At 44.7% G+C, this 72,089-nt stretch overlaps 2 protein-coding genes and 2 pseudogenes across 2 annotated transcripts in view; 1 reads left to right on the plus strand and 3 right to left on the minus strand.

The window, feature by feature from the left end:
• Positions 1 to 28,649: 28,649 nt before the first annotated feature.
• Positions 28,650 to 29,395, minus strand: LOC140897478 (olfactory receptor 5V1-like; annotated as a pseudogene).
• A 9,959-nt stretch (positions 29,396 to 39,354) lies between these two features.
• LOC140897479 (olfactory receptor 10A7-like) lies at positions 39,355 to 40,250 on the minus strand (annotated as a pseudogene).
• A 13,382-nt stretch (positions 40,251 to 53,632) lies between these two features.
• LOC140897847 (olfactory receptor 14A16) lies at positions 53,633 to 54,568 on the plus strand. The gene has a single exon (XM_073310984.1). The coding sequence runs from the start codon at positions 53,633 to 53,635 to the stop codon at positions 54,566 to 54,568; it is 936 nt and encodes a 311-aa protein (XP_073167085.1).
• Positions 54,569 to 57,274: 2,706 nt separating this feature from the next.
• The window catches only part of LOC140897765 (olfactory receptor 14A16), a 15,290-nt gene continuing 475 nt past the window's right edge, over positions 57,275 to 72,089 (minus strand). The window contains exons 1-2 of the mRNA XM_073310785.2: positions 71,660 to 72,089; positions 57,275 to 57,326 (exon numbers count right to left, since the gene is read on the minus strand). The exon at positions 71,660 to 72,089 is cut by the window's right edge and continues 475 nt beyond it. Of these exons, the coding sequence (XP_073166886.2) occupies positions 57,275 to 57,326; positions 71,660 to 72,089 (482 nt within the window). The remainder of the gene's footprint in view (positions 57,327 to 71,659) is intronic.

The raw sequence follows: 72,089 nt of genomic DNA on the forward strand, positions 1-72,089 counted from the left end.
ACACCGGGGCCTAGTGCGAGGGGGCTTCATTGACTCTTGTGGTCTTCCATCCCCTCGAGTTACCTAGTGGCCATGCCCCAGTGTTCCCAACACCTCTGTCATTGCTGTCCGACCCCAAACGCACACTGCTGACAATGGTCCTCAGTCCTGACCCTCTGCTAGTTAAGTTCACGCCCACCCACACACCCCTCTTTGTATGCGCCGAGCCTGGCCCTTGCTAGCCCAGGCCTGCCATCTTCAGAGCTCTGATATTTCAGCTGATTCCGACCCGCCAGGCCAGTCCTGGGACAGAGCTGAGCTGTCTCAATGCATCACAAAGCAGCTTGCACTTTCCATCCCCTACGCACACACACACACACGCACGCTCGCACTCTGCTGTGTTCGTCCTGGACCCCACCTAGCGGCACCAAAGTACATTGGCCTTTACCTGTCACAGCCCCGACTATGCTTAACTTACACATGCCCATGGAGCAACAAACCTATGTCAATCGGCAACCCATGCCACCTGCCAAAAGATGCCACACTGCACCAAACGTTGATATTCATTTTGCATGTGTGCACACACCCCCCTACAGATTGAAGTCCAGCCAACAGGGGCAGTAAGAGTACACACACTCACCCACCCACCCCCAGATCTTATTGCCTCCAGAAGGGGGTAACAAGACATACGTACACACACTAACACAATCCACATACACACTGAGCAGGATTCATTTTTCCACGAGGGGGCAGGAATCACACACACACACAAAACCTGCTTCCCCCAACGTGGCAACAACAGACAGACACACGCACCCTGAAACACTCATTCCATGCAGCAGGAACACACACACAGGGAGAGGGAGAACAGGGCTGGTGACCGCCATCAGGGCAAAACACCAACCCCCGGTGATTCCTGCACAGAGACGGAGGCGCTCGACTGGCCCTCAGAACTCTCCGCGCAGAGCCTGGCTTTGCCCTGACACTGCATGGGGCACTGAGAGGGTGACTGAGGTTGAAGTTACTAACCAAAATTAATTGTGTCGCCAACCCCCCCAAGCAGGCGAGGAAAACCTCAGTCTTAAACATCATGGACCAGACCTTCAGCTGGTAGAAAGTGGCCATAGCTCCATTGGAGTCAATCCCCGCTGGTGGCAATGGGCCATAGCTCAATTGAAGTCAAACTCCTTGTGTGATTTACGTAAACCACTTAATCTGCCCCGTGCCTCAGTTTCCCCATTGGTAAAACTGGGATAATCGCACTTCTCACCCTCATAGGCTGTTATGATGTTAAAATCTCTTCATGACTGTGAGACGCACAGACACCACAGGGATGAGGCCTATGTAAATACCTAGAACATATAGATTGGTGGATTTGCAGCATCTGAGGAGCCAGCCTTCTGTGCCTCAGTTCCCCTCCCTTTAACATGGGGATAATTTCTATCTCCTTACCCCACATGAATGATGGGAGGTTACATTTATCTTTGGTTGTGGAGTGCTCAGACTCTACCATGCTTGGAAGCATTCCGCTACCTACATAGACATTGTAGTCCCAAACAATGGGCCCTAACCCCACTGAGATCAAAGACCAAGCTCCCATTGGCCTCAGCGTTACCAGTACTGGGGCCTGCATGTGGTACTTCCTGATGAATTACCAATACAAAAGCAAATCTCTGTCAATGCCTGAGGCACTGTGATTCCATCCAAATTTCAAGTGCCCTCAACATGACTAACGACCTGTTTTGGTTTAGCAACTTTTGACTCTGATTTTAGGGCCATAAGGGACCATCATGATCATCTAGTCTGACCTCTTGCACATGGCAGGCCACAGAACCTCCTCCTTCCCCTCCTGTAGTAGACCCATAACCTCCGGCTGAGTTACTGAAGTCCTCAATTCTTGATTTAAAACTTCAAGTTACAGAGAATTCATCATTTACTCTCGTTCAAATCAGCAAGTGACCTGTGCCCCATGCTGCAGAGGAAGGCGAAAGCGAGCGAGACCCACCTGTCTGTAAGAATTCTCTGTAGCCCTCTTCATCTAGCGACCCATCTCCAGCCATTGGAGCTATTTCTAATAGCAGTGACAGATGGGCCATATGCCGTTGTGACCGACAGACAGACAAGAAGCATTTGGAAAAGGATCGTGATAGAAAAGTAAAAAGAAGAGACTGAGAGTACAATTCATATCAAAGAGATTCTGTTTACTTTATATGATCGCTAGAGAGCAGCACAGGGTCAGAAATGAGAAGGAAGCAGCATTATAGGAAATGGATGGAAGGAGACAATAATTCATAGATTTGAAGGCCAGAAGGGACCACTGTAATTGTCTAGTTTAACCTCCTGTTTAACACAGGCCGTAGGACTTCTGTGAATTAATTCCTGCTTCAAATCCAATCGTTGTGATTAAACTAGAGCAGATCTTACAAAAACAAATTCAGAAAGGCAGATCCTCTGTGAAATGACAATGATGAATATGAATAATATACATTGAACATCACATTATTATTGTTGTTGTTATGACCACTTTCTGTGGTTGATAGTCGTCTAGTGAGTGATTTTCAATCATTTTCATACCCAGAGGACCTGAACTGAGATCTGGGCAGAGAGAAACAGTGTTAGACAGTCCTTGCACTAAACAGCTTACAGACTAAACAGAGAAAGCAGACAAAGGGAGGGAAGGAAAACTGAGGCACAGAGGGTGGAAGTGACTTGCCCAAGGTCACACAACTTGTCAGTGGCAGAGCCACGAATAAAACCCAGGGCTCCTGCTTGAATTCTTAGTTTAGAAAAGTTTAGAATATAATTCATTTGAACTTTATGGTATTGGAATGAAAATTAACAGGCATGTTTATATCATCATCATCATCATCATCATCTTGCACTGCTATAGCACCCAGATGCTCCAGTCAAGACCAAGGCCCCATTGTGCTGGGGCCTGTACAAACACATAGTGAGAAACAGCCCATGCGCAAAAGAGATTATGATTAGGCTCAAAAGATTAGATTTGTACTGAAAATGTCAACAAACGTCAGTTAGACCGGACACATACAAACGGACATAAATATTTCCTTTCATAATAATCAACATCTGCAGGCAGGCAAAATAAGAAAAATGCTGCTTGAGAACTTATCAGAGTTCGATGTAAGGCGATTTACTTCTATACTTTGACATGGGTTGTTGACAATTTGTGTGTTAATTGTTATAAAGCTTTAACTTTTTGAATCTCAGCGTCTACTGTTGCTCAATAATTACTGTCTGACCCCCCCCCCCCACCGCCCAATGTCTGACCTCCCCACATAATTGCCCACAAGTGTGACCACGTAAAATCAATAAAATCTGAAAAAAACACTTAAAAATAAGCATCAATATTATCGGCCGAAATGATTAAAAGATCAAATGGTGGCAAGCCTACTTATAATGGAAATAGACATGACAGACAAAGGTGGGAAGGAAACAAAGGCCCCGAGAAGTTAATTGAATGAAGTCATTTAAATACGTACGGAGTGATGGGAAATGTTATACTTTCATAGTTTGATAGTGTTGAAGGCCAGAAGAGACAACTAGATCGTCTAGTCCAGTGTTTCTTAAACTGCGGGTCCCAACCCAAAAGGGGGTCACAAATCTATTGCAGGGGGGTCACAAGAGCAGCGGTTGCTGGCCGGGCAGCCAGCTCTGAAGGCAGAGGCAGGGTGGCATGGGATGTGGGGGGAGTCATCACTTTTTGAGGGGGGTCATCACAGCCTGAAATATTTTCAAAGGAGGTCCCAGCAAAAAAAGTTTGAGAACCCCTGATCTAGTCTCACTTCCTCCTCTATAAGACAGGCTGTTAAACTTCACCCAGATACCACTAAATATAGCCGGGTGCAATTTGATGGATGAATAGTTTATTTGCAGTAAAAGGCATTTTCATGTAACCCAAGCTATTCATGATTTTTCACACAAATTTGCCAAATAGTTTTGGACAATTTGGGGGGAGGAGACTGAGGCACCTTTCAGAAAACAGCAGTGCCCTTCTTGCAACCTTTAGCCCAATGCTGGGGGCACTCACCTGGGATGCGGAAGACCCAGGTTTAATTCACCCCTCTGTGTCAGGGCTGGTACACGGGCAGCCTGTGTGGACAGTCAGCTGCTAAGTTGCAGACAGGTGATGAGTAGCGGGGTTGGAAGTGAGCTGGGTCAGAATGCCAGGAAGTCAGGGCCAGGCACCAAGTTGCAGGCGGCAGGCCAATAGCAGGGTTGGGGTTGAGCCAGGTCAGGATATCAGGAAGTTGGGGTCAGGCGCCAGATAACAGACAGCAAGCAAATAGCAAAGTCAAGGACAAACCAGGGTCAGAAGCCCAAGTCTAGGGTCTACAGCAAGCAGAGACTGAAGCAGAGAGAGGGAAGGAAGGAAGGAAGGAGTGTGCATTGGTTACTCAGGCAGCCCCCTCATCATGGCTTCCTGGTTTAAATACTAGTATCAGCCAATCAGTGGGCTGGGAGGGACCGCCTCTCAGGCCCTGCTCGGTGGCACTTCCTGCAGAGCCTAGCTCTATGGGATCCTTCAGCAGAAACCCACACTAAGCTTCCAGCAGCAATGTGGAAACATCGGTAACCCCCCACCGTTATGGTCCCAGGTTTTGGCCCTCAAGGGTCTTGCATCCTGTGCCTCATAAGGAGACAGGACTGGCACTTAAGTCTTCCATATTACAGATAAGATCCTTAGCTACTAGTCTAGTCTGATACTAGAAGGAGACGGATGCGGGATCGAACAAAGGCGCCCCAGGCCTGATGATCTTTGAGGGCCCGGAGCTCCTCCCACTTCTCCCGGCACGCTCCGCAGAGGATTCAAGGACCAGGACAGAGGCCCAAACTGAACAAGAGAGTAACTGTAGGCAATTAGGCTGTTTATAGCCTGTGAGTTGAAGTCAAAGTGCAGATACTGGCCGGCTGAGGTCTGGCTTGCTGGGGAATTCACAGTGTAGGCAGGGAATGGTGCAGCCCAGAAAACCCCCGGTCAGGAGGGAGATAGATGCATATCTCCACCCAAGAGAGGTGACTGCAGGGGAGCTGGAGGCGTAGAGCGGATGCCCTGGACCATGAGGGTAAATCCAGGTGCAGTTGCCCTGAACTGTCACACCAAGCTGAAGAGAAATGACTTGACCATGTTATTAGCAGAGCTGGGAATGGATTCCAGACAGACCGTCCCTGCCCCACTGATCTTGCAGTTTAACTAGATAAGAAAGAGAAGCGGTTATAGGAGAAACAGAGGCACAGAGAGAGGGCAAGTGACTTGCCCAAGTCCACACACAAGGTCAGTGACAAAGTCAGGAATAGGACCCAGGTGGCCTGAGTCATGGCCTTCTGATCTAGTCAGAAATCCGCAATTCCTGCCCCACCCCCACCCCCACCCATCTGGAAAGGCAGAAAATCCTAAATTCCTAAAGGGGTTTGCACTTAGTAGTATTAATTATTTGGCTTGCTGTATCCCCTAGAGGTATCTCTACACAGCCCGGGGCAGTAAGCCTCCGAGCTCAGGTTAACAGTCTCAGTCTTGCCCTACTGCATTGAAATTAGGTGGGCAGGTGTTGTGGCTTGAGCTGCAGGTCGGGCTCTGATGCCTAGCAATGGGGCTGGGCTTCAGAGCTTGCACTCCAGCCCCACCCAGAACATCTGTACGGTTATTTTGAGCACAACAGCATGAGGCCTGCGAGCCGGAGTCTTTCGATCCAGGCTCTGAGTCTCGCTGCTGCACGCTGGGTAGACGTACCCCAGGAGCTTCAGTCATACACCAAGACCCTCTTCTGACAGGCACTGTACAAACACAGAACAAAGAGATGGTCCCTGCTCCAGAGTATTTACAATGTAAGTCTGCAGTTAGGCTTCTGATGACTTATTAACACTGATTCATGTAGTTGGACCCTCCACATCCAATGGAATTTGATGGTAGCTAAGTGACTAATTCCCTTCATCTCAACCACACCACATTTTACTTGGTGCATACATTTTGTGTTGCCCCTCTTCACAGGTGTGAATTTCAGCTTGAGTGGAAAACTCACCATAGGATCTGAATACGTTCCAGACATTAGTGGCCCACTGGAACAACTCACCAAGGGTTGTGTTGGATTCTCCATCACTGACAATTTTTAAATCAAGAGTGGATGTTTTTCTAAAAGATCTGCTTGAGGAATTACTTTGGGGCAGTTCTCTGGGCTGTGTCATGCAGGAGGTCACACTAGATGATCCCTTCTGGCCTTGGAATCGATGAATTTATGGGAGAATAGCATGAATGTCAGTGCATTTAAAGAGGTGGGATTTTGAAGTCACCCAAGAGATTCAGGGCACCCATTTTCCAATCATGGGAATTGGACATCTATATCCCATAAAACCTCTAAACAGGTCCGATGTGGGACTGCAGTAATGCCGAGACCTTGTGCTGGCCCAATCGATCGGTGAATTTCACCCAGTGGGGAATAGACCAACTTGGATGTAATCAATATAAACAAGACTGATTGAGGATGCACATCCGGGGCTGCCTGCTGTCAGAGACAGGATACCGGACTCGATGGACCATGGGTCTGATCCACTCTGGTAATTAAAGGCACCTGCACTGGTTCTCTAGATCCCACCCTGCACTGTTTAATGGCACCACACAGGGACTGGACTTGAGTAAAGAGAAGTGTAGGGTTGGATGTTAAAAAGGGGCCTAAGGGAGTTAGGTGCACAACTCCCACTGAAGTACAGTGGCATTTGGGTGCACTTTCCATCCCCTACGCACACGCACACACACACACACACACACACACGCACGCTCGCACTCTGCTGTGCTCGTCCTGGACCCCACCTAGCGGCACCAAAGTACATTGGCCTTTACCTGTCACAGCCCCGACTATGCTTAACTTACACATGCCCATGGAACAACAAACCTATGTCAATCGGCAACCCATGCCACCTGCCAAAAGATGCCACACTGCACCAAACTTTGATATTCATTTTGGACGTGTGCACACCCCCCCCCCCACAGATTGAAGTCCAGCCAACAGGGGCAGTAAGAGTACACACACTCACACCCCCCCCACAAATCTTATTGCCTCCAGAAGGGGGTAACAAGACATACACACACACACTAACACAATCCACATACACACTGAGCAGGATTCATTTTTCCACGAGGGGGCAGGAATCACACACACACACAAAACCTGCTTCCCCCAACGTGGCAACAACAGACAGACACACGCACCCTGAAACACTCATTCCATGCAGCAGGAACACACACACAGGGAGAGGGAGAACAGGGCTGGTGACCACCATCAGGGCAAAACACCGACCCCCGGTGATTCCTGCACAGAGATGGAGGCGCTCGACTGGCCCTCAGAACTCTCCGCGCAGAGCCTGGCTTTGCCCCGACACGGCATGTGGCACTGAGAGGGTGACTGAGGTTGAAGTTACTAACCAAAATTAATGGGATTTGTGTCGCCAACCCCCCCCCAAACCTCAGTCTTAAATACCGTGGACCAGACCTTCAGCTGGTAGAAAGTGGCCAAAGCTCCACTGGAGTCAATCCCCGCTGGTGTCAATGGGCCATAGCTCAATTGAAGTCAAACTCCTTGTATGATTTACGTAAACCACTTAATCTGCCCCGTGCCTCAGTTTCCCCATTGGTAAAACTGGGATAATCGCACTTCTCACCCTCATAGGCTGTTATGATGTTAAAATCTCTTCATGACTGTGAGACTCACAGACACCACAGGGATGAGGCCTATGTAAATACCTAGAACATATGGATAGGTGGATTTGCAGCATCTGAGGATCCAGCCTTCTGTGCTTCAGTTCCCCTCCCTTTAACATGGGGATAATTCTATCTCCCTACCCCACATGAATGATGGGAGGTTACATTTTTTATTGGTTGTGGAGTGCTCAGACTCTACCATGCTTGGAAGCATTTCGCTACCTACATAGACATTGTAGTCCCAAACAATGGGCCCCAACCCCACTGAGATCAAAGACCAAGCTCCCATTGGCCTCAGCGTTACCAGGACTGGGGCCTGCATGTGGTACTTCCTGATGAATTACCAGTACAGAGGCAAATCTCTGTCCATGCCTGAGGCACTGTGATTCCATCCAAATTTCAAGTGCCCTCAACATGGCTAACGACCTGTTTTGGTTTAGCAACCTTTGACTCTGATTTTAGGGCCATAAGGGACCATCATGATCATCTAGTCTGACCTCTTGCACATGGCAGGCCACAGAACCTCCTCCTTCCCCTCCTGTAGTAGACCCATAACCTCCAGCTGAGTTACTGAAGTCCTCAATTCTTGATTTAAAACTTCAAGTTACAGAGAATTCATCATTTACTCTCGTTCAAATCAGCAAGTGACCTGTGCCCCATGCTGCAGAGGAAGGCGAAAGCGGGCGAGACCCACCTGTCTATAAGAATTCTCTGTAGCCCTCTTCATCTAGCGACCCATCTCCAGCCATTGGAGCTATTTGCTAATAGCAGTGACAGATGGGCCATATGCCGTTGTGACCGACAGACAGACAGGAAGCATTTGGAAAAGGATCGTAATAGAAAAGTAAAAAGAAGAGACTGAGAATACATTTCATCTCAAAGAGATTCTGCTTGCTTTATATGATCGCTAGAGAGCAGCACAGGGTCAGAAATGAGAAGGAAGCAACATCATAGGAAATGGATGGAAGGAGACAATAATTCATAGATTTTAAGGCCAGAAGGGACCACTGTAATTGTCTAGTTTAACCTCCTGTTTAACACAGGCCGTAGGACTTCTGTGAATTAATTCCTGCTTCAAATCCAATAGTTGTGATTGAACTAGAGTAGATCTTACAGAAACAAATTCAGAAAGGCAGATCCTCTGTGAAATGACAATGATGAATATGAATAAAATACATTGAACATCACATTATTATTGTTGTTGTTATGACCACTTTCTGTGGTTGATAGTCATCTAGTGAGTGATATTCAATTATTTTACTACCCAGAGGCCCGAACTGAGATCTGGGAGGAGCGAAACAGAGTTAGACAGTCCCTGCACTAAACAGCTGACAGACTAAACAGAGTAAGCAGACAAAAGGAGGGAAGGGAAACTGAGGCACAGAGGAGGGACATGACTTGCCCAGGTTGCCCACACAACCTGTCAGTGGCAGAGCCAGGAATAAAACGCAGGGCTCCTGGTTCAAATCTTAGTTTAGAAAAGATATAATTAATTTGAACTTTATGGTATTGGAATGAAAATTAATAGGCATGTTTATATCATCATCATCTTGCACTGCTATAGCACCCAGATGTTCCAGTCAAGACCAAGGCCCCATTGTGCTGGGTGCTGTACAAACACATAGTGAGAAACAGCCCACGCCCAAAAGAGATTTTGATTAGGCTCAATAATTTGATTTGTATTGGTAATGTCAATAAACGTCAGTTAGACCGGACACACACAAACGGATACAAATATTTCCTTTGATAATAATCAACATCTGCAGACAGGCAAAATAAGAAAAATGCTGCTTGAGAACTTATCAGAGTTTGATGTAAGGCGATTTACTTTGTATATTTTGACATGAGTTGTTGACAATTTGTGTTTTAATTGTTATAAAGCTTTAACTTTTTGAATCTCTGCGTCTACTGTTGCTCAATAATTACTGTCTGACCCCCTCCCATGTCTTTCCTCCCCACATAGTTTCCCACAACTGTGACCACGTAAAATCTGAAAAAAAAAACCATTAAAAATAAGCATCAATATTATCGGCCGAAATGATTAAAAAATCAAATGGTGGCAAGCCTACTTATAATGGAAATAGACATGACAGACAAAGGCGGGAAGGAAACAAAGGCCCAGAGAAGTTAATTGAATGAAGTCATTTAAATACATGCGGAGTCATGGGAAATGTTATACTTTCATAGTTTGATAGTGTTGAAGGCCAGAAGAGACAACTAGATCATCTAGTCCAGTGTTTCTCAAACTGGGGGTCCCAACCCAAAAGGGGGTCACAAATCTATTGTAGGAGGGTCACAAGAGCAGTGGCTGCTGGCCGGACAGCCAGCTCTGAAGGCAGAGGAAGGGTGGCATGGGATGGGGGGGTCATCATTTTTTGGTGGGGGGTCGTCACAGCCTGAAATATTTTCGAAGGGGGTCCGAGAAAAAAAGTTTGAGAATCCCCGATTTAGTCTCACATCCTCCTCTATATGACAGGCTGTTAAACTTCACCCAGATATCCCTAAATAGAGCTGGGTACAATTTGATGGATGAATAGTTTATTTGCAGTAAAAGACATTTTCATGTAACCCAAGCTATTCATGAATTTTTACACAAATTTGCCAAATAGTTTTGGAGAATTTCAGGGAGGAGACTGAGGCACCTTTCAGAAAACAGCAGTGCCCTTCTTGCAACCTTTAGCCCAATGGTGAGGGCACTCACCTGGGATGCGGAAGACCCAGGTTTCATTCACCCCTCTGTGTCAGGGCTGGTAAACGGACAGCCTGTGTGGACAGTCAGCTGCTAAGTTGCAGACAGGTGATGAGTAGCGGGGTTGGGAGTGAGCTGGGTCAGAATGCCAGGAAGTCAGAGCCAGGCACCAAGTTGCAGGCGGCAGGCAAATAGCAGAGTTGGGGCTGAGCCAGGTCGGGATATCAGGAAGTTGGGGTCAGGTGCCAGATAACAGACAGCAAGCAAATAGCAAAGTCAAGGACAAACCAGGGTCAGAAGCCCAAGTCTAGGGTCTACAGCAAGCAGAGACTGAAGCAGAGAGAGGGAAGGAAGGAAGGAAGGAGTGTGCATTGGTTACTCAGGCAGCCCCCTCATCATGGCTTCCTGGTTTAAATTCTAGTATCAGCCAATCAGTGGGCTGGGAGGGGCCGCCTCTCAGGCCCTGCTCAGTGGCACTTCCTGCAGAGCCTAGCTCTATGGGATCCTTCAGCAGAAACCCACACTAAGCTTCCAGCAGCAATGTGGAAACATCGGTAACCCCCCACCGTTATGGTCCCAGGTTTTGGCCCTCAAGGGTCTTGCATCCTGTGCCTCATAAGGAGACAGGACTGGCACTTAAGTCTTCCATATTACAGATAAGATCCTTAGCTACTAGGTAGTCTGGTACTAGAAGGAGACGGATGCAGGATTGAACAAAGTCGCCCCAGGCCCGATGATATTTGCGGGCCCGGAGCTCCTCCCACTTCTCTCGGCACGCTCCGCAGAGGGGTGGATCCTCGGGGCTGGCGGCCAGACGCCTCTCAAGCCCTAAGATCTCTGGTTCCAACTGCTCTATCGCTGCATCCCTCTGTCTGCGGGCACCCCGGGTGTAGTCCCGGCAGCAGTAGTCCCAGGTGCGCACCTTCCCCAGGTCTCACCACCGCCGCCGCGCCAAGGGAAAGGCACGCCGCTGCCCTCGCCAATCCAGCCAGAACTCCTGGAAGGACGCCACAAAGCCCACATCCTCCAACAAGCTGTTGTTGAAATGCCAACAGGCTGGTCCCGGCCTCTCCGCGCAGAGAGAGGACGTCACGGTAGCTAAACGATGATCAGAGAATGGGGCCGGCCGGATGATGGAGGAGTGGGCCTGTGAAAGGTGGAAGCGTGATAAATAAATGCGGTCCAACCGGAAGTGGCACGACCGATGGGCCTCCACCCGGAGAAAGGTGAATGTGGAAACGTCATCCAGGTGGTGGTCGCGCCAGACGTCCACCAGGGAGTGAAATTCGACTATCTCCCGTAGGACGTCCGCGACGGCCGGGCACTGCTCCCCCCTGCTACCACCCTCGTAGAGGGTGCAGCAGCCCCTGATATAAAGAGTAGGAAGAGGGGATTAACTAGAACCCAGGAGGGCTCGAAGCTGAGGCCAGGAAGAGATGGGCCAAAGGCTGTTGTGTGCCCATCACAGATTTAGGATGGAAGACTGGTGTTTTCCTTTGGACTTTGATTGCGTCAGAGGGGATGGGGCAGCAGGTTTAGCTAGAGGGCCAAGTCACCTCAGTAACTGAACTGTGCTGAAGCCAGGAGAGTCACTGAAACCAAAGGAGGCAAACTGAGGCAGGTTGACTGCAGTGCCACACCATGAAGGGGTGTGCTCCAGGACTCCTTGAAAATCCCAGTCTTCATGTCTACTCCATTCTTTGGACTTAAGAATAAAGGCTACCTCATATTAGGTAAAAAGGAAACAGACTCAGACACCACAATAAATCGGTTAGCTAAATAGACAGACCTATAGACAGGAATCTGATCTCAAGCCATTTTCATGTGTTGGATGTTCAGGTAAGTGCCCACATCGATGGCTTTATAAACAAGCAGAGTGGAGCCCACACCTAAGCCTTACCTAGCAAATGACAGCACGCTCTAACCCTTGTGCCCTGAAAGAAGAGAGGAATGCAAGTGGCCCTTCTTTGCCCAAGAAAACATATCACTTACCTGCCTGAGGGCCCTAAACCTTCACACAGCTGTGTGACACGTGATACTTGTACCACGGGTGCTGCTCTCATGTAAAGGCACCACCTCAGCAGTGGGAAGGGGACAGTGAGTCCTAGTGGATGAGAAAAGTGGGGCTATTCTGTATAATGGGCAGTACAGCCAGCAGTGGGTGAGGGATAGGGAAGTGCTTGGAAGCATTTAGCTACCTACATAGACATTGTAGTCCCAAACAATGGGCCCTAACCCCACTGAGATCAAAGACCAAGCTCCCATTGGCCTCAGCTTTACCAGGACTGGGGGGCCTACATGTGGTACTTGCTGATGAATAAACAATACAGAGGCAAATCTCTATGCATGCCTGAGGCACTGTGATCCCTTCCAAATTTCAAGTGCCCTCAACATGGCTAACGAGCTGTTTTGGTTTAGCAACTTTCGACTCAGATTTTAGAGCCATAACGGACCATCATGATCATCTAGTCTGACCTCCTACACATAGCAGGCCACAGAACCTCCTCCTTCCCCTCCTGTAGTAGACCCATAACCTCCGGCTGAGTTACTGAAGTCCTCAATTCTTCATTTAAAACTTCAAGTTACAGAGAATCCATCATTTACTCTCATTCAAATCAGCAAGTGACCCGTGCCCCATTCTGCAGAGGAAGGTGAAAGTGGGCGAGACCCACCTGTCTATAAGAATTCTCTGTAGCCCTCTTCATCTAGTGACCCATCTCCAGCCATTGGAGCTATTTGCTAATAGCAGTGACAGATGGGCCATATGCCGTTGTGACCGACAGACAGACAGGAAGCATTTAGAAAAGGATCATGATAGAAAAGTAAAAAGAAGAGACTGAGAGTACGGTTCATGTCAAAGAGATTCTGTTTGCTTTATATGATCACTAGAGAGCAGCACAGGGTCAGAAATGAGAAAGAAGCAGCATTATAGGAAATGGATGGAAGGAGACAATAATTCATAGATTTTAAGGCCAGAAGGGATCACTGTAATTGTCCAGTTTAACCTCCTGTTTAACACAGGCCATAGGATTTCTGTGAATTAATTCCTGCTTCAAATCCAATAGTTGTGATTGAACTAGAGCAGATCTTACAAAAACAAATTCAGAAAGGCAGATCCTCTGTGAAATGACAATCATGAATATGAATAAAATACATTGAACATCACATAATAATAAATAAAATAATAATAATAATAATAATTATAACTTCCTGCAGAGCCTAGCTCTACGGGATCCTTCAGCAGAAACCCACACTAAGCTTCCAGCAGCAATGTGGAAGCATCGGTAACCCCCCACCGTTATGGTCCCAGATTTTGGCCCTCAAGGGTCTTGCATCCTGTGCCTCATAAGGAGACAGGACTGGCACTTAAGTCTTCCATATTACAGATAAGGTCCTTAGCTACTAGGCTAGTCTGGTGGGGGGACTAAGTGAGTTTCTCCTGTTCTGGGTGTTCCCCATTGTATTAACAGTGATTGGCGCAGGGATTCACCTTGCATGCCCCAACTACCAGGCTAGACTCATTTGCCCATCCTTTCCCTGTCCCAATGCCATTATGAATGGTGCTGTATCACCACTTACGATAACCAGGTGAGTGCCCTGACCATTGGGCTAAATGTTATAAGGAAGGCACAACTTCTGCCACAGCTGCCCTTTTTTGAATGGCACTTAAGTCCCTCCCAACTTTGGGGAGGATGCATAATTAGTCAATGAATTTGCTGAAGTGATCATCTAGGTTGATCTGTCTCTGATTCACTTCTTTCCAAGACAGAATCTCCCATCCTAAAGGTAATATCCTGCATTCTTGGTTCCCAGATGTATTACCTTGTATTTCACTGTGTTAAAACACAATTTGTAGGATTTTGACCATTTAACCAGGTGATTCATTTAACCTCTGTAACAGTGACCTCTCCTCCTCATTATTTATCACACCACCAATCTCTGTGTCATCTGCAAAGTTCACAAGCAAAGATTTTATATCCTCAACTATATGCACCAGAGACAATTAGGTCAGCCTCAAGTACCTATATAAAGCAGATAAAAAGAATGAAGTCACCACAGTGAGATGTGATCCACAAGTGGAGAAGGATTTGCATCTGCTCTATGTTGCCTGGCTTCACAGGACGGCTGAGATGATGTAGACATAACACACTAGGATGGTCAGAAATGACCTCATTCCTATGATAACACAAGAGATGAGGATAACTATCTTATTGAGGAAGGTGTCTGTGGGAGACAGACATGGCCAGGGAAGGATCTCACAGCTGATATGACTGATTCTGTTTGCCACAGAAGTCTGAGCAATTCAAGGAGAGGACATTCACAAGTGCCTTCAGAAGCCCAATGACCCAACCACCAATGACAATCTGAATACAGGCAGCTCTGCTCATGATCTTTATGTAACGTAACAAGTGGCATATAGCCACATATCAATCATAAGCCATTCCAGAGAGAATGTGATAGATAGATAGATAGATAGATAGATAGATACTCTCTTGATCTCTGTCTCTCTCTCTGGTCATTTGTCTGGAGAAGCAAACCATGTCATAGCAGGAATCTACACTTGGAAAAGGGCAAACCCTCTCTGACATTAAAATTTAATAATATTGTGGCCTGGTGCTTAAAATCCATCTATCCATCCTGGCGTCTGTCATCATTCACTTGCATACCCTGATCAGTCCAGACCTGGCCAGTTTAGAACCTGACCCTGTGGAAATAACTGGATACTTATATTTGAAAAATTCTGTATATTTTGCTGTCTTGCTGTTCTCCACCCTCTCAATTCTGTTTGCCTTCTTAGGTCCTGGTTCTGCAAACACCTTCACACTTGACTAAATCTGTGTAGTCTGTCACAGTTCAGGGCAACTGCACCTGTGTTCCCCCTCTATGGTCCAGCAAGGGCATCCACTTAGGCACCAGGCTTCACCTCTCTTGAGTGGAAACACATGTTTCTCTCCCTCCTGAGCAGGGTTATTCCAGGCCACACCATTCCCTGACTAACTGTGAATTCCCCAGCAGTATAGACTGCCTCTTCTTCTCAGAGGCTATAAGCAGTGTCATTGCCTACAGTTCAGTCAGCACAGAGCTCTCTCTAAGCAAGCACAGTTATTCTTACGGTGAAAGCATTACAGAGAAAACTTATTAAAACAATAAAAGAACCTACATGCATGCTAATAAGTCTACCAGGGATCACCCCAACTGCAATAAGGGAGCTGGCAGGTGATCAGTCCTTCAGCCCTGTCATAAATATAAAGGGAAGGGTAAACACCTTTAAAATCCCTCCTGCCAGAGGAAAAATCCTTTCACCTGTAAAGGGTTAAGAAGCTAGGATAACCTCGCTAGCACCTGACCAAAATGACCAATGAGGAGACAAGATACTTTCAAAAGCTGGGAGGAGGGAGAAAAACAAAGAGTCTGGGTCTGTCTGGGTGATGCTTTTGCCGGGGACAGAACAGGAATGGAGTCTTAGATCTTAGTAAGTAATCTAGCTAAATATGCTGTCATAAATATAAAGGGAAGGGTAAACCCCTTTAAAATCCCTCCTGGCCAGAGGAAAAATCCTCTCACCTGTAAAGGGTTAAGAAGCTAAAGGTAACCTCGCTGGCACCTGACCAAAATGACCAATGAGGAGACAAGATACTTTCAAAAGCTGGGAGGAGGGAGAGAAACAAAGGGTCTGTGTCTGTCTGTATGCTGCTTTTGCCGGGGATAGAACAGGAATGGAGTCTTAGAACTTTAGTAAGTAATCTAGCTAGGTATATGTTAGATTATGATTTCTTTAAATGGCCGAGAAAGGAACTGTGCTGAATAGAATGACTATTCCTGTCTGTGTGTCTTTTTTGTAACTTAAGGTTTTGCCTAGAGGGATTCTCTATGTTTTGAATCTAATTACCCTGTAAGGTATCTACCATCCTGATTTTACAGAGGGGATTTCTTTACTTCTATTAAAAGTCTTCTTGTAAGAAAACTGAATGCTTTTTTCATTGTTCTCAGATCCAAGGGTTTGGGTCTGTGGTCACCTATGCAAATTGGTGAGGATTTTTACCAAACCTTTCCCAGGAAGTGGGGTGCAAGGGTTGGGAAGATTTTTGGGGGAAAGATGGGTCCAAACTACGTTTCCCAGTAAACCCAGTTAGAGTTTGGTGGTGACAGTGGAGATCCAGGGACTAAGGATAAAATTAATTTGTACCTTGGGGAAGTTTTAACCTAAGCTGGTGAAAGTAAGCTTAGGAGGTTTTCATGCAGGTCCCCACATCTGTACCCTAGAGTTCAGAGTGGGGGAGGAACCTTGACATATGCGTTAGATTATGATTTCTTTAAATGGCTGAGAAATTAAGCTGTGCTGAATAGAATGGATATTCCTGTCTGTGTGTCTTTTTGTAACTTAAGGTTTTGCCTAGAGGGATTCTCTATGTTAAGAATCTAATTACCCTGTAAGATATTTTCCATCCTGATTTTACAGAAGTGATTCTTTTTTACTTTTTACTTCTATTAAAATCCTTCTTTTCAGAAACTGAATGCTTTTTCATTGTTCTTAAGATCCAAGAGTTTGGGTCTGTGGTAACCTCTGCAAATTGGTGAGGATTTTTACCAAACCTTCCCCAGGAAGTGGGGTGAAAGGATTGGGAGGATATGGGGGGGAAAGACTTTTCCAAACAACGCTTTCCTAATAAAAATAAACGTTTGGTGGTGGTGGTGGAAGTCCAAGGGCAAAGGGTAAAATAGTTTGTACCTTGGGGAAATTTTAACCTAAGCTGGTAAAAGTAAGGCAGGAGGTTTTCATGCAGGTCCCCACATCTGTACCCTAGAGTTCAGAGTGGGGAAGGAACCTTGACACCTCTAAATATGTTGTTCTCTATCATCAAAACGAGCTGCTATATTAGAAGTCAGGATGGTTCCAAATATGGTCTTTTTCTTCACAAAAATAGCTAGTCATGATTCTGTGGATTACAGGCAAGTCAATCTTATTTCAGTTCCAAGTATATTTGTTCAAATAATATAAATACAATTATAAAATTGTATAATCCCACATCAGTTTAACCAGGCTCAGAAAAGAGAAGAGGACTGGGTGCTTGATTTAAAGGCACAGCTTCAGAGAGAGGGGAAGCTCAGCTGAGCCCAGACCCCAGAGGTTGAGGCATCTGGGATAAGATAGGTCTACCTTGGACTCCAGGTGAGATACACATGTATGTAGACACATTGTTTTAAAAATTCTTTTCTCTTATGTTATGCTTTGTTCCTACTGTTAAGATTAAACAATACTTTGTCTTGAGAAATTTGTCTGGTCACTGCATTCAATGCTGGCCACAGCTCCCAAAGAGAAGACATGCAGGTGCTGAATTCTGTCAGATCTGCTGAGTAAACACAGTCATAGAATCATAGAATATCAGGGTTGGAAGGGACCTCAGGAAGTCATCTAGTCATCAAAGCAGGACCGATCCCCAATTAAATCATCCCAGCCAGGGCTTTGTCAAGCCTGACCTTAAAAACTTCGAAGGAAGGAGATTCCACCACTTCCCTAGGTAACCCATTCCAGTGTTTCACCACCCTCCTAGTGAAAAAGTTTTTCCTAATAGCCAACCTAAATCTCCCCCACTGTAACTTGAGACCATTACTCCTTGTTCTGTTATCTGCTACAGTCTAGATCCATCCTCTTTGGAACCCCCTTTCAGGTAGTTGAAAGCAGCTATCAAATCCCCCCTCATTCTTCTCTTCCGTAGACTAAACATCCCCAGTTCCCTCAGCCTCTCCTCATAAGTCACGTGTTCCAGTCCCCTAATCATTTTTGTTGCCCTCCGCTGGACTCTTTCCAATTTTTCCACATCCTTGTAATGTGGGGCCCAAACCTGGACACAGTACTCCAGATGAGGACTCACCAATGTCAAATAGAGGGGAACGATCACGTCCTTCAATCTGCTGGCTATGCCCCTACTTATACATCCCAAAATGCCATTGGCCTTCTTGGCAACAAGGGCACACTGTTGACTCATATCCAGCTTCTCGTCCACTGTCACCCCTAGGTCCTTTTCTGCAGAACTGCTGCCGAACCTTTCGGTCCCTAGTCTGTAGCGGTGCATGGGATTCTTCCGTCCTAAGTGCAGGACTCTGCACTTGTCCTTGTTGAACCTCATCAGATTTCTTTTGACCCAATCCTCAGTACACAACGTGCTGCAGCCCAGTCTAAGATGGAGAGAATCACAGAATTCTGCACCCGGGAGGTGGAGGCATGAAGCCTGAGACCTGAAGGGGTTCACTCAGTGAGAACAAGGAATAAGTCAGAGCTTCAGCTAGCTCAGAAACCATAGTAAAGCCAAGGCCCTGATGGCATATAGTCCAGGATTTTCAAAGGCCTAAGGGAGTTAGATGCCCAATTCTCAATGACCTCCAAAGGGAGCTGGGCACCTAATGCACTAAAATTCCAGCAGCAGACGTTAAACATCTTTGGTCTTTTACTCAATCTTTGGGATATTTCTTCCAGTGTCATGGACAAATGCAAACACTAGCAATTACATGTTGCTGACTCCAAATTCTTCTTCATGTTTCAGAGTCTGTGAATTTAGTCAGAGGACCAGATTCTCGGTTGAGGTAGGGCTGATTTATGCACTTCCAGAATTCCCGTAGTGCAGGAGCAGTGCAGTGCCATTGACAATTAAAATGGTTAAGAAAATTATAATGATAATGAAAAGAAACAACAGCCTCAGTAAAAGAAAAGCCAAGAAAGAAGACAAGATGATGATGACAAAGATTATGAAGAAGAAGAAGAAGAAAAGGCCAAGGAAGAGAACAAGAATATTCTTTCACATCCTATGTATCACATTTTTTATAGCTTTTTTCACATCCTTGTTCTGCAAGGTATAAATGATGGGGTTTAACATTGGTGTTAAGACACTATATAATGCTGAGATCAGGCTGGTGCTACCCGGTTAGTAACTTGAACTGGGTCTCAGACAGGAGAAGATAGAGCTGCCATAGTATAGAAGGACCACAGTCAGATGGGACAAACAAGTGGAGTATGCCTTTCCCTTCTCCTTGGAAGAAGGCATCTTCAGTAAGTTCGAGATGATGTAAGTGTATGATAAAAGGATGCAGGCAAAGGGCATCCAGGCTATGAACAGGCCAGTGGAGAGCAGCAGGAGTTTGTTTAGGGAGGTGTCCTCACATGACAGCTCAAGCAGCAAGGGGATATCACAGTAGAAGTAATCAATATGGTTGTCTCCACAGAAGGGTAATTGGAAGGCTAAGATTGTGAGCAGGATTCATTTTTCCACCAGGGGGCAGGAATCACACACACACACAAAACCTGCTTCCCCCAACGTGGCAACAACAGACAGAGACACATGCATCCTGAAACACTAATTCCATGCAGCAGGAACACACACACAGGGAGAGGGAGAACAGGGCTGGTGACCGCCATCAGGGCAAAACACCGACCCCCAGTGATTCCTGCACAGAGACGGAGGCGCTCGACTGGCCCTCAGAACTCTCCGCGCAGAGCCTGGCTTTGCCCCAACACGGCATGTGGCACTGAGAGGGTGACTGAGGTTGAACTTTACTAACCAAAATTAATGGGATTTGTGTCGCCAACCCCCCCAAGCAGGCGAGGAAAACCTCAGTCTTAAATACCGTGGACCAGACCTAACCCCACTGAGATCAAAGACCAAGCTCCCATTGGCCTCAGCGTTACCAGGACTGGGGCCTGCATGTGGTACTTCCTGATAAATTACCAATACAGAGGCAAATCTCTGTCCATGCCTGAGGCACTGTGATTCCATCCAAATTTCAAGTGCCCTCAACATGGCTAACGACCTGTTTTGGTTTAGCAACTTTTGACTCTGATTTTAGGGCCATAAGGGACCATCATGATCATCTAGTCTGACCTCCTGCACATGGCAGGCCACAGAACCTCCTCCTTCCCCTCCTGTAGTAGACCCATAACCTCCGGCTGAGTTACTGAAGTCCTCAATTCTTGATTTAAAACTTCAAGTTACAGAGAATCCATCATTTACTCTCGTTCAAATCAGCAAGTGACCTGTGCCCCATGCTGCAGAGGAAGGCGAAAGCGGGCGAGACCCACCTGTCTGTAAGAATTCTCTGTAGCCCTCTTCATCTAGTGACCCATCTCCAGCCATTGGAGCTATTTGCTAATAGCAGTGACAGATGGGCCATATGCCGTTGTGACCGACAGACAGACAGGAAGCATTTGGAAAAGGATCATGATAGAAAAGTAAAAAGAAGAGACTGAGAGTACAATTCATGTCAAAGAGATTCTGCTTGCTTTATATGATCGCTAGAGAGCAGCACAGGGTCAGAAATGAGAAGGAAGCAACATCATAGGAAATGGATGGAAGGAGACTATAATTCATAGATTTTAAGGCCAGAAGGGACCACTGTAATTGTCTAGTTTAACCTCCTGTTTAACACAGGCCGTAGGACTTCTGTGAATTAATTCCTGCTTCAAATCCAATCGTTGTGATTGAACTAGAGTAGATCTTACAGAAACAAATTCAGAAAGGCAGATCCTCTGTGAAATGACAATCATGAATATGAATAAAATACATTGAACATCACATTATTATTGTTGTTGTTATGACCACTTTCTGTGGTTGATAGTCATCTAGTGAGTGATTTTCAATTATTTTACTACCCAGAGGCCCGAACTGAGATCTGGGAGGAGCGAAACAGAGTTAGACAGTCCCTGCACTAAACAGCTGACAGACTAAACAGAGTAAGCAGAGAAAAGGAGGGAAGGGAAACTAAGGCACAGAGGAGGGACGTGACTTGCCCAGGTTGCCCACACAACCTGTCAGTGGCAGAGCCAGGAATAAAACGCAGGGCTCCTGGTTCAAATCTTAGTTTAGAAAAGATATAATTAATTTGAACTTTATGGTATTGGAATGAAAATTAATAGGCATGTTTATATCATCATCATCATCTTGCACTGCTATAGCACCCAGATGTTCCAGTCAAGACCAAGGCCCCATTGTGCTGGGTGCTGTACAAACACATAGTGAGAAACAGCCCACGCCCAAAAGAGATTATGATTAGGCTCAAAAGATTTGATTTGTATTGGTAATGTCAATAAACGTCAGTTAGACCGGACACATACAAACGGATACAAATATTTCCTTTGATAATAATCAACATTTGCAGACAGGCAAAATAAGAAAAATGCTGCTTGAGAACTTATCAGAGTTTGATGTAAGGCGATTTACTTTGTATATTTTGACACGGGTTGTTGACAATTTGTGTTTTAATTATTATAAAGTTTTAATTTTTTGAATCTCAGCGTCTACTGTTGCTCAATAATTATTGTCTGACCCCCTCCCATGTCTTTCCTCCCCTCATAGTTTCCCACAACTGTGACCACGTAAAATCTGAAAAAAAAAACCATTAAAAATAAGCATCAATATTATCGGCCGAAGTGATTAAAAAATCAAATGGTGGCAAGCCTACTTATGATGGAAATAGACATGACAGACAAAGGCGGGAAGGAAACAAAGGCCCAGAGAAGTTAATTGAATGAAGGCATTTAAATACATGCGGAGTGATGGGAAATGTTAAACTTTCATAGTTTGATGATGTTGAAGGCCAGAAGAGACAACTAGATCATCAAGTCCAGTGTTTCTCAAACTGGGGGTCCCAACCCAAAAGGGGGTCACAAATCTATTGTAGGGGGCTCACAAGAGCAGCGGCTGCTGGCCGGGCAGCCAGCTCTGAAGGCAGAGGAAGTGTGGCATGGGATGGTGGGGGGTCATCACTTTTTAGAGAGGTGTCATCACAGCCTGAAATATTTTCAAAGGGGGTCCCAGCAAAAAAAGTTTGAGAACCCCCGATCTAGTCTCACTTTCTCCTCTATAAGACAGGCTGTTAAACTTCACCCAGATACCCCTAAATAGAGCTGGGTACAATTTGTTGGATGAATAGTTTATTTGCAGTAAAAGGCATTTTCATGTAACCCAAGCTATTCATGAATTTTTACACAAATTTGCCAAATAGTTTTGGACAATTTAGGGGGAGGAGACTGAGGCACCTTTCAGAAAACAGCAGTGCCCTTCGTGCAACCTTTAACCCAATGGTGAGGGCACTCACCTGGGATGCGGAAGACCCAAGTTTAATTCACCCCTCTGTGTCAGGGCTGGTACACGGACAGCCTGTGTGCACAGTCAGCTGCTAAGTGGCAGACAGGCGATGAGTAGCGGGGTTGGGAGTGAGCTGGATCAGAATGCCAGGAAATCAGGGCCAGGCACCAAGTTGCAGGCGGCAGGCAAATAGCAGAGTTGGGGTTGAGCCAGGTCGGAATATCAGGAAGTTGGGGTCAGGCGCCAGATAACAGACAGCAAGCAAATAGCAAAGTCAAGGACAAACCAGGGTCAGAAGCCCAAGTCTAGGGTCTACAGCAAGCAGACACTGAAGCAGACAGAGGGAGGGAGGGAGGGAAGGAAGGAAGCAGGCAGGCAGTGTGCATGGTTCCTCAGACAGCCCCCTCATAGAATCATAGAATATCAGGGTTGGAAGGGACCTCAGGAGGTCATCTAGTCCAACCCCCTGCTCAAAGCAGTACCGATCCCTGACTAAATCATCCCAGCCAGGGCTTTGCCAAGCCTGACCTTAAAAACTTCTAAGGAAGGAGATTCTACCACCTCCCTAGGTAACGCATTCCAGTGTTTCACCACCCTCCTAGTGAAAAAGTTTTTCCTAATATCCAACCTAAACCTCCCCCACTGCAACTTGAAACCATTACTCCTTGTCCTATCCTCTTCTACCACTGAGAACAGTCTAGAACCATCCTCTCTGGAACCACCTCTCAGGTAGTTGAAAGCAGCTATCAAATCCCCCCTCATTCTTCTCTTCTGCAGACTAAACAATCCCAGTTCCCTCAGCCTCTCCTCATAAGTCATCTGTTCCAGACCCCTGATCATTTTTGTTGCCCTTCGCTGGACTCTCTCCAATTTCTCCACATCCTTCTTGTAGTGTGGGGCCCAAAACTCGACACAGTACTCCAGATGAGGCCTCACCAATGTCGAATAGAGGGGGACGATCACGTCCCTCGATCTGCTCGCTATGCCCCTACTTATACATCCCAAAATGCCATTGGCCTTCTTGGCAACAAGGGCATACTGCTGACTCATATCCAGCTTCTCGTCCACTGTCACCCCTAGGTCCTTTTCCGCAGAACTGCTGCCTAGCCATTCGGTCCCTAGTCTGTAGCGGTGCATTGGATTCTTCCATCCTAAGTGCAGGACCCTGCACTTATCCTTATTGAACCTCATCAGATTTCTTTTGGCCCAATCCTCCAATTTGTCTAGGTCCTTCTGTATCCTATCCCTTCCCTCCAGCGTATCTACCACTCCTCCCAATTTAGTATCATCCGCAAATTTTCTGAGAGTGCAATTCACACCATCCTCCAGATCATTTATGAAGATATTGAACAAAACCGGCCCCAGGACCAACCCCTAGGGCACTCCACTTGACACCGGCTGCCAACTAGACATGGAGCCATTGATCACTACCCATTGAGCCCAACAATCTAGCCAACTTTCTACCCACCTTATAGTACATTCATCCAGCCCATACTTCTTTAACTTGCTGACAAGAATACTGTGGGAGACCGTGTCAAAAGCTTTGCTAAAGTCAAGAAACAATACATCCACTGCTTTCCCTTCATCCACAGAACCAGTAATCTCATCATAGAAGGCGATTAGATTAGTCAGGCATGACCTTCCCTTGCTGAATCCATGCTGACTGTTCCTGATCACTTTCCTCTCATGCAAGTGCTTCAGGATTGATTCTTTGAGGACCTACTCCATGATTTTTCCAGGGACTGAGGTGAGGCTGACTGGCCTGTAGTTCCCAGGATCCTCCTTCTTCCCTTTTTTAAAGATTGGCACTACATTAGCCTTTTTCCAGTCATCCGGGACTTCCCCGGTTCACCACGAGTTTTCAAAGATAATGGCCAATGGCTCTGCAATCACAGCCGCCAATTCCTTTACCGCTCTCGGATGCAACTCGTCCGGCCCCATGGACTTGTGCACATCCAGCTTTTCTAAATAGTCCCTAACCACCTCTTTCTCCACAGAGGGCTGGTCATCTATTCCCCATGTTGTGATGCCCAGCGCAGCAGTCTGGGAGCTGACCTTGTTCGTGAAGACAGAGACAAAAAAAGCATTGAGTACATTATCTTTTTCCACATCCTCTGTCACTAGGTTGCCTCCCTCATTCATTAAGGGGCCCACACTTTCCTTGGCTTTCTTCTTGTTGCCAACATACCTGAAGAAACCCTTCTTGTTACTCTTGACATCTCTTGCTAGCTGCAGCTCCAGGTGCGATTTGGCCCTCCTGATTTCATTCCTACATGCCCGAGCAATATTTTTATACTCTTCCCTGGTCATATGTCCAACCTTCCACTTCTTGTAAGCTTCTCCATCTCTACTGAAGGTAGGACAAGAAGTAATGAGCTTAGATTTAGATTAGATATTTGGAAAAACATTCTAACTCTAAGGACAGTTAAACTCTGGAATAGGCTTCCAAGGGAGGCTGTGGAATCCCCACCACTGGAGGTTTTTAAGAACAGGTTCGACAAACACATGACAGGGCTGTGTGATGGAGCAAGGCCCGATGGCTATCGAAAAGCAGTGGGAGATAGATATATTAGCTCCAAGCTAAACAGATCCCTGGTACAAGGATAAATTAAATGGCGGCTGCTCCAGGTCAGTTAAGACACCTGGGGCCAATTAAGAACTTTCCAGAAGTCAGGGAGAATGCTAGATTGATTGGGACACCTGAAGCCAATCAGGGGCTGGCTGAAACTAGTTAAAAGCCTCCCAGTTAGTCAGGTGGGTGTGCATGTCAGGAGCTGTGGGAGGAAGTTGCACTGTTGGAGAGACTGAGTAGTACACACCATATCAGGCACAAGGAAGGAGGCCCTGAGGTAAGGATGAAGTGGAGCTTGAGGAAGTGAGGGCTGCTGTGGGGGAAGTAGCCCAGGGAATTGTACATGTCATGTTTCTAAAAGGTCAGCTGCCATAGATGATACTAATAGGGTCCCTGGGCTGGAGCCCGGAGTAGAGGGTGGGCCTGGGCTCCCTTCCCCCCATACACACACCTTTGCCCCCTGATTAATCACTGAGACTGGGAGACAACAGAGACTGTGCAAGGAAGGATAATTGCTCCTCAACTCCCTCACTCATTTATGATGAAAATGGCTTAGTAGACTGTGACCCTTGTCTCTAGAGAGAGAAGGGTTATGTGGAGGGTCACAGTGAGCCTCCGAGGCTAGCAAAATCTGCCAGGAAACGCGGGACCCATGGAGGCAAGGACAGAGCTATGTCACAGCTGGTCTAGGTTTCTTTGGTCCTACCTCATCACAGGGGCTGGAACTGATGACTTCAGGAGGTCCCTTCCAACCCAACATTTCTATGATTCTGTGATTTGTTACCCTGTTCAACAGGGGACCACAAATGGTCATCTAGGCCCACTGCTGTTGTGGGGAGAGGGACCATAGCTGTGGCCCAACTACCCCCTGCCTCTGGTGGAGTTTTAGCGTTGCAGTGGGTGCTGGAGTCCACAGATCCTTGTGTGCCGACACAGGGAGGGCTAACGCTGTGCCGTGCTTCTCGGGGTCACTTGGGGTAAGGCAGGCTCCTGGACTGTCTGCCTGGCACCATCCAGAAGAACTAGGGGCTAGCTTCACAAATTAGGCATGGGGACACTGAGTATCACCAGGCCTAACTTCTAGGTGCCTAGAAAACTACTGGGAGTTTGGGATTCACAAAGGCTGAGTTCAGCTCTCAGGCTACCTGTGCAATAGGTGCCTCAGAATGGAATTTGCAAAAGCCAGAACACTGGTAGGGGAGCCAGCTAAGGTAACCAATGGGAGATGACAAGGAGAGGAATGTGTGCTAAGCCCATCCCTCTCAGGGAGTTCAGCACTGAAGATGTTTTTTTGCAAGCCAGGGAAGGAGGAGCTCCCCCATAACTTTTAGCCTAGTGGTTATGATACGCACCTGGGATATGGAAGATCCCAGCTTCACATCCCCCATGCACCTGAGTGGCAGAAGGGATTTGAACAGGGCTCTGCCACTTCTCGAACCACTACACTATGGGATATTCTGACCAGGGGCTCACTCAGTCTCTCCTGTTGGAGTCATTCCAGTGTGGATAAATAATGAAAGTCATTGGAGCAGGGGGACTGGATTCTGGGTCTCCCAGCTGAGCGCTCTAACCAGCAGGCTACAGAGTCATTCTCGCGCTTGGTCTCTCGCTGTCTGGCCTACTCAGAGCAGAGAGAGAATATTCCCTCTATAAACAGCTCTAGGGAAATAGCACTTGCTCAGCTGTAGGCCTCTCTTTCCCCAATGCCTCTTCTCCTATAGCAGGGATGGGATAGCCCCTCTTTGCCTGAGTATGAGGATACCCTCCCCCACCCCGGAAATTCTGTGCTCAGATCAGGGCTCCAAAATGCTAGACGCCTCCCAAATAAAAATAGACCCATGTGTAATGGAAAAACCTCACTGCATTCTCTGAGCTACTAGTGAGGTGCCCAGATACTATGGTGATGGGAGTCATATAAGAAGCTATGGATTCATAGGCCAGAAGGGACCATAGTCTCACCTCCTGTATAGCACAGGCCAGAGAACTGCCCAAAATAATTTCTAGAGATCTTTTCAGAAAAAAAAAATCCCATCTTGATTTAAAAATTGATGAAGAATGAACCGCAACCCTTGGTAAATTGTTCCAATGGTTAATTACTCTCACTGTTAAAAATGCACACCTTATTTCTTGATGGCATAGATAGGAGAGATTAGATAGATAAGAATAATATGAAATCAATTTTATTTTATGTAACACCCTTTTAGACAAAATATACCCCACACATTTTGCAGAGAAGAAAAATACATATAACAGGATTAAATAGTACACAGAAGCAGAGGGAAATTGACATAATTAGTATAAGTTAATGAGAAATAACTCCCATGAAAACTCAAGCCTCAGCCTTTGGGGGAGTTAGGTAATAGGGAATGTTCAATTCATCTACTACTAATATGCACCCATATCAGGGATGGAGCATCAAAGTTCTGTAACAAATGAAACACGGCAGAGGAGTTTACAGGCCTGTGGACTCTTACTCCCGTGTAGTGAAGGGATTCATGTGCATTGGCAGGAGGGGAGAGGATGTAAGTCAATCAGACAATTATTTATGGCTTTGATTTTCAAAGGGGTTATAACGGAGTTCATTGAAAAATCAATGGGAGTTGGGTGCCTAACTCCCTTAGGCTCTCTTGGAAATCTGAGCCCACATGCTTAAATAGTTGGAAGGACTGGCCCAAAATTTCATTTTTTTTAGTCAAATATATATCATAGAATCATAGAAATGTTGGGCTGGAAGGGACCTTGAGAGGTCATCAAGTCCAGCCACCTGTGCTGAGGCAGGACCAAATGAACCTAGACCAGACCTGACAGGTGTCTGTCCAACCTGTTCCTAAAATCCCCCAATGACGGGGATTCCACAATCTCCCTTGGAAGCCTGTTCCAGAGGTCAACTCCCCTGAGAGTTAGACAGCTTTTCCTAATAGCTAATGTAAATCTTCCTTGCTGCAGACTAAGCCCATTGCTTCTTCTCCTACCTTCAGTGGGCATGGAGAACAGTTGATCCCTCTCATCTTTAGATGAGCCATTAACATATTGGAAGCCTGTTATCAGGTCCCCCTCAGTCTTTTTTTCTAAAGACGAAACATGCCCAGTTTTTTTCACCGTTCCTCATAGGTCCACCATTCCTCATAGCATAGGTTTGCTAAACCTTTTATCATTTGTGTTACTCTCATTTGGACTCTCTCCAATTTGTCCACATCTTTCGTAAATATGTGAAACACGTTCAAGGCCACACAGCAACTAACATTATGTTTATAAATTAAGGTTCAGTTTAATTGTAATGTTCTGTTGTTGGATCCTTTCTCAGACTTTCCTAGTGATTGACCTCCACATTTAATAATAACACTTTGCACCCCTATAAAAGTTTTCATCCATAGATATGAAAGCTCTTTGCAACAGTCCTGGGGCTTCAAATATGCTGCTCCAACCCCTAGACCCATTCCCCTCCAAGAGTCCAACCCCCTGCTCAAAGCAGGACCAATCCCCAATTAAATCATCCCAGCCAGGGCTTTGTCAAGCCTGACCTTAAAAACTTCTAAGGAAGGAGATTCTACCACCTCCCTAGGTAACGCATTCCAGTGTTTCACCACCCTCCTAGTGAAAAAGTTTTTCCTAATATCCAACCTAAACCTCCCCCACTGTGAGATGCGACACACAGGTGGAAAAGGCCTTGCTCCTCGCCTCAGGGGAATGTATTTTCAGTATCCTTGAAACAATGTATCCATATGAAAGTTCGATGCACAGGGTGGGGATCCACCCCAAGAAGATGCTGGAGACCAGTATAATAGTGACATTGAATGAGATGTCTCCACAGGAAAGAGTCAGCAGGGGTGGGATGTCACAGTAGAAGCAGTTGACCCCATTGGCCTCACAGAAAGGCAGGCGGATGGTAAGGAACATGTGCAAGGCTGCACTGAGTGTGCCATTAAGCCAGGAGCCTGACACCAGCAGAACACAAAACTTCCTGTTCATGAGCAGCATGTAGCACAGGGGTTTGCATATGGCCACGTAGCAGTCATACGCCATGGTGGCCAGCAAGACGCACTCAGCACCCACAAAAAAAGGAAGAAGTAGAGTTGTGCTGCACACCTTGCATAGGAGATACTTCTCCTGCCTGAGAGGAGGTGCACCAGCATCTGGGGGATGGTGGTGGTGGTCTGGCAGACATCTAGGGGGGAGAGGTTTCCCAGGAAGAAGTACATTGGGGTTTGGAGACGTGGTTCCACCAAGGAGAGGAAGATGATGAGAATGTTCCCCAAGATGGTGAAGATGTAGATGATGGAGATAACCCAAGAAAGTAGGAAACGTAACCCCTGAATATTATGAAATCCAAGAAGGATGAATTCAGTTGGTGTGGTTTGATTCTCCATGACCACATCTTCACTTAGCTGCAGCAGAGAGGAGAATGGTCTATAAACAAGGAAAAAGGAGTTATGATACAAGAATTTGCATATTTTAGTTTGGTCACTGGCAGAACCAGGAGTCTAGAATTTCTTCCCACTAATCCTTAGATCCCATTTCCCTCTCAGATCCAGGAATAGAGGCTAGGCATCCTGATTCCATGACCCTGATCTAACCCTATCATAAATATAAAGGGAAGGGTAAACACCTTTAAATCCCTCTTGGCCAGAGGAAAAACCCTTTCACCTGTAAAGGGTTAAGAAGCTAAGATAACCTCACCAGCACCTGACCAGAATGACCAATGAGGAGACAAGATACTTTCAAAGCTGGAGCAGGGGGGAACAAAGGGTCTTCTCTGTCTGTGTGATGCTTTTGCCGGGACCAGAGTAGGAATGCAGGTCAGAACTCCTGTAAAGAGTTAGTAAGCAATCTAGTTAGGTATGCGTTAGATTCTGTTTTGTTTAAATGGCTGATAAAATAAGTTGTGCTGAATGGAATGCATGTTCCTGGTTTGTATCTTTTTGTAACTTAAGGTTTTGCCTAGAAGGATTCTCTATGTTTTGAATCTGATTACCCTGTAAGGTATTTACCATCCTGATTTTACAGAGGTGATTCTTTTACTTTTTCTTTAATTAAAATTCTTCTTTTTAATTAAACCTGATTGCTTTTTCATTGTTCTTAAGATCCAAGGGTTTGGGTCTGTGTTCACCTATGCAAATTGGTGAGGATTTTTATCAAGCCTTCCCCAGGAAAGGGGTGTAGTGCTTGGGGGGATATTTTGTGGGGGAGACGTTTTCAAGTGGGCATTTCCCCTGTCCTTCGTGTAACACTTTGGTGGTGACAGCATTTAACCTAAGATGGTAAGAATAGGCTTAGGGGGTCTTTTGTGCAGGTCCCCACATCTGTACCCTAGAGCTCAGAGTGGGGAAGGAACCTTGACAAACCCCTAGAACCTGCTTGCCTTCTGGATATCCCAGCAATGTCACTGCTAGAGCACACACCATTTCCAGGGCTGAGGAATGCTCGTGGCTCCTAGACGTCACTGCTCTAACCACTACACTACACTCCCTCCCAGAGCCTGCAATACAATCCATGAGACCTGTCTCCAAGCCCCCTGTGCTAATCCACTAGACCCCGCTCACCACCCAAAGCTTGGAATAGAAACCAGGAGTGCTGACTCCCAAGCTCTACTTCTCTAACCAATAGACCCTACTCACCTCTCATAGTTGAGAACGGAACCCAGGAGTCCTGATTCTGAGTCTCCCCAATCACTAAACAGTAGAGCCCACTCCCTTTCTGAGCTTCGGATAGAACTCAAGAATCCTTCCCTCATTGGTAGATCACACATCTTTACGAGTACCTGAAGGAGGACATAGGAAAGCTCCTGATTCACCATCTTTGCTTTAACTCTTAGATACCAGTCTTTCCCTTAGCCAGGGCTAGTGCCTGTGTATTGGGGAAAGTTTGCCCTTCCATGGACCATGCCACACATATTCAAGTGATAAATAAAGGACTTTAATCTTCATGGACTGTAAATCTAATACTACAGTCAGAGGCATGGTACCATGAAAACACTGACAGTGGAGAGACAGATTATTACCACTAGCTGGTAAAATATAAAAACAATCTAATCTTCATTTCTTTAGCTGCTATACATTTCCAGATTTCATTCAAAATATGCTGTTATCCTTTTTTAATGTTTAAGTATTAAATTTATGTCAAAGGCATAGTAGGTTACATGTCTTTCAACTGAAGAGCCAGATTCTACCCTCCACAATAACTGTAAATTTCAATTAACTCAGACATTTTAAGAGACAGAGAAAGAGATGCATGTAGATGGAGTGTAAATAATTTGATGAGAGAGAAAGAATGATGAGAAGTATAACTTATTTTTAATTAATAAAATATACAATCATTTTATTCTTTCTTTAACTGCTTTATATTTCCTCCATGCAAAATATGGCGGTCCACTTGGTATTGGGATCCATTTGTTTTCAGCTTAGCTAAATGACAAAAATTGCAGTTTTTCATGATTGCATATATGAACTCTACATGCCCCTCAATGGCATGGTAGGTTAATACAAGACTTTAAAGAAGAGCCAGATTCTGCTCTCCACAACACCAGAAAGTTTTGAATATTCTAACGGAGAGACAAATAGTCTAATAGATAGATAAAGACAGAAGGAAACACACAAAAAGATAAATGGGAAAATAATATTATGATAAGAGCTAGCTACCCACCTGATTCTGATAGATAGATAGATACTGACTGCTGAGACAGAGATGATGGTGATGGTGAAGATGACGATGATGAATGCTTTTATTAAAAACATTAGTAAAAGATAGATAGAATCACCCTATGTTTTATTTTGATCTATTTTATGTTTCCAGATTTTCAGCAAAGTGAGAGAGACCAACTGATATCGGGATCCATTCGTTTTCTCCTTACCTAAATCTGAAAGATTGTACTCTCTCATGTTTGCAAGTTAGTTGTTGTCAAGGTTCCTTCCCCACTCTGAACTCTAGGGTACAGATGTGGGGACTTGCATGAAAACCTCCTAAGCTTACTTTTACCAGCTTAGGTTAAAACTTCCCCAAGGTACAAACTATTTTACCCTTTGCCCTTGGACTTCCACTGCCACCACCGAACATTTATCTGGGTTTATTTTTATTAGGAAAGCATCATTTGGAAACGTCTTTCCCCCAAAAATCCTCCCAACCCTTGCACCCCACTTCTTGGGGAAGGTTTGGTAAAAATCCTCACCAAGTTGCATAGGTGACCACAGACCCAAGCCCTTGGATCTTAGAACAATGAAAAAAGCATTCAGTTCTTGAAAAGAAACATTTTAATAGAAGAAACAGTAAAAAGAATCACCTCTGTAAAATCAGGATAGTAAATACCTTACAGGGTAATTAGATTCAAAACATAGAGAATCCCTCAAGGCCAAACCTTAAGTTACAAAAAAGACACACAGACAGGAATAGTCATTCTATTCAGCACAGATATTTTCTCAGCCATTTAAAGAAATCATAATCTAACACATACCTAGCTAGATTACTTACTAAGTTCTAAGACTCCATTCCTGTTCTGTCCCCAGCAAAAGCATCACACAGATAGACACAGACCCTTTGTTTTTCTCCCTCCTCCCAGCTTTTGAAAGTATCTTGTCTCCTCATTGGTCATTTTGGTCAGGTGCCAGCGAGGTTACCTTTAGCTTCTTAACCCTTTACAGGTGAGAGGATTTTTCCTCTGGCCAGGAGGGATTTTAAAGGGGTTTACCCTTCCCTTTATATTTATGACAGCATATTTAGCTAGATTACTTACTAAGATCTAAGACTCCATTCCTGTTCTGTCCCCGGCAAAAGCATCACCCAGACAGACCCAGACCCTTTGTTTTTCTCCCTCCTCCCAGCTTTACGAGTGAAAGGATTTTTCCTCTGGCCAGGAGGGTTTTTAAAGGTGATTACTCTTCCCTTTATATTTATGATAGTTGTACATTCAGAAACAAAAGCACAACAAATAAATAGTTTATATTCAAAATTTTGGTGCCCTTCAGACACTACAGAAGAGTGAAATTGTGCTCCCCGTAGTACCAGAAAGTTTCATACAACTCAGTAGAGCGAGAAATGGTGTGAGAGAGAGAGAGAGAGAGATGAAGGAGATTCAAAATATCCATGAAAGATTCAGAATCATTACAATAGCTACAGCAATATGTGAAATGTCTCTCACCTACCAGTTCAAATAAATAAATGGTGCTGGCTCTGCATTACTAACAATGGGGACCTAGAAGGAGAACTTAGATATATATTCTTTAAAAGGACTCTTGAGAACACATCCCTAGAGCATCTGCTGTGTGTTCAGAGATGAAGCTGCTTTGGGTGGGATTCCGGGGAAATGGGAGGGAGATATTGTCAGTTTGTTCTTTGGTGAAATACCTGTGACTGTACTGTGTAGTGGTGATATAAATTGTATTTGGAAATAGTCGTGTTCGCGTTGATGTATGTCTATACACACTGACATCCAAAGCCAGATTGTGGCTCTCTGGAGTGGAGTGTAGATCATGGCAACTTTTCTGGTGTCTTTGACAATTTCTGCAGAAATAAGCATCTAAGCCCTATGGATGGGAAATAAACTCTCCATATATGACCCTGATAAAGGACCCTGTAGGGCTATGAGCAGAAAGAGGTTTGAGCATCTAAAATTCTTATGGGTCATTTGGAATCCCCAGAGAAAAATCTCTGTTCTAGCATCATTTAAATCAAAGGATGAATTTTGGCTCCATTACTTCTCAGATAGGGTGATAACTATGAAAGCTACTGATGACATATTGGGTCAGATTTTCAAACTTGGTTTACCTACTGGTAAGGACTGAGACTGGGATTTTCAAAGAGGCCTAAGGGAGTTAGGCACCTGGCTAGATTTGCACTACGTCCAATGGAAGCCGGATGCCTAACTCCCTGGGGTCCTTTGAAAATCCCAGCTACAAATCTTTGAGCAACTTCATGTCAAATTCTATTTTGACCATTTGACAGCAGAAACTTAAAGTGCTTACTGAATTTGGGGTAGAGTATGGTATTTTAGTTGGAGACTGGGATATGGGTGTGATGTGAGCAGAGACACCAGACTCCATTTGCCTTAGCAGAGAACTACAGAATGCCCTCCTACTATAAAAGCCACTCATTATTAACTTCATCCTACAGTCTATCCTAGACTGTTCCAGAAATTGGAGGACCAAGAACTCTATGAATTCAAGTCACCTCCACAGCTGATCGAGCTTCAGTAGCATACCACCACTTTTCCCAGTTCCAAATTGACTCCTGCCTCTCTTTCAGGAAGAACCACATATGCTTTAGGGAGTCAATAGGACTTATTTGTACCCTGTGATGTGTGACTAAATTATTACATGTAGATATAAAAGTGAGAAGTGCTTTACAAAAATTTTGATCAGGGTGAATTGGAGCCTAGAGAATTTAGTTTTGCTTTGAACCTGCAGGAAGAGAGTAACACCCCCAAATGGAATTTGGCCATGTTAACAGGTCTGACAGAAAGAATTTGGCAAAGTTATAAGCAACTGAAAACAGGGGTGTAATGGGGTTGGGGCTCTCACCCCTAGCAAGGGCCTTTGGTCAAGTGTGTGCAGGCTTGCACTTTCTCTCCCTGTAGCCCTCCTTGGGCTCAGGTCCTTAATTAGTCCCATAATCTATCAATGATCTTAGTGCTGGTGTCGAGCCGTACGCCCAGGGCTTTTCCCCAGGAGGCAATGTCCTCACCATCTCTGGGTGCTTCAGGCTCCAGCTCTCTTGCTGGGCCACTATGGAGTTCCGTTCCCCTTCTGGGGTGCCTCAAAGTCCAGGCCACTACTCCCCCAGTGGCTAATGGGGGTGGGGGGACCCAGGCCCGCTCACTACTCCAGATCCCAGCCCAGGGATCCTGTTGATAGCAGCCATCCACTGTGTCCCTTTATCTAAGTCATACTGCTGATTTAATTCCCTGGGCCACTTCCCCACAACCCTGCACCTTCTTCACCCTTACCTTGTCTGAATAGGGTCCTAGCTACCAGCCTAGAGCTCCTTCTCGCTCCCTCGGCCAGCCGCACACCATTCACACTCCACCAGTTCCAGCAAGAAACTAACTCACTCTGGCCCTGCAGCTATTCCTAGACTAGCCTGCTGGACCCTGATTGGCTGTGTCCCACATAGCCCTTCTAGGCAGCCTGGAGAATCCTCTCCACTGCCTTTTTCAGGGACGGGATGTGGCAGGGCCATGAGGTCTCGAGCAGGGGCCAGTTTGTAAAAGGATGAATTCTTCCATTGACCTACCTACCACTTCTCAGAGAGGTGGATTAACTACATCAATGGATAAACTCCTTACACCGACAAAGAAAGTGTCTATGCTATAGCGACACAGCTACAACACTGTGTCTGTGGGTCTGTATTGACATGTGCAAATCTTCATTGGCTCAGGGAGTGAAATCTGGGTCTCTCGGGGGAATGCATTAGCCACTAGTCTATAAAGTTATTTCCACTCTCTCTACACCCTCTAGGACTCTACAGAGCTAATTGCTAGGATGTTCTCCCGGGATACCCGCATTCCATTCCCTGCTCCAGTGAAGATTTCAGTACATGCACAGAGTAGAACAGCTTCAACAGGGGAGATTGAGAGAGACCCCTGAGAACACCTACCAGATTAGACCCCCACAAGTGAGATACTTGAGGGAGAACCAAGTTTGTAAATGCCACTGCGGAGTTGGCAGGAGTCAGGGCTGAGCTGCTCAGTTGTGTCAATAATTTGATGGCTTCCCACTAGCCCACTGACAAAAATGTAGGCGCCTCTGGGGCTTTACTGGTGGAAATTTAGGCACCTGAGAACATTAGGCACCTATAAGGAAAGGTAGCAGGGGTTTCATGAATGTCAATAAAAAGAAGTACTTGTGGCACCTTAGAGACTAACCAATTTATTTGAGCATGAGCTTTCGTGAGCTACAGCTCACTTCATCGGATGCATACCGTGGAAACTGCAGAAGACATTATATACACACAGAGACCATGAAACAATACCTCCTCCCACCCCACTGTCCTGCTGGTAATAGCTTATCTAAAGTGATCATCAAGTTGGGCCATTTCCAGCACAAATCCAGGTTTTCTCACCCTCCGCCCCCCCCCCACACACACATACAAACTCACTCTCCTGCTGGTAATAGCCCATCCAAAGTGACAACTCTCTTCACAATGTGTATGATAATCAAGGTGGGCCATTTCCTGCACAAATCCAGGTTCTCTCACTCCCTCACCCCCCTCCAAAAACCACACACACAAACTCACTCTCCTGCTGGTAATAGTTTATCCAAAGTGATCACTCTCCCTACAATGTGCATGATAATCAAGGTGGGCCATTTCCAGCACAAATCCAGGTTTTCTCACCCCCCCCCACCCCCATACACACACAAACTCACTCTCCTGCTGGTAATAGCTTATCTAAAGTGATCATCAAGTTGGAGAGTGAGAAAACCTGGATTTGTGCTGGAAATGGCCCAACTTGATGATCACTTTAGATAAGCTATTACCAGCAGGACAGTGGGGTGGGAGGAGGTATTGTTTCATGGTCTCTGTGTGTGTATAATGTCTTCTGCAGCTTCCACGGTATGCATCCGATGAAGTGAGCTGTAGCTCACGAAAGCTCATGCTCAAATAAATTGGTTAGTCTCTAAGGTGCCACAAATACTCCTTTTCTTTTTGCGAATACAGACTAACACGGCTGTTACTCTGAAACCTGTCATGAATGTCAATGGTGTCTAAATGTTGGCCTTAGGAACCTAAGTTAGGCAGTTAGGCACCTAATCCCCCTTGTGAATCTAGCCCTAAGTCTCTAGATGTTATGGTTGCAAAGACAACATTGCAAACATGACTTGAGTGAAACCCCTGTGGCAATGTCTGCCTGAGTATGCAGAGAGCCTGACATAATAGCTCGGAAGTGTGAACTGCCTCATTTATTTCAATGGGTGCTGTTACAACCTGGCCCTGCCCTCCCCCTGGTCAGGCATCAGTCTGTTGTACTCAGAACTAAACTGTGTTTCCCATGAGATTCTAACCCCTCTATCAAGTCTGCATAGTGACTGGTCATTGCCTCTAGCTCTGGGTCTCTCTCAGGCATATTGCCAAGTGCAGACCCCATGCATGACACCCTTCTTGGGCAGTGGGAGTCTGCAGTCCACCTGGCTTAGACCACAAAACAACTGTCTCATTCCTCCCATCCTCCAATTACTTATACCCATTCCCCCTCATCTGGCAGTGGGAATCTGCCTCATCTGGCAGCCCAGACAAATCCTTCAGGGACAATGCAGCAAGAAAGCAAGAGACACAAACACTTTACAACACAACACCAGAGGTACAGAACTTAGGAAAACAATGTCCTCAAGGCACCCCCCTCAGTCTGATCTCACCACCCCTGGCAGACCTGGTTCTGGTCAGCATCCTTAGGTGATGCTGAATCTCTCAGCCACATCCTGTTTCCAGGTGCTTTTGCTGAGTGAATTTTCCGGCTCCAAATCCTACCCCTGTTTGCTTCTGTGTAGAGAGTCAATCAAAGTCAGCGGCCCTGCCAGTAGAAAACCCATTGTTCCAGGATAGAAGAATCAGTCCACGTTGATGGCCAGTGATGGCTCTCTCCTTGTGAGCGCTTTCCACACTCTAGCAGGGGCAGCAGTGCTCAGAGAAGGCTGATGCTGTCAGGATAGGCCTCTTTTTCATGAGCATCTGGATGTTCTAAACCAGCAAGGAGGTTACAATGCAAAACAAAGGTCTCGATGAACGTGACAACCACAAAATTGCTACAGCACATAGGCATGCTATGTCACTGGCCCTCTACAACCATAACTCTGCATTCATAAAGTTTTTGTCAGTGAATTTCCCAGGTGTTTTTATTATTGTTTGTTTGTTGTTGTTTTTTTTACAGAAAAAGCTGTTGGTAGGAGATTAGAAGTCATTTAGACAGTTGTAGTTGTCAGACATTCATAGAAATGTAGGGCTGAGATGGACCTCGAGAGGTCATCGAGTCCGGACCCCTGTGCTAAGACAGGACCAAGTAAACCTACAGCAGCCCTGAGATGTGTTGTCCAACCTGTTCTTAAAAACCTCCAATGATGGGGAATCCACAACCTGCCTTGGAAGCCTGTTCCAGAATTTAACTCCCCTTCTAGTTAGAAAGATTTCCCAAATCTATAACCTAAATATCCCAGATTAAGCCCATTACTTCTTGTTTTATCTTCAATGGACACGGAGAACCATAGATCACCATCCTCTTTATATCAGCATACTTGAAGGCTGTTATCAGGTCCCTCCTCAGTCTTCTTTTCTCAAAACTAAAGATGCCCAGTTTCTTTAACCTTTCTTGCTGTCAGGTTTTCTGACCCTTTGATCATTTTTGTTGCTCTCCTACATACTCTCTCCAATTTGTCCACATCTTTCCTAAAACATGGATGTAATAAAATACAGCCCAGACTTTAAATGTGACCTGCCCTTCTGGATGCCTCCTGGGTAGGCTGCCTCCTTCTGAGACCCTTCTCCAGTCCCATGAATGAACCCCTTCCACGTGGCCGGCTCATGCCTCTACTTCTCTCTGGGGTGGGATTCAGAAATCCAGCCACGTTCTGACGGGGTTTCCAGCTTCCCCCTTCCCAGATGCCCACCCCACTACCTCTCAGGTCCAGCTGTGCTGGGACTCTGCCAAAGTTCCCCTTTGGGATCCTGGCCCTGCAGCTTTGTTTGCAGTGACACAGAAGCAGGAGTATTTGTCCAAATCGTGCACAGTGCTTAAAGAAGCATATTTTAAAAATAACGAATACCTATAGGGCCCATTGTCTCCCCTACGTTTGGCATTCCCCTCCAGCCCCTGGGTAGACGTGACCCACCCTTGGTGTCTCCTGTTGTCTCTGGGCACCAAGTTATAGCTTGACCACTGCAGTTCCTGACCCTCAGTCTGTCTATCTGTTTTTCTTTACCCTGATGACTCTGGGTCTTTTTGTCAGGTTCCAGCAGAGCCGACCACTTCCTTTTTAACTTTCAGGGTCTTTTGATTCTTAGCCCTAGCCATAGGAAGAATAAAACATCCTATTGTGGATGGTGCCAGCCAGGTCGGTTCTTCCCCCAGTTGATGACCCAGCCCATTGTTGTCTTAACCCTCTGAAGTGGGTACCTCAGAGGCTGAATATCTGAGTCATTGTTTTACTTTTCATGAGTTCCTTAACAGCACACTTTACAACCTCCTTTGCTTTAACCCTACACATTCAACCAGACGACAATATAGAATTAAAAAGGGAAACCAAATTATACATCATATTTTAAGCAGTAGTACAGACATTTTCCCACTTTGTGACACCTCCCAAGTTGAGACACTTTAATGGGGCTCAGTGATCAGAAAAAACAACTGTATTTATGAGAACACAGAAATGTTAGTCCTGGTCAAGAATTTCCTCAGAGCCTCCTTGACTTCTTTGTTCCTCAGGCTGTATATGATTGGGTTGAATGTCGGAATAATGACCGTGTAGAGCAGGGTGAGGGCTTGGTCAGTGTCCACAGTGACATTGGAACTGGGCCTCATGTAGGTGATAAAGATGCTGCAGTAGAATAAGATGACTGTGATTAGGTGTGAGGAGCAAGTGGAGAAAGCTTTGTGTCTCCCCTCACCTGAGTGCATCTTCAGAATGGTCCAGATGATGCTTTCATAGGAGGTGATGATTAAGATTAAGGGGACTATTGTGAACACCATAGTGAGGAAGGGAAGAATCGCATTGATGAGCGATGTATCCGTGCTCACCAGCCTAAGCACTGGGAGGACATCGCAGAAGAAGTGGTTGATTTTATTTGGTCTGTGGAAGGGTAACATGAATATGGCTGCCATTTGCTCACATGCCACCAAGTTGCCCACGAGCCACACCACAGCTGCCAAGCTTAGGGTGACCTTTCTGCTCATGATGAGTGAGTAACGCATAGGGTTGCATATGGCAACGTATTGGTCATAGGACATAACAGTCAGCAAGCACAGTCCAGGAAAGAGATAGCCTGCCTCTCTGACAGGAGGTTGGTCAGGGTCTTAGGGATGACCACTGAAGTGTAGCAGATCTCCAAGACTGACAAGTTCCTGAGGAAGAAATACATGGGGGTGATGAGGGCCAGGTCAGCAACCATGACAGCGATGATGAGGCTATTTCCTATCAGTGTGATGAGGTAGATGAGTAAAATGAGGACAAAAAGAAGGGGCTGCAAATGCTGGAGGTCTGAGAAGCCGAGAAAGATAAACTCTGTCATTGCAGTTAGGTTTTCCTCCATAGCTCGGTCCTGTTGAGACCACATATGTATTTAGATACCTCTCAGGGGTTTGCATGGTATCTCATGATAGATAGATAGATTAGATACACAATCAGTTTCACCCCATCCCCTTTCTCATCTCTCTGTGTGCACACAGATCAGGTGTCAGGTCTCTTGGATCTTACTCATCTCTGGTTGGTGATTCTGACACCCTGTCCCACACTTACCTCAGGAACGGGCATTGGCAGCTGCTGTGTCCGCTCCAGAGGAGCAGCTGGGCCACACCTGAACGGTGCTGCGACCCTGCATGCTTGGTCGCAATGCCTGGAGTGCGGGGCTGGGCCCAGCCCTTCAGGACAGGCACTGCAGGAGCCCCCTCTGCAGGGTGAGTCATGGACACACAAAAAAAGTCATGAACAAACAGGAAAATCACAGTGTTTGTGACTTCTTTCCCATTGTCACAGACATGCAGCCCTACGAATGATTATTAAAGAGCACCCCAATATTTGTCCCCACTTCCCTACCTCACACAGTGCCATCCCACTAATGAGAATGAGATACCAGAGTGTTTATCGAAAAGGCACTAGAGAAACCAACAACAAACAGCCCATACACATAGCTGGTCCCGTCTAATCTTACATTTCACTGCCAGCTAATGTGGTTAGATTTACCTCTCACGTTACTGGAACACAGCTGGACCAATTTCTGTTCTTCTAGACAAAAAAGATTCTCCGGTGTGTCTGTGGGACTCTCAAATCTCAGTGAGACGAGAGAGAATCCTGTAGATGAAGATATTTTAGGTGCCTTTGAAAATGACAGGCAGATAGATGAGTCATTCATTAACATTAGTTACCTTGATAGAAAGAAATTATGCACAGTACCTTTGATAAGACAGAGAGAAAGAAAAGAAGGACAATTCTGTAGATTCTGTACATGAGTAAATTAGATTGAGTGATTAGATGAGAGAGAGAGAGTGAAAGAGGTTGCTCTATTTTTCCTTCAATTCTGGAGATAATCTTGTTTGTCTAGAAGAACAGAAATTGGTCCAGGTGTGTTCCAGTAACGTGAGAGGTAAATCTAACCACATTAGCTGGCAGTGAAGTGTAAGATTAGACGGGACCAGCTATGTGTATGGGCTCTTTGTTGTCGTCCAGTCCCCGCATCTGGCAGTCAGAGGCTTAGATTATCTGTAAGCATCAGCCATAGGAGGTAAATGGCAGATAATAAGTGTCCACGCTGGGTTTTACAGAATGGAGGTAAGGAAGAACAGATCTCTGTGTTCTGTTCCTAACTGCTCCCTTGACTGTGTTAACTAAAAGGTTTGGGCTGTACATGTTATATCAGGGACGCCTATTAGTTTGGGAATTTATTTGTCAAAAAACACAGTTTCAGGGCAACCAAAACTATTCATGAATTCAGGTCAAATTTGGTGAATAGTTTTGGCTGAAAAAAAATCAGCTCATTTTGACATTTACTAAATGAAACATTTCAACCTTTTTTTCCAAAATGACTTTTTTTAGATGGTTAACTAGCTTTACTTTAAAAACAAACAAAATGGTAAAATAATAATAATAATTAATAACAACATCACCCCAAGAACAAAATGAAACAAACAAAGGAATAATAATAATTTTGGTCAAATGAAGTATTTTGTTTGACCAAAACAAAATTAAATGTTTCATTTCAGGTTAACCAAAATGTTTTGTTTTTGTTTAACCCAATTGTTGGATTTTTTTTTCCATTTTTGGGAAGAAAAAAATCCATTTCTGGTTGACCCAATTTTATTTTTATTTTTCCATAGTTTTGGGGTTGGCCATTGAATAAAAAAAAATCAGTGATTCACTCAGCTCTACTTCTGGCTTCTATTCCCAGCTCAGGGAGGGAAGTGGTATCTAGTGGTTAGAGCAAGGGGGCCTGAATGTCAGGACTCCTGGCTTCTATTTCCAGCTCCAGCAGTAAGAAAAGTCTAATTGTTTCGAGTAGGGGACTGAAAGTGAATACTCCTGGATTCTGTTTCTGACTCACTGTATGACTTTGAGAAAATTGAGTCACCTGTCTATGCCTCAGTTTACACATCTGTATAATGCTGATTATGAAGAGGCTCACTTTCACACAAGAGATATACTGTGCCCAAATAAATGCATACATTGTATTTTCCTTTTTAAATGCAGAACATTTTATTTTATATATTCTGATTGGTATATTTTTATTATATTTCCCTTCTAAAGGCAGTTTCTTCTGCACTACTGACATGAAAGGAGTGATTTCAAAGGGGAGAGTCTGACTGAAAAGTAACCAGCCAGCCTGTGGTGAGAAGCATCTAAGTTTTAAGGACACCGGAAGTGTTAAGATCACCTTAGAATGTGTTTTGCTTTTATTTCATTTGACCAAATCTGACTTGTCGTGCTTTGACTTATAATCACTTAAAATCTAGTTTTATAGCTAATAAATCTGTTTATTCTACCTGAATCAGTGTGTTTGGTTTGCAGTGTCAGAGGCTCCCCTTGGGATAACAAGCTCGGTACATATCAATTTCTTTGTTAAATTGATGAACTCATATAAGCTTGCAGCGTCCAGAGGGCATAACTGGACACTGCAAGATGGAGGTCCCTAGGATTGCGTCTAGGACCAGAGATATTGGCGAGTGTCATTCTATTGCAAGTAGCTGGGAGCAGTTTACATGCCAGAGGCTGTGTGTGAACAGCCCAGGAGTGGGGGTTCTCACAGCAGAGCAGGGTAAGGCTGGCTCCCAGAGTCAAGGACTGGAGTGGCCTAGCAGATCACCGGTCCAGACAACACCATAGGGGAATGTCACACCCACCTTACAGTTCTTGTACTAATCCCCAACTTTGCCAGTTTAGCTAATAATTTACCATGTGATACCATGTCAAATGCTTTACTGAAGTCCAGGTAGATATGGTCTGCCACAATTCCCTTGTCTGGTAAATCAGTTTTTTTTTCTCAGAGAAAAACATTAGGTTAGTCTGGCACCATCTACATTTGGTAAACCCATGTTGTGTTGTATCCCCTTTTCTGTTTACCTCCATGAATTTAATTATTCTTTCCTACAAAATTTGTTCTACAGCCTGGCATACTAGTGAGGTCAGGTTAACAGGTCAGCTCACTTTTTTTCCATTTCTTAACTATAGGTAATGCATTAGCTATTCTCCAGTCATATGGTACTACCCCTAAATTGGTAGATTTGTTAAATATCCGTGCTACTGGACTTGCAATGTCAGGTGCCAGTTCTTTCAGTATTCTGGGGTGGAGATCATCTGGTCCCTTTGATTTGAGTGCTTTAAGCTTGTTAAGTTTTGCTTCCACCTCAGAGGTGATCATTTCCATTTCTATGCCCTCATTCTCATCAGCCATCCTGTCTCCATGCCCATGTTCCACATTATCATCTTATTGAAAAATGAAATCTTCTGCTCCCTTTCCTTCCACCCCAGACCTGACCAGTGGTCCCATCCAGCCCAGTCTCCCCCTCAGTGCAGCACCAGGACATTCAAATTCAAAATGACCTTGACAAATTGGAGAATTGGTCTGATACCAACAAGATGAAATGCAATAAAGACAAGTGCAAAGTACTTCCCCCAGGAAGGAAAAATCAAACACATCACAATTACAAAATGGGAAATAACTGACTTCCAGCCCTACATTTCTATGATTCTACCTACCCATCCAACCTTGTATCCTGCCTTCCCCATCACCCTGGATCCATCTGATACTCCAGCTAACCTGCTACCACAGCCTTCTTGTGAATGCTTCACCAAGCCATTGGTACGTCCAGCCGAGTGCCTGGCCTCACTGCTCAGCCGGCTTAGACCAATGGTCCCTCTTGTGCAGCCAAGATCTCGGTCAAGGCCCCAGATGCTAGTATGAAATGTACAAGACTGTGTGTCACATGTATATCTGCCACTGCAGTACATGTCATGTGGTAATGCAATTAAAGGTTACATCAAAATATCCTGTAGGCACAAAGGGTAGTGTTAAGGCTGCTTGCCCAACCATGTCTTGAATTTGCTTAATCACACAACATTAATGTACAGTACAGTGTGCAATTGCCCAGACTTTGTGTGTGCTCTGTTTTGTTTTTTTAAACAAAGAAGGTGAAAAAAGTAAAAACATAAAACCAATAACCCAGCAGGGTCCAGACTCCAGGTCTTCACAGCTCCACAGACAAGCTGGAAAGTGACATAAGTTTGCAGGTCGCCCATATAACCTTGACTCTCCTCCCTATTCTAGAAGAAGCATGGTGCTGTAGCCAAGGACTTGGGCTGGGTCTTAGACCACCTGCATTAAATTCCCAATGCTGCTCCTGACCTTGCGTTTTTCAGTGACATCAGCAAGCTCTTTTAGGCATTACAGAACATTCCAGCCTTAATCTCTCTGGTCTCAGTTTTGTAAGGGCAATCATTCTTCCATTCATCCACTGTTTGTCTGTCTTGCCTATGTAAATTGTAATGTCTTTGGGGCAGGGGTACCTACTAGGGTACTTTTACTATGAATGTGTACAGTGCCTGGTACAAAGGGACCTGATCTCAGTAAGGTCCCTTATGTGCTAGCATAATATAAATCAAGACAATAATTAACCCTGCAATTTTAAGTGACATGAATTTAATTCTAGACACTTATTCAAACACATTGACTCATACCCAAGATTTCTTCTGTGTTTTAACACAGCTAATACAAGTGATAATCATCTCCTGCCTATTAATTAGTATTAATTACACATATTACATATTAATTACACCATATTCAGATGTAAAATATAATGAGCCAATTTCTTCTCTCAGTTACACCAATGTAAACTCTCAAGTTATCCATGATATACTCCATAGTCATCCCACAGATCTTCCATTGACACTACAGATTCATAAGATGGTCCATAGACATTACAGAGCAACTCCATAGATTCTACAGAGTTGCTCCATAGATATAACACATTTACTACAGGCTCACTCCACATCTACTGTAGAGTTATTCATTATAGAGTTAATACATAGCTGTTCTGTAAATGCTACAGATTTACTCATTATTCCACAGATTGTACAGGGATTTTCATATATGTTACAGTGCTATTCCATAGTTACTACAGATTTATTAGTAAGTTACTTCACATATTCTAGTTGCTCCATAGATACTACAGCATTACCATAGAGTTACTCCAGATCCTACTGAGTTGCAGTATAACTAAAAGCAAAACTGAGCCCTACACCAAGAATATGTTTCCCAGTCTGACAATTCTTTATTCTGACTTCCATTTATTACCCTCTCCAAAGCCCTTATCTTCCCATCATCCTCTTTATGGTGCTGATGATCATGTACAATGTGGTGTGGAATATGGACACCACCTTGTCCATGGGAAAGCTGCCAAAGAGCCAGGTGTAGACATAGAGGGCTGGACTGAATATGATGAAGACTGATGATGATGTGGGTGATGCAGATGAAAGCCACTTTGCTCTTTCCTGGACCGGATCCTGAGCTTGACCAGCAGGACAATGTAGGAAATGAGGAGGAGGACAAAGTACATCAAGGTGACCACGTTGCTGTCAGAGAACATCAGCAGCTGCACCACATAAGAGTCAATGCAGGTCAGCTTGATCACCTGAGGGACATCACAGAAGAAGTTGTCAAGCTTGTTGGGGCCTCAGAAGGATGGTCAGATGGTCAGAACCACCTGGACAATGGAATGTAGGAAGCCTCCTATCCACGCGTCCCTCACCAGGGTGCAGCAGGCCCCTCTCTATTTGAGCTTGGTACAGTGCAGAGGTTGGCAGATGTTCCACGTAGCAGTCATAAGCCATGACCTTGGCTGCCCCCAGAAGGTGGAGGAAGAAGAGCTGGGCCATGTAACCCTGGTATGCGATGGTCTTGCAGTGGGAGAAGAAGTTGACCAGTATTTTTGGATGGTTGACAGAGTAGTAGCAGAAGACCAAGTTGTCCAGGAAGTAATACATGGGGGAGCCCAGCAGGGGGGCTGCCCTGCATGGTGAGGATGATGAAGAAGTTGGCTGGGAGCATGATGATGTGGAAGAGCAGGAAAAGGAAGAAGAGGATGAGCTGTACCTCATGGGTCTGAGATAGCCCCACCAGGACAAACTCTGTCAACTCCATGAGGTTCCCATGCTCCATCCCATCAGTGTGGGTCCCTGTAGCACACACAGACCGGGGAGAGGGGAGGACATTATAACAGCCACTGTTAACTAGCACCTCAATGTATAACAGCACTTTGAGCCAAGCAGAGATGTACGGGCCAAGCACATCGGAGCTTTATTGTGGGGAAGGGGTGAGAATGGAACCCCGCACTGAGGTAACTTACACACCAAGGGGTGGACCCAGTTGCAGGGATATGGCTGCCACTTCTGCTGGCTTCTCCACAACTGGATCTTTCCCATATACTGCCACACTGCCCTCAACGGAGCTCTGCCTGTTCACACCAGCTGGGGATCTGGCACCATTTGCTCCAAGGAAGCTATGGCTGATTCACAACAGCTGGGGATCCAGCACTATTGACTCCAAAAGGAGCGAGTCTGATAAGCCCCATTTAATAGATGGGGACACTGAGGCATGGAGAGCAGCAGAAGTCACTTGCACAAGGTCACACAGAGATTCAAAGGCAGTAACGACTGGAACCCAAGAGTCCAGACTTCCAGCCCCCTTGCTTTAACCACTAACCCTACTCCCCTCCCTCCAGAGCTGGGACAGAAACCCAGGAGTCCTGACTCACGTCCCCTCTATTTTCTAACCACTAGTCCCCACTCTGATTCGTGACCTGTTTCCCTCTCTTGACAGTGCTCACCTCACTTTCTCAGCAGGTTCAGACACTTGTGTTTTGGAGCAGGTTTTAGCCAACCCATTAGCAGGTTTGGCCTCTGAACCCAGGGGCCTCCTGATTATCTCTGGGCACCTCATGGGCTCAGCTGGAGGCACATCCTTGCTGTCTTGCAACCCACTTCTCACTCTGTCTGGCTCTACATCACATGACTCTGTCTCCCGATCGCTCTGAAAGGCCTCAGTCATCTCGAGCTGGGCACCAAAAACTAGCTTTAGTTCCAAATTCCTGGGGAGACCCTTTTACACAGACACCAAGTGAGGTATGTAAACCTGGAGCTTCATTCACTGCATTGTTGTTCCCACAACATTGGCTAGATTCCTAGGCTGAGGTTTTCAAAGTGACCAGAGGGATCTGGCATACAAAAGTTCAGAGACCCAAAGAAAAAGCAAATCCTCATTAAAACTAACTGGAATTTGATGGCCAAATATCTATAGGCAACCTCGAAAATTCCATCACTGGTCATGCTGGCCCCACCATGAGCACAAAACTGGGATTGTCAAGGAACTGGTTTAATGTTTGATTGTTGTAGAGTCCTGGACAGAAATCTGTCCCCAGGAGATATTATGACATGTACAAAGCTGTAGCCTACGTCACTGAGAGAGGTGGAGATGTGTTACTCTGAGGTGTGGCCTAATTCAGCTAATATCTCCCGGAATTAATTTTACTAGAGCTGGTCAAAAACACGGCGGGGGGGGGTCAGAATCATCTTACTCCCTTAAAACAATTCAAACTTTCTTTACATAATTCATAGAAATTTAACAATTTAAAAGAACTACCATTTTTGTGAGTTTTTTGGAGACACTTTGTTCCCATTCTTGGGGGAGTTCAAATTAGATTAATAGATTCCAAGGCCAGAAAAGACCATTGTGACCTTCTAGTCTGACCCCCTGTACAACCCAGCCCAGAGAATGTCCCCAAAATAATACCTAGAGCAGATCCTTTAGAAAAACATCCAATCTTGATTTGAAAGTTCTCAGTGATGGAGAATCTATGAAATAAGTAATTAATAATAAACTAGGCGAGATTTTCAAAGGGGATTAATGGAGCTGGGCACTCCTATTGAAAGCAAACTGGATTTAGGCATGCAAATCCAGTAGGTACCTTCAAACATTCCAGTCTATATGGATAATGTGCGCATGCAGTTACTTTAGAGTAGATAAAACTCTCTGAAGGATAGAAACTCGCCTTCCTCACACCATAGATCCATTCATTAGCTGATGACGGTGAGACTCCACCATGGGCAGATTATTCAAGAATTGTCCTCTATGGGGCACCTTAGACCTTCCTCTGAATCAGGTGGTACTAGCCACTGCCAGGGACAGGATCCTGGACTAGATGGTCCAAAGGTCTGACTCAATTAGACAGTTCCTCTGATCTATAACAAGCAGATGTTGTCAAATAAAATTCCAATGAATGTTGCACCCATATCAACTCAAATGCATTTAATTTAGTTTTAATTATTCATTATTAAAGCTGGTCAAAAATGAAAATTGTATTTTTCTGAGAAATGTCATTGCTTTGTTTTCATTAGAAACATCCCATAATATTGCTTTTGGATGGGGGCTGGGCAAAAAATGAAACTGGAGACTGAAAAGTGTTTGGTTTTCAAAAATTTTCTCTAGTAAAAATGCCACTTTATGGTGCATATTTTCTAGTTTGGAGAAAAGATTTCTGATATTGAAAACTTTTTCCCCAAGAAAAGGTTTCCATCTCCAGGTTTTCATAAAAAGAAAACCAAAAACAGCTTCCCCACACCGACAAACAAAAACCCATAGAAAAATGAGTCCAAAATGAATTTTTTTCCACACCAAAATTATTTTCAATGACAAGCAATTTTTCTTCAAAAATCTATTTTGCCAGGAAGATATTTTTGAGCATGGCTATTCATTATGAATTATCCTCCAAGTTGTAATTATTATCCCCATTTGATGGATGACAAACTGAGAAACGGAGCAGTGAAGTGACTGAACAGTCAGAGGAATAGTTGGGATCAAATCTCAGGACACCTTGGCCTTTAGCTTTTTAATAATTAATTAATTATCTGATAGTTGCATCTGATGTCAGAGGCCCATTTCATTAGGTACGACAAAGACTCCACCTGAACGAGCTTAGAGTAGAAAAGACAGGCAAAGGATGGGAGGGAAAAGACAGCCCCAGGGAATGACTTTCCCCGGGTAACACAGCAGGTCAGTGTTTGCCTCACAACTTTCCTCTAGACCCTGCTGCCTAATTGTAATCGTGATTATTTTAGTTTCTGGAAACTCTACAGAGAAGTAGAGGGCAAGAGAAATGTACTGTTGCTTTTGGGCTATTGAGGGCTCCAGGGAATGAGTCCCACAGGCCTTAGAAAACAGACATGGATAAATCACCTTCCCACAGCACCAATCTTTTTGACACAGAGCTCATCTGCAGACAGCACAGATCTCAATGTATTTCCAGCAGCTCAGGCTCAGTGCAGTGGGGGAATGTCCTCTCATAATATAGTGATAGGAGCATTAGACAGAGAGATTGATAGAGCGGTGTGTATGGGGCTGGAGAGAGAGGGGCAACCAATTGCAGTCTGTAGCTCGAGGAGAAAAGACATCTCAGTCTGATGGATTCCACACAGACCGGCACTGTAAGTTTGCTCTTGCAATGAAATATATTTGGGGATTACAGAGTGGCTCTTTAAGGACAAAATTGTAAATGACAATATGTATTTTTTTTCAGAGTTTCACTCTTAGCTCGATTTGGGCATGGGAAACTGAGGTAATCCAAAGCACTTACCTTAGGAAAGAGAGGGCAGAATATCCATGCCACAGTTTCCTCCTATTGGGAGTGGGGGAATTGATCAAATTGACACAAATATTTTTTTAGAATGAACTGAGAAGTTTACATTAAAATTGTCAAAAAAATGTGACAAACACTATCAGCTCACTGTTACTTTTCTCTATTTATACATTAGTTTGTTGTTATTGCTGTCTGTCTGTCTGTTTGTACTTTTCTCTCTCAATTAGTTTGTTTTTACTTCTCTATCTACCTTTAGCTTGTGTTAGTTCTGTGTTTCTCTCTCACTCTCTGTATCTGTTCTTTTCTAACTTGTGTCTCTCTGTTAGTTTGTTGTTACATCTATCTATCTATCTATCTATCTATCCGTCAGTTTGTGTCTAGTTCTCCCTCTCTTTCTCTATCTCTATGTTCATTGTCAACTGTTGGAAATGGGCCATCCTGATTATCACTACAAAAGGTTTTTTTTCTCCTGCTGATAATAACTCACCTTAACTGACATGTATCCGACAAAGTTGGTATTCACCCACGAAAGCTTAAGCTCCAATACGTCTGTCAGTCTATAAGGCACCACAGGACTCTTTGCCGCTTTTATAGATCCAGACTAACATGGCTACCCGTCTGATACTTGTCACCTTAACTGATCACTCTCATTATAGTGGACATGGCAACACCCATTTTTTCATGTTCTCTGTGTATATATATATATATATCTTCCTACTGTATTTTCCACTGCATGTATCCGATGAAGTGGGTTTTAGCCCACGAAAGCTTATGCTCAAATAAATTTGTTAGTCTCTAAGGGGCCACAAGTACTCCTCTTTCTTTTTTCCATGTTTATTTTTACTTCTGACTATTAGATTGCTGCAAGGGGAGTTGAGTCTAGTGGGTTAGAGCAGCAGGGTTGGGATCCAGGATTCCTGGTTTCTATCCGCAGCTCTGGGAAGGGTATGGGGTCTAGTGGGTTAGAGTTGTAGGGACTGAGAGCCAGGAGTCCTGGGTTCTATTTGTGGATTTGGGAGGAAGTTCACTCCAGTGTAGAGAGCAGGCAGAGAGGAACCAGAACTACTGAGTCCCATTTCTGTCTCTCATAAGGACAGGCACCCCTTCCCCCCATAACTTGAAGCTGAGTGGTTAGGGTAATAAGCTGGCATGTGACAGACCCAGGTTCAAACCTTCCTTCTGATTGATGATGAGCAGGGATTTGAATTGTATCTTGACTTTAGCAAAGCTTTTGATATGGTCTTCCACAGTATTCTTGCCAGCAAATTAAAGAAGTATGGATTAGTGAATGGACTAAAAGGTGGATAGAAAGCTGGCTAGGTTGTCAGGCTGAGTGGGTAGTGACTAATGGCTTAAAGTCTAGTTGGCAGCTGGTATCAATTGGAGTGCCCCAGGGGTTGGTCCTGGGGCTGGTTTAGTTAATCATCTTTATTAATGATCTGGATGATGGGATGAATTTGACCGTCCGCAAGTTCGCAGATGACACTCAGCTGCAGGGAGAGGTAGATACACTGGAGGGTAGGGATAGGGTCCAGAATGACCTAGACAAGTTGGAGGATTGGGCCAAAAGAAATCTGATGAGGTTCAACATGGACAAGTGCAGAGTCCTGTACTTAGGAAGGAAGAATCCCTTACATTGCTACAGATTGGGGACTGACTGGCTAAGCAGTAGTTCTGCAGAAAAGGAACAGGGGATTACAGTGGATCAGAAAGCTGGATATGAGTCATCAGTGTGCCCTTGTTGCCAAGAAGGCCAATGGCATACTGGGCTGCATTAGTAGGAGCATTGCCAGCAGATCGAGGGAAGTGATTATTCTCCTCTATTCAACACTGGTGAGGCCACACCTGGAATATTGCATCCAGTTGTGGTCCCCCCACTACATAAGGGATGTGGACAAATTGGAGAGAGTCCAGCGGAGGGCAACAAAAATTATTAGGAGGCTGGGGCACATGACTTATGAGGAGATGCTGATGGTTATTTAGTCTGCAAAAGAGAAGCGTGAGGGGGGATTTGATAGCAGCCTTCAACTACCTGAAGGGGGCTTCCAAAGAGGATGGAGCTCAGCTGTTCTCAGTGGTGGCAGAAGACAGAGCAAGGAGCAGTGGTCTCAAGTTGCAGTGGGGGAGGTCCAGGTTGGATATTAGGAAACAGTATTTCACTGGGAGGGTGGTGAAGCACGGTAATGGGTTACCTAGAGAGGTACTTTTCTCATTCTCTCCTGTTGAGGCAGCTCCATTTTGTATCAATAATTAAGTAGTCACTGGAGCAGGGACTTGAACTTGGCTGTGCCAGACACAAGATGAGTGCGCCAATTACCACGCTGGAGAATTCCCTGTCCCAATGACTCTCCATTGTCACTCGCCGCAGTCATTCCTGATGGCCATGGAGAGTCATTGGCCAGAGAGAGGCTGAGATGCAGTCAAAGGTAGTGATTAGAGGAGAGGACTGGGAGTCCAGCCACCTCAGTTGTGTTCCCAGCTCTGGGATGGAGTTGAGCTCAGTGGGCAGATCCAGAACTCTTGGCTTGTGGGTTAGAGCAGGGAGCAAACTGGGAGTCAGGACTCCAGGGTTCTCTTCCAGGCTCTGGGAGGGAATTTAGTTGAGTGGTTAGAGAATCAGGAGGGGAGCTGTAATGTCTGTCTCACAGTGAGAGTGGAACCCCGGCTAGAACGGGGGATGGGGTGTCAGGACCCATGGGCTGTATTCCTCACTAGAGTTCACTGTGTAATTATGACTGGGCTCGGTCACCTCCATGCTAGATGCTGCTCCCGTTTAGAGCAGTTTAAATGGGGAGTAATTCCATGGCATGCAGTGAAATTACTCCACATTCACAGCAGTGCCCCTGACAGCAGAATCTGGCCAACCAGGCCCCCGATTCCCTTCAGTAAACTGAGGATAGTGACATTTATATACCGTTATCCAGAGCTCGTCCACCTCTGGGTGGCAAAGTTATACATGTACCTCAAAAGTAGGGCTGTCAAATGATTAAAAAAAATAATCACAATTAATCGCAGTTTTAATTGCACTGTTAAACAATAATAGAATGCCAATTGAAATTTATTTAGAATATTTTGGGATGTTTTTCTACATTTTCAAATATATTGATTTCAATTAGAATGCAGAATACAAAGTGTACAGAAGTCACTTTATATTATTATTTTTGATTACAAAGATTTGCACTGTAAAAAAATAAACAAAAGGCTGACTGATGATGAGAAAAGATTTGAATTGTATCTTGACTTTAGCAAAGCTTTTGATTCAGTTTCCCACAGTATTCTTGCCAGCAAGTTAAAGAAGTAAGCAAACGTTTGTAATCAAAAATAGTAATATAAAGTGAGCACTGTACACTTTGTATTCTGTGTTGTAATTGAAATAAATATATTTGAAAATGTAGAAAAACATCCAAAAACATTTATAATAAATTTAAATTGGTATTCTATTATGGTTTAACAGTACGATTAAAACCACAATTAATCACGATTAATTTAATCAAGTTAATTGGTTTTGAGTTTATTGCTTGAGTTAACTGCAATTAATTGACAGCCCTACTCAAAAGCAATTGGTCCTAATTCTCCTCTCCATCACCCCAGTGTGAATCAGGAGTAACTCCACTGGAGTGAGTGGGGTGTTTTCCCCATCCTCATTCCCATATTACACCAATCTTCACAAGCTAAGGGTCAAACTCAAGGAAATTAAGGTGGTTTTCACAAAAGGAGAGTTATTTAACTGATCTAATCCTGGCCCTTGCTCTTGTCCTTCCCTCCACAGCCATCACACGATGTCCTGAGAAAGAAAATGTCCAACCGAACCACTGTGACCGAGTTCCTTCTCCTGGGATTCTCTGACATTTGGGAGCTGCAGATTTTGCACGTTCTGGTGTTTCTAGTGATTTACCTGGCAGCCCTGGTGGGGAATCTTCTTATCTTCATGGCCATAGCCTTCGACCACCACCTTCACACCCCCATGTACTTCTTCCTGATGAATCTCTCCGTCGTAGACCTTGGCTCCATCTCTGTCACTGTCCCCAAATCCATGGCCAACTCCCTCTTGAACACCAAGTCCATTTCCTATGCTGGATGTGTTGCCCAAGTCTTTTTCCTTCTCTCCTTCCTGACAGCAGATTTTTCCCTTCTCATCGTCATGGCGTATGACCGATATGTCGCCATCTGCCAACCACTGCACTATGAGGCAATGATGAACAGCAGAGCTTGTGTCCGACTTGCAGCCAGTGCCTGGATCAGTGGGATTCTCTACTCTGTGCTACATACTGGAAACGTGTTTGCATTGACCTTCTGTAATGGCAACATAGTGGATCAGTTCTTCTGTGAAATCCCCCAGCTACTCAAGCTCACCTGCTCTGACTCATATTTGAGAGAAGTTAGGGTTCTTGCCTTTAGTATATGTTTAGCCTTAGGCTGCTTTGTTTTTATCATTGTGTCATATGTTCAGATCTTCAAATCAGTGCTCAGAATCCCCTCTGAGCAGGGCCAGCATAAAGCCCTATCCACCTGCTTTCCTCACCTCATTGTGGTTTCCTTGTTTATTTTCACTGGCTTCTTTGCTTACCTGAAACCCATCTCCAGTTCCCCATCTACTCTGGATCTTGTGGTGGCTGTTCTCTATTCCATGGTGCCACCAGTGATGAATCCAATCATCTACAGCATGAGGAACAAGGAAATCAAAGGTGCCCTGAGGAGACTGACTGGGTGGAAGTTATTCACCAATAATTAATTTTCTGCCTTTCCACAATAAATGTTCCCTCACTTTCCCTCTTCATTAAAGTCAATTATATCCATGACAGCTTACACTCACACAGGTCAGATTTTGATCTCAGCTGCACTGTTGCAAAGCCAGATTAACTCCACTGATGTTAATGCAGCTGGGCTGATTTACACCAGCAGAAGATCTGGCCCAGTTGTGGAGTTAAATTGGTGTACACTCTGCATGTGAGAAGAATCAGACTTTCATTCTCTGCCAAAACAATACCTGGTAGACTCCTTGGCCATTTGTACCTGATTCATGGCCACTAAAAACAAGTATGAGGATTTTCTTGCCTTTGTGTGTATAAATCAGGAATGGCTTCATTGGAACCAAAGGAGTCAGACTGGTGTTAAACTGGTGTATGTGATAGACACCTATCCTCATTAAATCAATGTTGGGGTGGATCCTCATTAAATCAATGTTGACTTGGATGGAGCTAAACCAATGTACGGCATTTGGGGATCAGGCCTATTGACTTTATTGGAGCTAGGCCAACTTATACTAATTGGGGTTTGACATGTATATTTATTGGAGAGTGGCCACATTTCTTTCAATTACTGCAGCCTTCTCACTTTGCAGCTGAGCCTTTAGAGCTGTATTCTGATCTCAGTTACACTGGAGCAAATCTGGACTCTACACTTGTGTGTTTTGTCACGTTTGTGTATATGTGGAGTAGTTGTGTGTGCAGAGGGAGGGAAGAGTCTATTTTGTGTGCTTCTATGTGTAACACTATAACAATGTCCCTTCACAGATAATTTGCAGAGATTTGAACCCAGGGCTTTCAGAGTTTCAAGCATGAGCCTGCACTGAAGGACAAAGCCTTCTAGGCTCATAAACTGACATATGTGGTCTACCCACTAGATGGGGACAAGAAGCCACACTGTGTTAGCCTGGATCGAGTGTACATTTGGGAGTGTGAGAGATCCAGATACTGGCTAGAAATTACAGGAAGGTTTCCAACTATTAGAGGGGGTGCAGTTTCTGGAGCAGCCTCCCAATAGGAGTTGTGGGGCAAAAAACTTAATTAGTTTTAAGAAAGAGCTGGACAAATTTTATGAATGTGATTGTATGATGGGATTCCTTGTGATGGTGGGGGGGCAGGGCTTACTTTTGCTTTATGTCTTATGTTCCTAAAACTCATGCTTCAGGGTTTCATCTGGCCACTGGCAGGGGTCAGGAAGGCATCCCCCCTCCCCAGTGCATTCTGGGTGGGTTTTTTATCTCCTTCCACTGAAGCATTGGGGGTGGCCATGCCTGGAGATGGGACATTGGGTGGCATGTGCCAGGGCTCTGCATTTTCAGCCATTCTCTCTCTCTCTGGTGCTTTGCTGGCTGTTTCTTGCTTACATGCTCAAGGTCTAATTCATCACCATTTGTGGGGTTGGGAAGGAATTTTCCCCCAGCTCAGATTGGTGTTGTCTTTGGTGGGGGGGGGGAGTTGTCCTTCCTCTGATGTGTGGGGGGCGGGTCACTTGCCAGGATTATCTGGGTCTATCTCACTTAATCATCTCCCTGCCATTGCGGGGTCAGGCACTGGTGCCCTCAGTTCCTCCTATTCTCTGCCTGTGGCACAGAACCATCTGGTCTCCTGTGGGTCTCATTTACTTTGGTCTCGTTTCACTTGTTGGGTGTAGTGTGTGGGTGTGCAGACTGGATGATCTGGTGGTCCCTTCTTAACTTGAACTCTGTGACTATGTGACTTTATGAATGGGTCAGGCTGCATGGAGCCTTGTCTAGGGATCCTTTTATTATTTTATTTAAATAAAGCAATGAATGTTGTGTTATTCCTATGGTGAAAAGGATTTTCTGAAGTGAAAGGTTTTCCATTGTTTCCTAAAGACAAACTGGCTCTGGATAATGAGGCCAAATGTTTACCCTACCAAAGCCACTGGTGTGATGATATCTGCAATATTTTCTTTTATGTGATGCTCTATTATGGTGGTAAATAAATCATAATTTGTTTAGAAAAGGCCAGCTGGTTGCTCAACTTACTCCAGGGAATAACTGCAGGTGCTGAACCCAGCTGCACCTGCTGAAAAATTAGCCAGATGCCTACAGAAACTCTTTTCCTCCTGTTCACTATTGTCAAAACATGCCTTCAGCTCTCTCAGAAAACCCCATTGAAGAGACGACACATTGACACACCCAATACTAGATGTTAAAAAATTGATACTGCCATTGAACCAAAAAGACCCCACCCTCCCAAACTCCCACCCCCAAAAACATCTGGCACAAAGAAACGAATCAACCAACCAAAGAATAAAATCAACAAAACAAAAAAACCCAGAAGATACAGTCAAGCAGAGAAACAAACAACTCGTATCCCAAGTACAATTTTTACCCCTCTGCCCAAACGGTGAAGAGCCTTAGACCCCTTGAAAACTTTTATATGTCTACTGATTTTATGTGGAATGTGCTCAGATAGCATGGTGATGGGCAGCAATATAAAAGCCACATACAGATAGATAGATAGATGGGTGTGGCTGGGGATAGATAGATTTTGATATTTATGCTAGTGTAAATCTATAGTAACCCCATTGAATTGAGGGGCATTTGTCTGGATATTTACCAGTGTAAATCCCTCAGTGTGCATAAATGGATTGCACACTAGGTTCTCATGGAAACAATAATGTCATCAGTTGATTATATTTATAAAAAAACAGAATGAGATGACGGTCATGGGAGAAAGATGGCCATTTTATTTTTTGGAGAATAGCGTTGACCCAATCATTTTCCACAGAGCAGCTTTGATCTCCTTGTTCCTCAGGCTATAGATGATTGGAATCATCACTGGCGGTTCCACAGGGTAGAGAACAGTCGCCAGGAGATCCAGACCTCATGTCGAGCTGGAGGTGGGTTTTTAATGTAGGCAAAGATGCCAGTGGAAACAAACACGGAGACTACAGCCAGGTGAGGAAGGCAGGTGGAGAAGGCTTTATGCCGGCCCTGCTCAGAGGGGATTCTCAGCACTGTTTTGAAGATCTGAACATATGACACAATTATTAAAACAAAACAGGTGAAGGCTAAGGACATACTAAAGGCAAGATACGTAGTCTCACTGAGTTCTGAATTAGAGCTGGGGAGTTTGAGGAGCTGGGGGATTTTACAAACCATCCTGACAATCTGCTCTAGCTGACCCTCACCCCAAAGAGGGGCAACAGCACCTGCCCTGGATCTTACCCGATGGCAACATCCCTGGAAGGACCCTTGGCTAAAAACAGGCAGGGCTGAGGCCTAGTGGGTGTCCCAAGGGGGTTGCAGAAATAAATATGTATTTATAGCACAGAGATGTGATTTTTAGCTAAGAGCTTTGTCAAGGTTCCTCCCCCACTCTGAACTCTAGGGTACAGATGTGGGGACTTGCATGAAAACCTCCTAAGCTTACTTTCACCAGCTTAGGTTAAAACTTCCCCAAAGTACAAATTAATTTTATCCTTTGTCCTTGGAATATCCACTGCCACCATCAAACTCTAACTGGGTTTACTGGGAAACGTAGTTTGGACATGTCTTTCCCCTCAAAATCCTCCCAACCCTTGCACCCCACTTCCTGGGAAAGGTTTGGTAAAAATCCTCACCAATTTGCATAGGTGACCACAGACCCAAACCCTTGGATCTGAGAACAATGAAAAAGCATTCAGTTTTCGTACAAGAAGACTTTTAATAGAAATAGAAGTAAATAGAGGTAAAGGAATCACCTCTATAAAATCAGGATGGTAGATACCTTACAGGGTAATTAGATTAAAAACATAGAGAATCCCTCTAGGCAAAACCTTAAGTTACAAAAAAGACACACAGACAGAAATAGTCATTCTATTCAGCACAGTTCTTTTCTCAGCCATTTAAAGAAATCATAATCTAACGCATACCTAGCTAGATTACTTACTAAAAATTCTAAGACTCCATTCCTGTTCTATCCCCATCAAAAGCAGCATACAGACAGACACAGACCCTTTGTTTCTCTCCCTCCTCCCAGCTTTTGAAAGTATCTTGTCTCCTCATTGGTCATTTTGGTCAGGTGCCAGCGAGGTTACCTTTAGCTTCTTAACCCTTTACAGGTGAGAGGATTTTTCCTCTGGCTAGGAGGGATTTTAAAGGGGTTTACCCTTCCCTTTATATTTATGACAAGCTTATTGACAGAAGATCCTCAGCTGCTTTATACTCAGAGGCAAACACTAAAAACTAAGGGCCAAATCCGTATTCTTTGCCTCTGAATCTGAAAACTGAACAAGAGTCAAATGTTCCTAACCAGTCTGCTCTTTCCTAGGCCTTTCTTCTTTGGGATTAATTACAGTGTAACTTCTAATGGCAATAGAGCGATTCATTCCCACTGGGGATAGAAGTTGGAAGGAATTCATGGTGGCATAGTTTTTCTATAGCTGATCTTCAGCTTCTGTTGGGATGAATGGCCCATCTGAATATGTGTGACGTCTTGTTTTATGTTTCTTCCTGTGTTTGAGAGTCTCATTGCATAACGACAGGTTTCAGAGTAACAGCCGTGTTAGTCTGTATTCACAAAAAGAAAAGGAGTACTTGTGGCACCTTAGAGACTAGCCAATTTATTTGAGCATGAGCTTTCATGAGCTACAGCTCACTTCATCGGATGCATACCGTGGAAACTGCAGAAGACATTATATACACACAGAGACCATGAAACAATACCTCCTCCCACCCCACTGTCCTGCTGGTAATAGCTTATCTAAAGTGATCATCAAGTTGGGCCATTTCCAGCACAAATCCAGGTTTTCTCACCCTCCGCCCCCCCACACACACAAACTCACTCTCCTGCTGGTAATAGCTTATCCAAAGTGACCACTCTCTTCACAATGTGTTTCATCGGACGTATCCATTGAAGTGAGCTGTAGCTCACGAAAGCTTATGCTCAAATAAATTTGTTAGTCTCTAAGGTGCCACAAGTACTCCTTTTCTTTTTGCGAATACAGACTAACACGGCTGCTTCTCTGAAACCAATCAAATAAAAATCTGTCTTTACGACAAAATGAGATTCTTGTTAGGTCATGGACCGGGCCTATCCCTTCTCATCTTGGATGTGATTAGATTTACCCTGGGTGTGGTATGAATGTCAGATCAGCACATGTAATGGGACTCTCCCACTTACACCAAGGTTATAATGAGGCTTGGGAGAAGTTCATTTTTATTCTTTTATAATTTCAACAGATGATATCAATGTTTATTTTTCAGTGGTTTTTTTCCAATTTTCATCTATTTAATTTTTCACGGTTGCACAAAATTATGTGTTTTAAGCATTTATTTTTCAATTTTTACCAATTTAAATTTTCACAGTTGTAGGAAATTATGGGGGGAGTGTGTCAGACAATAGTTATTTAATGACAGTAGAAGCTGAGATTCAACAAGCTGAAGCTTTATAACCATTAAAACATAAATTAGCAACATCATATGCCCAAATATACAAAGGAATTAGCCTTACATCAAACTCTAATAAATTCTCAAGCCTCATTTTTCTTACTTTGCTTGTCTGTAAATTTTGATTATTATCAATGGAAATATTTTTGGTCGGTTTGTGTGTGCGCAGTGCAATCCAAGTTTATCCACATTTACCAATAAAAATCGAATCCTTCCAAGCCTATCTATAATACAATGATGACAGACAAGTAACTTACACCAGTGTTTATGTCACTGCTGAGTTTAGCTCAGAGTCTTGGGGCCAGAACCTCAGCAGCATTAAACTGGTGATGTCAATGGAGCTACTCTACATTGGCGCAGGTCTAGCTGAGGTGAGAAATCTGCCCCTTACATCTCTGCCCTGCTTACTTTCTAAGAAAGAGCAGGCTGGTTAGAAACTTTTGACCCATCTTCAGTTCACTTTCACAGGCAAAGAATATGGATTTGAACCTGTTTAGCAGGCCAGATCGCCACCTGCTGTCAATAGCCCTGGCTAGTCAGAAGTCAATGGAACTGTATCAACTTACACCTGCTCAGGACCTGGCCTGTACTTTTTAAACTTTGCTTCTGCATACCTCTTAGTGACCAGCTAAAAACAGCCTGGGCCACCTGAGCTGTGGGTTCCTCTGGTGGCTGCATCCCAAGAGCTGCTGGCGCAATGCAGGAGAAAAAACATCTGTGCTCCCCCAGAGGTAATGATGTGGAGTTAATGAAGGACCAGGCCATTCCAGGAGAGCTGAGGTTCTGGTGCCACTGAGCTCTTAGTTATTGTAGGTCACATGTTTGTGCTATAAATATATATTTATTTCTGCAAACCCCTGAGCACACACTATGAGATTCAGCCCTGCCTTGTTTTTAGCCAAGGGTCCTTCCAGGGATGCTGCCATCATGTGAGATCCAGGGCAGGTGCTGTTCGCACTCTGTGGAGTTAGGCTCAGCAAGGGCAGGTTGTCAGGGCAGTTTGCTCAGAGGTGAGATCAGAGCTGGGCTCACAGCCCTGGAAACCAGATTCAGCTATTTAGCCCCTGGGCTGGTACAACCTGTGCTGTGACCATCTCTGAAACTTGCACAAGACGGGATCAGCTCTAGAGCTGGGAGGGGCTTTCATTCCCTGATCCTATTTAGTCCATCACCTCTCAGCCAAGCCTGCCCTAGGAGCGGAGTAGGAGCACCCATCTGTGGAGTGGATCCCTTTCTGCTAGGAACTTCAGAGAGACCCAGCACCTCAGGACATCCAGCGAAGGGACACAGAAATGGCTGCTGGATAATACAGTGATGGGTGCTAGATAGACAGACAGACAGATAGTGTCCAAACAATTCTGATGCCTGAGAATCAACTGCATCACAAGCTGAGACAAATTCCACATAGATCAGCACAGTAAGTTTGCTATTTCAGTTACATATTTGGGGGGATTAATATACAGGAGAAATTTAAGAACATAAATGTGAAATGACGGTCCGAACTCTTTTAGTCTTTTAGTGTCAATTTAATGAAAACATCTGCTGCTGGCCACAATGTTTTTCCTCTCTGGAAAATTTTGAATTTTCCCCATAATTTTTGGCAGTCCGAAAAACCAGCTGAACACTGGAAATTTTAAGCTGAAAACCAAAATTTTCTTTCTTTCCAGGAATAATCAAATTTTTCCTGGAAAGTAGATGGATTCTGAGAAAAAAAATTGTTTAATTGAAAACACAATTTTCTATTAAAAAATTAATTAACAACTAGCTTAACAAAGAAAACATACAGGGATGACTTGATCATAGTTTATAAGTATTTACATGGAGAAAATAAATTGTGGGTCACGGCTAAATAAATGATTCATAGAGAATTACCTATCGACGCTCATTAATTAACTCCTATGATACACTTGGAGAAATTGAGGCACAGAGTGTGCAGGACCTCAGTTGACTATCTGGGCTTAGATCACAGGAACTCTAGAGTCTTGGTCACCTCTCACCCCTGCTGTGTGGATGTACTTGTTATCATTTGAGGCTGGGATTCTCAAGGGAGTCTAAGGGAGATAGGTGCTCAAGATATACATGCCTTACTCCCTTAGGCTCCTTTGCAAATTCCAGCCTTCATTTTTCTGAAATTCAAAAGACGCGCTCTCATAAATATAAAGGGAGGGGTAACCACCTTTAAATCCCTCCTGGCCAGAGGCAAAACCCTTTCACCTGTAAAGGGTTAAGAAGCTAAGATAATGTCGCTGGCACCTGACCAAAATGACCAATGAGGAGACAAGATACTTTCAAAGCTGGAAGGGAGGGAACAAAGGGTCTGTCTGTCTGTGTGATGCTTTTGCTGGGAACAGATCAAAAATGCAGCTCAGAACTCCTGTAAAAAGTTAGTAAATAATCTAGCTAGAAATGCGTTAGATTTCCTTTTGTTTAATGGTGGGTAAAATAGGCTGTGCTGGATGGAATGTATATTCCTCTTTTTGTGTCTTTTTGTAACAAGGTTTTGCCTAGAAGGATTCTCTATATTTTGAATCTGATTACCCTGTAAGGTATTTACCATCTTGATTTTAGAGGGGTGATTCTTTTACCTTTTCTTTAATTAAAATTCTTCTTTTAAGAACCTGATTGTTCTTAAGATCCAAGGGTTTGGGTCTGTGTTCACCTATGCAAATTGGTGAGGATTTTTATCAAGCCTTTCCCAGGAAAGGGGGTGTAGTGCTTGGGGGGATATTTTGGAGGGAGACATTTCCAAGTGGGCACTTCTCCTGTTCTTTGTTTAACATGCTTGGTGGTGGCAGCATAGGGTTCAAGGACAAGGCAAAGTTTGTACCTTGAAGAAGTTTTTAACCTAAGCTGGTAAGAATAAGTTTAGGGAGTCTTTCATGCAGGTCCCCACATCTGTACCCTAGAGTTCAGAGTGGGGAAGGAACCTTGACACGTGGAGACCCTGGAAGAGGGCAAGATAGATGCAGGGCTAATATTACATAGGCGTTTAGGCACATAGAGATGGCGATAGGTACCTAGTGGTATTTACCTTAGCAGATAAGCAGGTTAGGCACGAAACTACCATTGAATGTCCATGGGACTTAGCCATCTAGCTTACTTAGGAACTTTGATAAATCCCTTTAGGTGCCTGTCTCCATCTTTAGGTGCCCAAATCCCTTTGTAATCCTGGCTCACAGATTAGAAGATGGGCTGGAGTCAGGGTACCCTGGTGGAGATCCTATGGCCTGTGCCATGCAGGGGTCAGACTAGGGGATCATAGTGGCACCTTTTGCTTGAAATCTATTAATTTATGAACTTTTGCCTCTGGGTCTCAGCTTCTGAGCTGTGCAGAGCTTCAGGGAGTGAGTCCCGCAAGCCCTTAGGAAATAGACATGGACAGACAGCCTTCTACAGCATCAGTCTTCTAATGTCAGTGAAGTTCAAAATCAGCTACACACAGCTCATCTGCAGAGAGCAACAGGTTTGAATCGAGTTCAGTCAGTTCGTTCTCAGAGTGAGGGCAATGGTGCTGAAACAATTTTCATAGTGGGGTACTGAAGGTGGAAACCATGTATTTGGGTTGTTATTACTACTTCAAGCCAGGGGGTGTGGCAGCACCCCCAGCACCCATAGTTCCAGCACCTATGAGTGAGGGCTGAAAGGACTCAGGTAGCTGTGTCTTTGTCTTCTAGATAGAGAAATAATGACCAAAGAACCCTGGAGCTGGAGGATCGAATGCTTCACAATCTGGGGAAAAATCCACAATGACCAGCACAGTAAATTCACTATTTCCATGAAATATATTTGGGGATTAATTTACAGAACAAATGTAAGGCCTTAAACTTAAATCACAATTTTAACTCTTTAAGGCTTTAACTATCACTTTAGTCATACAGCTAGAAAAAAAAAATAAGTGCAAAATTTTGACTACATCAGAAATCCGAAATCCAAAAAGTTTTCAGGATTTGGCAATCAAAAACAAATTTCTTTTTAACTAAAACCTGCTGTAAATTGAAAATGTTAATTTGTAAACAAAAGAAAATTGGGGATTTCAGTTGTGAAAAGAAAAGAAACAAACAAAAAAAAGTGTTTTTTTTTTCAAGAATAGTAGACACTTCCCCTGGACATTTCCTGTTTAATTGAAAATCCCATTTTTTAAAAATAAGTGGACAAAAAATCTCTGACTGCCTCTATTTGGAAACTGAGCTTTAAGCAAAGGTGGGAAACATTTATATCTTTAATAATACAGCAATTTCAAATCCTTTTGGTCTATTGCAACCGTGTTTATTTCTGTTTCAAAGGAATAATTATTATATGGATGGATAGTGATGGATATGGATGGATATGGATGACAAGAGAAGCAAAAGACTCTTTTCAGAACCACCACATTTTTCTGGACAGGAGCAGGTTCCCCTCAGATCCATCCCCAGAACTTTCCATTAGTGTAGACCAAAGCCGGACGCATCCATCTGCTGCATTGGAGGCTCAGTGAAGTGACCTGTTCATCTTAATGAGCTATTCTGAGCTGAGTGAGAACCCCTCCAGCAAACAGTGCACCCTGAAACAATCACTCCAAGAGGTTTGAACTGCTCCACTCGTACCAGCCACCCCAGTGCCAGCAGGGTCTTCACGGTATTGTCGGTGCATGCTTCCCATTTGCCTCTTCTTCGCTTCACACCCCAAGGGGCGGCACTTCCCTAGACCCAGCATACATGGGGAAGGATTTAGGGAGACCGGTTCAGCCACCCAGAAGGGCAAGGGCAAAGCCCCCAAGATCACGAGAGGGGAGCAGGGAGGGTTGGACCCCCATAGATGGGTTGGGAACCCCCAGATATTGGCACAGACATGGGAGGGGAATGTGGGGCTGTCAGGTGCTCCTGTCCCCATTTTCCCCCAGGCTGCTGTCACTCACCCCTTCCCAGTGTCCCATCCCACCCCATCTCCTGACCCCCAAACCATCTCCTATCCACCCTCCTCATTTATCCTCCTCCCCATAGTCACCCTGCCTCTCACTGCCCCCAAAACTCCTCTCTGCCTTTCCCACCAACTCTTCCACCCCAAATCACCCTCCCCCCACCCAGTGAGCATCTGCATGGGTTATTTATTTTCATTTCAAAAATAGTTTCAGCACCTTCTCAATATTCGGCTGTACTCAAGTGACACCCTTCAACAGAGGCAGATGCCTCCTGTTTTCAGTCACAGATTTCTGTCCAGGGTTAGATTTTAACTCACAGGACCTATGTTTGTTTCCCAGAACACTCTACTTTCAGCAGCTATGAGGCTGAAAGTCAGAAACAGTTTTCAACCAGTTCCTCCTCTCGCCATGCATATGCACAGTGCAATCTGTTTGGCGCGACTTCAAAGGCTGACACGCCTAACTGAGAAGTAAACACTGTGGCTAATATCGCTGTCACCTTATTTCTCCCTGAGGGCCAGTGGATGGACTGCACTCTGCTGGAGTGGCCCCAACTTGATGATCACTTTAGATAAGCTATTACCAGCAGGAGAGTGGGGTGGGAGGAGGTATTGTTTCATGGTCTCTGTGTATATAATGTCTTCTGCAGTTTCCACAGTATGCATCCGATGAAGTGAGCTGTAGCTCACGAAAGCTCATCCTCAAATAAATTGGTTAGTCTCTAAGGTCCCACAGGTACTCCTTTCCTTGAGCTTTGGAGACCCTGGCATGAGGATCTGAGCCCTGGTTTGATCTCTAGCTGGGCACAATAAATCGACACCAAAACACACCAATTGTAAGAAAAGTTAGAAATACTCCACTGCAGTCAACTGATTTCCCTCTCACTCACCCTGGTGTAAATCAGGAGTAACCCCACTGGAGACAATGGGGCTGATTCCCCCGTCACTCATCTCACGTTAAGTCCATGGTGTTACACTGGAGTATGTCTGGTTTCAGGGAGAGGAGATTCAGGCCCTTTGACTCCAGCCTCTGCCGCATGCTCCACCCTCTGAATGCTCTTACTCTAGCCCTGGGTGTCTCCTTCCCTCTGCCTCACACAGCCCAGACCCCCAAACAACCCCCCCCCAACCCCTAATCCCCTCCCTCCCTTCTCACAACCCTCCACCTCACGGATGCTCTCAGTCCCCTTTCTTTGAGATTCCCCCTGCCATGGCCAGATCCAATTCTCCACACAAAGTTCCTGACTCAGCTTCCTCAGAGATCCCTGCTGAACCCCTCTGCCCACCAGTCCCCTCCTCTGCTCAGCCCCACTCCTCTGACATGGTCCCAGCCCCAGGGAACAGCCCCCCATCTCTGTTTCCTTCTGTCCCACCTCCAAACACCAGACATTCTCTCCTGCTTCTCTCCTTTGGCCAGCCCTGGCCACCACTTCCTTCCCACCCCACTTTCCTCCTTCCTCTGCATGGCCCTTTTTAGAGCTGGGAGGGGATTTCAGTCCCTCATCCCATTTAGTCCATCACCTCTCAGCCAAGCCTGCCGAAGGAGCGGAGCAGGGAGACCCCATCTGTGTACTAGATCCCTGTCTGATAGGAACTGCAGCAAGACCCAGCAACTCAGGACATCCAGCGAAGGGACACAGCAGTGACTGCTGGATAATACAGTGATGGGGGCATGAGAGAGAGAGAGAGAGAGAGAACCAAAAAATCCTGTCAGTGGGTGGATAGATGGATAGATAGATATGACTCATGATTCCTAACACTGGAGGCTTGAATGTATCGCAAGGTGGGAAAACTTCCACAAAGACCAGCACAGTAAGTTTGCTATTTCAATTAAATATGTTAGAATATTAATATATAGGGCTAATTTAAGACCATATATTTGAATTATGTTTGAGACTCTTTAAGACTTTTCCTATCAAGTCAATCAAACATCTAGAGCCTATCAGAATTTTTTTTTTTAAATTGGGGTTTAATAGAATTCCCAAAAATCTCTGATTGTTCATGTTTTGGTAACTGAAAAACAAACATTTTCAGCTAAAATTTTCAGAAAACTGATTTTTTTCTGCCTAAATCCACCCCCAAAAAACATGGGTTTTCAGTTCTCCTCTGTAAATATATGAGTTATCAGTGAAATATATTTGATACCTGAGACTTTCTATGGAAATTTGATGAATTAAAAACACAATTTTCCTTTGAAAACAATTTAAGCAGAAAATTTTTGACGACCCTTAATTGGAAACTGAGCTTTAAGAAAGACTGGGAATGCAAATATTGTCCAATAATATGAAAATTTTAAATCCATGCACTCTATTTTATACCTTCTTATTTCTGTTTCAGAGGGGTAGCTGCCAGATCGTAAAACTGAGTGAGCAGCAAAGCTGATAGTCCTCAGAATTTGTTTCGTACAGACTAGTGCTTTTAAAGTCAGGGTGAGAGTTGAACCAATTAGCCAAAACCTATCTATCCTGACATGGAGGACAGGTGGACTTGGAGGAGATCAAGAACAGGAGATCTTGTGTCCAAATGGCAGCCAGTACCTGGATCAGTGGGGTTCTGAATTCTGCACTGCACACTGGAAACACATTTGCAATAATCTTCTGTGGAGACAATGAGATGGATCAGTTCTTCTGTGAAATCCCCCAGCTTGCTATGACTCCTATCTCAGTGAAATTGGGGATATTGCCTTTAGCATGTACTTTGCCTTAAACTGCTTTGTTTTTATAATTGTGTCATATGTTCTGATCTTCAAAACAGTGCTGAGAATCCCCTCTGAGCAGGGCTGGCATAAAGCCTTCTCCACTTGCCTCCCTCACCTCATTGTGGTCTCCATGTTTGTTTGCACTGCTAGTTTTGCCTATATTAAACCCACCTCCAGCTCAGTCTCAGGACTGGATCTCATGGTGGCTGTTTTTTTATTCCTTGGTGCCTCCCATGATGAATCCAATCATTTATAGCATGAGGACCAAGGATATCAATGCTGCCCTGTGGAAAATGATTGGGTCAAGGCTATCCTCCAAAAAATAAAATGACCATCTCTCTCCCATGACCATCGTCTCATTCTGTGTTTGTTTATAAAGATAATCAACTGTTGACATTATTATTTCCATGAGAACATAACGTGCAATCCATTTATGCCCACTGACGTATTTACACTGGTAAATATCTAGAAAAACTCCACTCAGATCAATGGAGATACTATAAATTTACACCTATATAAATAAGATCAGAAACTATCCATCTGTCTAGCTAAGAACATAAGAATGGCCATACTGGGTCAGATTAATGGTTCATCTAGTCCATTATCCTGTCTACACACAGTGGCCAATGTCAGATGCTTCAGAGAGAATGAACAGAACAGGACAATTATTGAGTGACCCATCCTGTATTGTCCAATCCCAGTATCTGGCAGACAGAGGCTTACGGACACCTAGAGCACAGGGTTGAATCCCTGAACCTCTTGGTTAATGGGCATTGATGGACCTATCCTCCATGAACTTATCAATGTCTAGCTATCCATCCATCCCCATGCATTCCCCTCTATCTATTGATCGATGGATCAGTCTGAGGCTTTTGTACTGCCACCCATCACCATGGTATCAGAGCACTTTCCACATAAAATCAGTTACCATATCAAAGTCACTAGTGGACTTCATGGGGTCTCTGTCTCTTCTCCTTTTTTTCAAGACGGGGAGTAAAATTCTGCCCCCACGACAGCCCCGAGGCTGGAGGAGCTCTCTGCCCCCAACTACCGATGCAGGGCTGGAAGACCTGTCAACCTCTGCCATGGCCATGGGGTTCAAGGTGTCAGCTGCTGCCCCCAGCAGCTTGGCTCTTTTGCTATAATGAACCCCTGGTTTTAACAAACAAATGTCTTCGATCCCCAGGGGTTCGTTCTAGTGAGGGTATACTGTATTTTGTTGGTTAGTTGATTTGTTTCTTTGTTCCAGGTGTTTCTGGTGGTTGGGAATTTGGGAGGGCGAGGTATTGTTGATTAGATCGAAGTATCCATTTGATGTCATCAAGTATAGGGTACTACCAGATCAGGCCCCGGACCGAGCATGCGCCTATCTTCCCCTGTTCACGGTTCACTAGCAGAGACAGGGACCTCCCTGACTGGACTTAGGCATCTCTCTCTGAGCTACCACACACTCCTCTCCTTGGCATCTCCCATCGGCTAGCTCAGGTGCCCCCTCCTAGCATGCTGGCTTTTGTGGATCCCATTCTTAGGTGTCTGTATCTCCCTATCTGTCATATAGGGAGCCTGGGGGCCTGACTCCCTATTGGTGGAGTAATTGATGGACCCAGATTAGAAGGAGGCTAGTCTTTAAAAGAAACTCACTGGAACATCTCTGAGCGTGAGATTTCATCTGGAATCACTTTCTTACTATATTAGGCATAGACTAGCGTGTTTGTTTTTATTTTGCTTGGTAATTCATTTGTTGTGTCTTTTATTACTTGGAACCACTTAAATCCTACTTTTTGTATTTAATAAAATCACTTTTGATTTATTAATTAACCCAGAGTATGTATTAATACCTCCTAGGGGGAGGGGCAAACACCTGAGCATATCTCTCTATCAGAATTATAGAGAGTGAAAAATGTATGAGTTTATCCTGTCTATACTTTACACAGGGTAAAATGGATTTATTTGGGGTTTGGACCCCATACAGAGTAGGGTACCTGATTGCTGGAGACAGGAACACTTCTTAAGCTGTTTTCAGTGAAGCCTGCAGCTTTTGGCGGGTGTGGTTCAGACCTGGCTCTGTGTTTGTAGCAGGCTAGCGTGTCTGGTTCAAACCAGGCAAGGCACTGAAGTCCCAAGCTGGCAGAGAAGACAGGCTCAGAAGAAGTCCAGGTACAACAGATGGCAGCTCCCAAGGGGGATTCTCTGTGATCCAGCCTGTCAGATCCAGTATTCTTGGAATGTGTCAGTGGCCAACCTATTCAAGGGAAGAGCTGGGAAACATTTTTCTAAGCCATTGGCAGATTGTTTAACTCAGCTAAAAACATAGCGGCATCTGTCATGAACAGGTTGAGGAAACCATTTCCCATTGACAAGTTAACTTTGACCAGTTCTACCAACCTGAGCTGAGAGCAGGACTCACACCCCTGCCCATTCCATGCATCTTTGGTCTCCAGGGTGCAGAGGGACTAAGAATGGGCATGTCTGAGATGATCCAGGAATAAACCTGCTCCTTCACTCACTAAAGAGTCCCTCCCCTCTTAGGTCTCACTCCTGCTGCTGTTCTAGAGTAGGTTGGTAGGCAACATCAGCCTCTGATTAGTGCAGGAATTAGGTCCCCTGAAGTTCTCAGGCCACTTGTGCATATGTGAGGATCACCCACTAATCTAGGCTGACACCCGGGGGATTCAACCAGAGACATCTAGAGCATGAGCTTCTACAGCATGAGCTGAACAACCAGGCTGCCTGAAAGCCACTGGAACAGCCCTCTATCCTCTAGGTGGGGCACAGAGCGGCCTCAGAACAGTCACTGCCCATGGGTGGTGTTTATATGGTGACACTGCGTGGCTGCAGAGATCAAGAGCTTCATTTGAGCTGGAGTCATCTCTCCCAGCCAGAAGGAGAAGGTGTTGCAGACAGTTGTAGTAATGAAACACAATGGACTCTACTGGAGTTTATTCTCTGTGTGGCCCCTTCTCCTCTTCCCCATCCATGCACATCCATAAAGTCACAGAGTTCAAGGTTTTAAGGTCAGGCTTGACAAAGCCCTGGCTGGGATGATTTAGTTGGGGATTGGTCCTGCTTTGAGCAGGGGGTTGGGCTAGATGACCTCCTGAGGTCCCTTCCAACCCTGATATTCGATGATATTCTACACAACATCTAAACACCACAGCCCCGTCATACAATCAGACATGTTAATCTGGATTTAATCTGGAGATTTAATCTGGAGTTAATCTGGATTTGCATTGGTGCAACTGAAATCAGAATAAGACCTGTTTGTGTGCAAGCTGTGTGGTCATGGAAATAACTGACGTTAATGAATACTTAAAGATACTATGTAAGAAAACTTTAATTAGAGAAAGACAGAAAATTAATTCTTGGTGAATTACCTACACCCAGTCAATCTCCTCAGGGCAGCTTTGATCTCCTTGCTCCTCATGCTGTAGATAATTGGATTCATGATTGGTGGCAATACGGAATAGAAAACAGCCACCAGAAGATCCAGAGCAGATGGGGAACTGGAGGTGGGTTTCAGGTAGGCAAAGGCACCAGTGCAAACAAACAGGGAGACCACAGTGAGGTGAGGAAGGCAGGTGGAGAAGGCTTTATGTCGGCCCTGCTCAGAGGGGATCCTGAGCACTGATTTGAAGATCTGAACATACGACAAGGTGGCAAGGGATATACAGATCTATTGACAGCAGTTGGCCAGATCCACAGATGCTGCAAATTGCTTTAAGCAAGCAAGACAACTCCCATCATTGTTTTCAGTGGCCATGGAATGGCTGCAAGTGGCCAAGCAGTGTAACGGGTATTTTTTTGGCACAGAATGAAACTCTGATTCCTCTCGCACACACAATCTGCACCCATTTAACTCCACAACTGGACCAGATTTTCTACTGGTGTAAATCACCCCAGCAGCAGTGACATCAGTGGAGTTAATCTGGATTTGCATTGGTGCAACTGAAATCAGAATAAGACCTGTTTGTGTGCAAGCTGTGTGGTCATGGAAATAACTGACATTAATGAATACTTAAAGATACTACGTAAGAAAACTTTAATTAGAGAAAGACAGAAAATTAATGCATTACCTACACGCAGTCAGTCTCCTAAGGGCAGCTTTGATCTCTTTGTTCTTCATGCTGTAGATAATTGGATTCATCATTGGTGGCACCATGGAATAGAGAACAGCCATCACAAGATCCAGAGCAGATGGGGAACTGGAGGTGGGTTTTAGGTAAGCAAATAAGCCAGTGAAAATAAACAGGGATACTACAGCGAGGTGAGGAAGGCAGGTGGAGAAGGCTTTATGTCGGCCCTGCTCAGAGGGGATCCTGAGCACTGATTTGAAGATCTGAACATACGACACAATGATAAAAACAAAGAAGCCTAAGACTAAACACACACTAAAGACAAGAAACCCAACTTCACTTAGATATGAGTCAGAACAGGTGAGCTTCAGTAGCTGGGGGATTTCACAGAAGAACTGATCCACCATGTTGCCTCCACAGAAGGTCAATGCAAACGTGTTCC

Source organism: Lepidochelys kempii, chromosome 14, assembly GCF_965140285.1.
Source record: "Lepidochelys kempii isolate rLepKem1 chromosome 14, rLepKem1.hap1, whole genome shotgun sequence".
NCBI classification, from domain to species: Eukaryota; Metazoa; Chordata; order Testudines; family Cheloniidae; genus Lepidochelys; species Lepidochelys kempii.

Bases quoted from the DNA above. Each gene is read 5' to 3' on its own strand.
- LOC140897847 (XM_073310984.1), top strand. From the start codon at position 53,633: ATGTCCAACCGAACCACTGTGACCGAGTTCCTTCTCCTGGGATTCTCT.